This window comes from Phyllobates terribilis, unplaced genomic scaffold, assembly GCF_046119375.1.
Source record: "Phyllobates terribilis strain yellow unplaced genomic scaffold, ASM4611937v1 Scaffold_8__6_contigs__length_399053987, whole genome shotgun sequence".
Taxonomy (NCBI): Eukaryota; Metazoa; Chordata; class Amphibia; order Anura; family Dendrobatidae; genus Phyllobates; species Phyllobates terribilis.
This window is the reverse complement of record NW_027362768.1, coordinates 243,006,456-243,078,544: the sequence shown is the minus strand read 5'-3', so window position 1 is coordinate 243,078,544 and position 72,089 is coordinate 243,006,456. Positions and strand designations below refer to the sequence as shown.

Sequence of the window (72,089 nt, the reverse complement as noted above, 5' to 3'; positions counted from 1 at the left end):
AATTCAGAGTGACAATGGTAGTCACTTCAAGAACAGGAAACACCATTAATGAGAATGATTACCCCCAATTTACAGATCATGCCTTTAAAAGCTACTACCACAGGACAGACAGTTCTCTATTGGGAACTAGAGCCAGGGGCTCTGGGACCTTATAGAGCCACCCCACAGGCAGCAGGACTAGATTTACACTCTCATGAAGAAATTAGATTAGAAATAGGGGTTGTAAAGGCAATCAGAACTGCTATAGGATTACAAATGCCTCCTGAGCATTTTGGTCTTATAGCTCCAAGATCAGGTTTGGCCCTGAGAGGAATTCAAGTGATGGGAGGAGTGATAGATCAGGATTATCAATGTGAAATCAAGGTACTCCTGTTGAATAGTGGGAATAGTGACTTGTTGATGCAAAAAGGAGACAGGATAGCTCAATTATTAATTTTGTCTATCCAGAAAATGAAAATAATCAAGGGAACAGCTCCTACAATAATAACAGTTGGAGGAGACAGAGGTTTTGGCTCCACTCATTTTCTGAATGATGGTGCAAAAATCTGGATGAAGCAACCTGGAGATAAAGGTCCTCCAGAACCTGCAGAGGTGATCGCCCTAGGGGCAGACAATGTCTTAATAGTGATGAAGCCAGGACAAGAGAAGTGGGAACATGTTCCTGCAGACAGGATTTATCTCAGAGACTAATGTATATATTTCCATTTTAGATTCAAAATTGGAGATGGTGGATGATCGGTGTTACAGGCATGGTCCTTTTGGTCTCTGTCACTACCCAATCGTTATACATATGGGAAAGAGAAACGCCGGATAAGGAGAATGAGGCTTTATGGAAAATTAAGCAGAATTTATGGAGTTACTTGGCGCAACTGACAAACATGAGCCATTTTTGTATGGCAAATGGCATTTGTATGGCAAATGGCATTTAAAATGGGCAAGGCACGTGGCAAGGGACGGGGAACTGGACGTGATGGTGATCGTGCATGCAGAGGCCGAGGGCGTGGGCAAGCTGAAATTGTGCCACAACAAACACCCACATCTTCTCGCCCGACCTTCTTGTCCCAATTACTAGGGGACTGCAGCACACCACTATTGAACCCAGAGCAGTGTCAAAAGGTTGGTGGTGGGATAGCAAATAATGCTTCCAGTCACTTTGCCACCACCACAACCACCCTGTCTTCCACACGGTCAAGTCTCAGTAGCCGTGAGTCTGGACTGAATATTCCTCACCCTGATCCTCCTTCCTCCCACCATGCCGAGTGCCCGAAGACAACTGATCCCACACTTGGACACTCCGAAGAGCTGTTCACTTTTCCATTTATTTAGATTCGGGCCTATCGCCCGGTCCACTTGAAGCGGGGCAAGAGGAGATCGCATGTAGCGATGCCCAAATATTGGAGCAGCCAAGGTCACACTAAGGTGAGGGTGGGAAAGTGTCACAAGAGGTGGACGATGATGAGACACAATTTCCAGAAAGTCAGGAGGAGGACCATGGTGCGGAAGTGGAAGACGAGGTGGTAGATGATATAGTAACTGACCCAACCTGTCAGGAGGACATGCAGAGCGAGGACAGCAGCACACAGGGGGAAGGGAGGTAGAGCACCCCAACAGGCAGGAAGCAGTGTGGTGACCGCAGACAGAAGGCAGGCAACCGTTCCCTGTAACACCAACACAAAGGAAGTTGCCAGTACAACAGTTAGGTCTTCCCGAGTCTGTTTGTTTTTTAAAGACTCTGCTGATAACCCCAAAAAGGCCATTTGCACCACCTGCCAGGCCAGCATCAGCAGGGGTGGCAAAACTAGCAGCCTGACCACCACCAGCATGATCAGGCACATGGCAGCAAAGCACCTGACTTTGTGGGCCGAAACCCAGGGTCCAGGAACTATGTTTGCGGGTGGCACCATTGCTTCTTCCGCTGTTGTGCATGCAAGCCAATCCTCTGTCCATGGTGCAAGCGAAGATGCCTCCTGCCCTCCACCTGTCGTTCACACTCTCAAGTAGCTGCATCAGGAAGCACGTCCACGTCCTTGTCCCAGCGCAGCGTTCAGTTGTCCATATCCCAGTCCTTGGAACGCAAGCGCAAATACGCAGCCAACGCCCCACAGGCCACAATACTAAATTCCCACATTTCACAACTGCTTGTGCTCGAAATGTTGCCTTTTAGGCTCGTGGAGACGGAAGCAACTCAATGGCAGCGGCTGTCCCTCGGTATTCGGTCCCCAGTCAACACTATTTCTCCCGGTGTGCCGTCCCCACATTACACAAGCACATGTCCCAAAACATTAGCCGTGCCCTCAACAACGCAGTTACCAAGAGAGTCCACCTAACCATGGACACGTGGACAAGTGCTTGTGGGCAGGGACGGTACATCTCGCTGACAGCACACTGAGTTACCATATTGGAAGCTGGGACCCAATCGGACCTTGGGACAGAACACGTCCTCCCGACTCCAAGGATTGTGGGCCCTAGTCAATCAGGGTTGCCCCCACAGTCTACAGCTCCTGCACCTCATCCTCCTGAGCCTTCTCCTCCTCTTCAGCCTCCGTCTCCGAAATGACCACATCAGTCACAAACAGGAAGCACTGCCTCGGCCAAGCGGCAACAGGCTGTGCTGAAGCTAATATGCTTAGGTGACAAACCGCACAATGCTGAAGAGTTGTGGACAGCTCTGAAAGAGCAGGCAGATCTGTGGCTCACACCGCTGAACCTACAGCCAGGCATGGTTGTGATTGACAATGGCCAGAACCTGTTGGCGGCTCTGAGGCGAGGTGAGCTCACACACGTACCATGGCTGGCCCATGTGCTTAACCTCATGGTTCAGCGGTTTCTCAAATCCTACCCGGAGCTGCTGGATCTGCTTGTTAAAGTACGCTGCCTGTGTGCCCATTTTAGAAAGTCAGCTACAGCTTCCGCCGCCCTTGCCGTGTTTCAGCAGCGTTTGCAGCTTCCAGCTCACAGACTGGTGTGTGATGTCCCCACGCGTTGGAACTCTACACTACAGATGTTGGGAAGGATTTGTGAGCAAAAGAGGGCAGTTGTTGAGTACCAGCATCAACAAGGCCGTTGGTATTCAGTTCAGACTCCACACATATGACCTCAGGAGTGGACATGGATGTCAGACATATGTACCATCCTCCAAAAATTTGAGGACTCCACCAAGATGGTGAGCGGCGATGACGCCATAATTAGTGTCACCATCCCGCTTCTCTGTCTTCTGAAATACTCTCTGCTCACAATCAAAGAGGATGCATTGCAGGCGGAGCACGATGAGATGGAGCAAGGAACCATACAGGGTGATTACACACAGCCCAGCCTCACCTCATCCCAACGTGGATTGGGTGACAATGAGGAAGAGGTGGAAGGACAGGAGTTAGTTTCAGGCGCAATAGACGGTACTACCTGCACAGCTGTCATACCGTCTGTTCAGTGTGGATGGCCAAAGGACAGAGTGGAGGAGGAGAGCATGGTCAGTCATCCTCTTGGTGATGACACGGAAGTCTTGCCTGTTAGTAGTCTGGCACGCATGGCTGAGTTTATGTTACGCTGCCTTTCCCATGACCCTCGCATTCTCAAAATTTTGGGTGACAGTCATTACTGGTTGGTGACACTTCTAGACCCACGCTACAAGGAGAACTTTATATCTCTTATTCCTGAGGCGGACAGGTCTCCAAAAATGGGGCTGTACCAGAAGGCCCTTGTTGCGGAACTATTAAAAAATTCCCATCTGAAAACGCTGGCGGCAGAGGGAACACTTCGTTGGACAACCAAGGAGTACAAGCGAGAGAGACACAACTTCGATCCAGCAGAGGCAGGGGAACACTGTCAAAGTTCTGGGAGAGTTTTCTCAGCCCCTCCCATCGCACAGGCCCTGAGGCGCGGGGTACTCTCACAAGGAGTGCAAAGTTTGGGAAGATGCTGAGGGAGTACCTTGCCGACCGTACCAATATCCTCCGTGATTCCTCTGTGCCTTATAATTATTGGGTATCTGAGCTGGATACGTGGAATGAACTGGCTGTCTATGCCTTGGAGGTCCTGGCCTGCCCTGCCACCAGCGTTTTACCAGAGCGGGTTTTTAGTGCCGCTGATGGAATTATAACTGATAAGCGCATCCGCCTGTCAACTGAAAATGCTGACAGGCTGACTCTTATAAAAATGAACAAGGGCTGAATTGGGCCAGACTTCTCAACACCACCGAATGATAGCAGCGTAACAAACTCAAATCCAGTGTCTTTTCTTGTGAGGTGTATTCCCATGCACCTTTTCACACCCAGACATGGGTATACGTTTCCTGATTTTGGCTATTTGCTCTTGTCCTCCTCCTTCTCCTCATCCTCCACCACCATATCACCAGGGTGACCGTGGTCCGTGATGCAAGACCCACATAATTTTTTAAAAGGGTGTTTATGATGCCCGTAAAAAAAAAAATTATACAGTATGTTCATGTATACCCCCCAGGGGTAAATGTTTGTCAGCCAATACACTTAGTGCATGGGCACTACAAGTATAGGAGGCCCGCTCCTTTCCAATGGGAACATTTTTTTATGAGGCCCTCCTCCACGTCTCTTCCAAGGGGCATTGGAGTGCCTCAAAATTTTTGGCAACCCGTCACTGCGGGTCCTTCCAGTACACCGTGGGACGCCGAGGAGAGAGGACGCTGCCGGGAGGAGACTGGGGGCCGATGGAGAGGTGAATATAAGGTTTTTTATTTTTTACTTTTTAATTATTTTTTTTTACTTTAGATGCAGCATTTGTAGAAATTTCCTCTAAGTTGGTCACACAATATAAATCCATGTCAAGCCCTTTTCCAAGTGATGCTCAAAATCGTGTGAAAAAACGCTTAAAAAACCGAATGCATAAACGCATGTAAAATCCGCATGAGTTTTTTCTGCCAGGGAGATGCAGAAATGCTCAGGAACTTTCTGCTTCAAATCTGCATCGTAGGCACATACCCTAAGAAATCAGGAAGGGGGCAAACACTTTTTCACACCACTCCAGCCTGGCCTAAATGGGTTCTGGTCATCAAAATTTGCATCAAAGTGGGAAAATAGCCAATTCCCCCAGATTTGAATAAGTACCTTGTGTTCTAAGGGGTTAAATGACCTTGGGCCGCTGGTCTTACAGCATCAGCACTGTTATGGCTAATTTTTAATACCTAGATATTATTAATTAGATAAAACAATCTATTTCATGAGGCCTCTGCTTGAGTGTTTTAAGACATACATTGTGAAATTTCTGACTAAGATACTGGTTTCCTGTGAAGTCTCTGAGAAAGTTTTTACATTGGGCAAAGGGAAATGTGTTTGTTACTGATAAGCTATTTCAGTTGTCTGTTCTGTTGTATGTAACAATGAAGTTCCACTTTTTCTCTAGCTAATAAATTGGTGAGTCTATGTTGCCACACCAGAAGACTCTACTTGCTGACAATGAATGTCACATGTATTCTGTCTCTCTCCCTTCATCGATGAAGTATCTTAATTTGAATCTCGCTGGCAATGTGAAGACCCGTTGCTGTCTAAACCAAAGTTCTCCTTAAACCAAAGAGGGTCTCCATTACAGTACATGGTGCCTGAAACCTGGGATTGTCACAACCGGACTTCCTCTGGACCCGTCAACAAGGATCTCTCTGGGAATTACTGAATGAAATCCGCGGTAAGTAATCCCTTGTATTATTACTAATTCAGTACTACCTAGAAGGCTCCAGGACGGGCAATTGGTGGTCCTAACAAGATAATCATTTTTTTTGAACCCTTGCCAGTGATTGATTTTGTTGTCTTATATGTTTCAATGTGGTTTTTAGATGTATAATTGACGACTGAATGATGGTTGAATGATAATTGAATGAAGTGACGAGTAGCCAACCTTGCCCAGCGTGTCGGGATTAGGCACCTCTGCAGTTCTTCTGTATATTTCAGGAGTCAGAGGATTGTTTTATGTTGTTTCTTTTGTCTACGTCATAAATGTCTGGTATGATATTGTAAACTATGAGGATCATTGAATGTGGGACTGAATGATTTTTGATTGACCAATAAGGGACTACGGTCTCTGCTTGATAAGGGATCCCGTTAGGTGTGTTCCTTCACATGTGGTGGAGAGGAAAATCGGTCCGTAAGAGGATCAGGGAAGTGTGATTGCCTATAACAGAGGAATCCTTCACGATAAGGTAGTACTCTGAGGGTATTGAATTCCCATGTAAATTGATAAGGGCACCCTCAAGAAAGGGGTAACTGAATGCAGTTTTTAGCCCGAATACAGCAGGGGGATTAATATCAGCGATTGTGCAGTGTGCATTGAATGATTGACGCATTGTTAAGTCGTTTTTGATGAATCAGAATCGTTGTCCGCAGTGTCTGTGTTCTGTTTTGTGTAAGTTCAAGAGAGGGAAAATCATAGTAGCTGAAGTTCTTGCTTAGCCTGTATACCCAGACTGGTAAACATATAGTATAAAAAGTAACACTTATTGCAGATATAGTTGTCATGCAGTGCCTTTACAAGGTGTAGAAGGAAAACCTTTGAACTGGGAAATGTTATATGATCATGTAGAAATAATTGGAATAGTACTTGGAGCAGTAGGCTGGGTATTGTTATTTGTTTGGCTGTGTGTAAGAATCTCCCTAGCTCACAGGGCTGGAAAATCGGTGTTAGCACTTCCTTAAAGATCTGTCTTCTGAGGCTCAGGGGAGACTGGGACAGGATCAGATCCATCTTTCGAGGATCAGAGGAGACTGGGACGGGATCAAATTTAGAGTCTGAGAGGCTCTAGGTGTGCTGAAGAGAGTTCTGCGGTAACTCTGGCACAGTGGTTGCAATCATGGGGACTGGCAACAGTAAGGAATTGACTAACCTAAAGGGCGAGCCCCAGTTCCAGCATGTGAGATAGTGGAGAGACTGAAAGAAGCAGTAGAAGGATGTGAAATAATATTGAGGAAATTTGGTATGGGAAAGTGGGGAAATTTGGAAGAGAAAGAATGGGAGAATTATATCTGCAATTGGGAAGGATGGTTGAAAGATACAAACAAACTAGAGCAAGCTAGGATGTGGTTAGAAGTAGCAAAACGTCTCTCAATGAGTGAACAGAAATCAGAGGAAACCAGGCATGGAACTGTCTATGTAATCTATGATAGTCTGAAAAACTCTCAAACCCCAGTAGTCTCTGTACCTGATGTAAATTCTGCATCCCCTTCAGCACCACCGCATTATGCTGGGTCAATTGGATGAACTTGCAGACATTGTGGTCATCAGAATACCCCTGGGGTTAATTGTTGCAGTTCCTGTGGGTCTTCACACCCAGGGACAACACCCAGGGTGCCTCTGTTCCCTATGAGGACCACTAGTCATGTACAGTTTCAACCTCCTGGGATGGTTGATAATGTTCCGGTACACGATCCCCCTCAAGTATGGCCAATAGAAACATATCGGCCTTGGTCCCCCAGTGAACTTATTGCCCTCGCTACACAGCTCCCAGATCCCCGAAAACTCCCTTAACATTCAGAATGCGCCTCCAGGGTGTTCAGGAGGAATATTGGGCCACATGGGATGATCTAGTTTCTGTCATTCTGCAGAAAGGCAGTGACCCTTTACTTATGACAAGTTTTTTTTACTTTGTACTGCCACGAACAGGCTGGACATGCGTCTGGTGTCCTTACCCAAAAACATGGTGGTAGGCAGCGCCCTCTAGGGTATTACTCTGTAACCCTTGATCCAGTCATTATGGGTTCTACTACTCGTGTTAGAGCCGTGGCAGCTTCTTCATAACTTGTTAAAAAGACAGAGGACATAGTGTTAGGAAGCCCCCTCACACTTCAAGTTCCTCATGCTGTATCTGAAATACTTCAAAAGGCTCAGACCCGTCACCTCTCAGCATCAAGGTTGACAAAATATGAAGTCTCACTCCTTACACCTCCCCATATAACTATCAAACGCTGTAATGTTCTAAATCCAGCTACACTACTTCCAGTGGATTTAGAAAAGGGAGGAAAGTATCAGGATGTGGAAGAGGGAGAGACTATGAGCCAAGATTTGCCCCTGTTTTTCAAATTAGCAGATGAGGAAGCTCAATTTGATATGGCACATGAACATGATTGTCAGGCATTGATGGAAGCTGAAATAAAGGGCTTGGCAAATATTACTGATGTACCACTCACTAACCCCTCTGCTGAGTTTTTTGTAGATGGATCCAGAGCTTGGGACAGTGAACAAGGATGATTCATCACCGGGTACGCAGTAGTCCACAATGGTAAGGCAGTGATACAAGAACCACTCCCCTCCAGCTGCTCTGCGCAAGAGGCAGAGCTTAAAGCACTCGCTGCAGCGTGTAATCTGGGAAAAGGTAAAGAAATTAATGTATTTTCTGACTCGCAATATGCTTATGGTGTTGCACATGACTTTGGCGCCATTTGGCGAAGCCGTAATTTCTTGACCTCTGCTGGCAAACCTATAAGGAATGCACAAGCGGTAGAGCAGCTACTCACAGCACTCACCCTTCCCCGAAGCGCAGCCATAGTCAAAGTGTCAGCACACACTCGGGAACAAACTCCCTTTGCAGTAGGGAATGTTTTGGCCGACCAGGCGGCAAAGGAAGCAGCACGATTACCTCTGACAAAGATACTGGCTCTCGCAAGTGCGGGAACCCCAGGAGACTCAGAGTCAGGGAGTGCAGGAAGCCCCCCTTTCAAATAAGGAGACATCCCCTGCACCGGTCCCAGTGGCCGTGGACCTCGAACTACTGCAGGTCTTCCAGACCCAGGCTCCCCCCCACGAGCAGAATGCATGGGTCAAAGCGGGCGCCGTACAGTCAGTGTCAGGGGTATGGCAGGTAAATAAACGTATTTGCCTTCCACGCTGCCTGTTCCCCATGATGGCTGCCCTTGCAGATTCTCCGGTGCATAACTCAAAGGGTGTTATGTGTGCAGTGGTGCTACAAAACTGGTGTGCCCCAGGGTTCCCGAATACGGCTGCAAAGTATGTTCAAGAATGTCTAGTTTGTGCAAAACATAACCCTGGTAGGCCTATTCGAGTCTCACGGAAATGCACACCAAAACCAGATTACCCATTTCAGAGACTGCAGGTGGACTACATACAGCTACCTAAGGTGGGTAATTATGAATACGCCCTGGTATGCATTGACCTTTTCTCTGGGTGGCCAGAAGCTTGGGCAGTGACTAAAGCAAACACAAAAACTACTGCTAAAAAATTGATCAGTGAAGTGGTTTGTAGATATGGGGTGCCCGAAACTATAGAAAGTGACAGAGGAACCCACTTTACTAGGGAACTAAAGAAACAAATCATGGTCACTCTTGGGATAGAACAGGCTTTCCATGTTCCCTATCATCCACAAAGTAGTGGGAAGGTGGAACGTCTCAATGGTACCTTGAAGCTAAAAATTCAAAAGTGCATGGAAGAAACACACTTGTCCTGGGTAGATTGTTCGCCCATAGCATTGCATTCAGTGAGGACCGCCCCAAGGGGGAGGGAGAAGCTGTCCCCATATGAAATACTGTTTGGTAGTGTCCCTAAGACAGGGTTGTATTTCCCACAGCAGCTGCAGGCCTCCTATGGTTCTCTCACTGAATATGTTCTGGAGTTGCATAAACATTTGATTGTTACTCATAATCGTGTTCTTTCCTCTATCCCAGACCCCAATTGCCTCAGCGGCACTCACACTTTGGTACCAGGAGACTGGGTCGTGGTAAAGAGACATATGAGGAGACCACTGGAGCCCAGATACAGTGAACCATTCCAAGTGCTGTTAACCACTGCCAGTTCGGTCAAGCTTCAAGGCAAGGACACTTGGATCCACGCCAGCCATTGTAAAAAATTTTTGAACCCCAGCAGCAGCAAAGATGATGACCCTGTTTGTTTGGACTATGGTGATAGCAACCGTACCTTTTGCCCTAACTCTCCATGAAGTACTTAACCCTCCGTCACATACAATATCGGTTCTAACGAGTTCACATACAATGTGACTGTCAGGAGCAGGCTAGAAAAATACCTATAATATCTAATGTTTCCAATTTCAGTGCTCTAAAAGTGATCAGTGACCTTCATATTGATGTAATAAAAGAGACTACACATAATCAGGTGCAAAAAAAAACCCATTTACTTAACATAAAACTAATAACTCTGAAATACAAACATTTCAAAACTCCCGCCAAATAGTCCCCAGTTCGACGCTGTCAAAAAACTGTACAAAGAAAATTTATGGAAACAAACTTAATTTTAAGGTACCTTAAGTACTATTAAGCACATATTCAATCAGAATTAGATCCTGAAGTTTCCCCAGAAAAATTACACTTGCAGAGCAAAGAGCAAGAATTACACATCATTTTTACATGTGTCAGGCAGATTGCATTATGACATTTGTGACATTCATAATTAGAAAGCCTTCTGATTCCGCTTTCCGTGGTGCAGGTGGTGCATCTCCTTCTTTTGGGATGTGGTGCAGGTGGTGAATTTTCACTATCATCTTCTGGGCGGAATCTTTTGAGCTGAACTTGAAGGCGAGAGGGGATACCGATTGTTTTCATACTTCTCCTGCGTAGCTCTCCAAGCACTAGTTCATGGGCCAATTTTTTCAGATAGAATCGTCTACGGAGTGGTTCAAGCTTGTTTTCAAGGTAAATGACTTGTGAATTTATACCACCCAAATTCAACATAGCAAAAAATATGACCATTGGCCAGCGTTTGGTGTTTCTGCTGACATTGAAAGTTGAGCACATCTGATCAGCTGTATCAACACCCCCTTTGGTTGCATTATAAAATGTAATTATCTCCGGGTTTTTTTGTGCCTCAGTCCCAGGATCGATGGCATCATCATCATGAAGTGTTGATAGAAGAAGTACAATTTTTTTTGCTTGTGGTACATAGGAAACCAAAACCTTTCCATTATGGAATGCAAACATACTGCTGTACTGTTGTCTCCCTTTCACACTTACAAACTGTGTAGGCAATTCTTTTTTATTTTTTCTTACAGTTCCGACATATGAAAGCTTCTGCATTTTCAGATAATCAATCAGATCACAATTTGAAAACCAATTGTCAGCTGTTATATTGCGACCCGATCCAAATAAGGGCTCAGCCAATCTTTTTACAACATCACTGGGTTTGTTGCTGACACAGTAAGGACCTTCTGGTTGTTTTCCTGCATAAACTTCCAGGTTGTAAGTGTAGGTCTTACTGGCATCAACAAGGGCATACATTTTTATTCCATATTTGTTAGGCTTTGATGGAATATATTGACGAAAGGCACATTTACCACGAAAACCAGGGAGCATTTCGTCAATAGTGAGATTCTCCCCAGGGCAATAGCTTTTTTTACAGTTTTCAACAAATTTTTGGAATATATCACGAATTGGAGCAAGTCGGTCATGTGTTTTACGTTCGGTTCGGGTAGTTCTGTCGTCAAACCGAAGGCAACGAATTAGAAGCTTGAATCTGTTTATGGACATAACAAGGCCAAATTTTTCAACTCCATCCCCATCTTTACTCCAAAGTTCCTCCAAACTTTGTCTATTTGCCCTATAAGCTCCTGCAAGGTATAATAATCCAAAAAAAGCACGCAGTTCTATTTCATCTGTGGCCTTGATGGTTCTGTTGCAGATGAACTTGTCCTTTATAATGTCTATATATTGGTTGGTATATGTGACAATAGAGTCCAGAATGTCATCTGTGAATAAACTATTCCAGCATTCAACTGCAGTTTTTGCATTACTTGCAGTTCCTATAACTGCAGGAAGGTGAGTAATAAAGTTTTGAGGTTCCCTACGTTTTTTCTGGAGTGGCTTCTTGTTCCATTGGGTTTTTTTATCTTTTCCCATATAATAAGATTCTACATCTTCATCCTCATCACTGTCACCATCTTGCTCTGTTTCAGAATCCACTTCACATACTTCCACCTCATCATGAGAATCAATCTCACTTTCCTCTCCTAAATCCTCATTCAGTGTGGGGTCTGCATCATCTAACAGCATGTTTGTTACTTCCTCAACATCAAGGTTTTTTGATAAATTGTACATTTTCCTCTCCTTTTCAGCAGATAATCTGAAGCAAGAGAAGGAATATGTGTTAGGGAACTACTGTATATGTCTGAGCAGCACACTTTCTTTTTTAATCTGCCTTATTTCTATGAAATATCCTCACACTTTGTGCTATACATTCATAAAACAAGCTAAATAAACAATTGTGATGAATAAAAACATAAAATACCAACCTTATTGAGTGTGACGTGTTCACATACAATGAGCCTGAGAGATTAGCGTAGTTATATCTGTCCTCCTGAAGCTCTGCAATCCAACTGTGGTATGAGGTTTCACAGAGCTGCTAGAGACAGGAGACTACCTGGAGGGAGGGGATTACCTCACAATCTGGTGAGGAAGGAGAAATGAAAGTAAAAGAGATGTGCCTGTCAGGCCTATTGTATGTGACGGAGGGTTAAAGAGAACTGGGATAATAAACTGATAAAGCATCACCAAGTCTAAAGGCCCCGTCACACTAAGCGATATCGCTAGCGAGATCGCTGCTGTGTCACGGTTTTGGTGACTCACCAGCGATGTCGCTATGTGTGACACTTTGCAACGATCAGGCCCCTGCTGTGAGGTCGCTGATCGTTGCAAAGTGTCCTGGACCATTTTTTGGTCGTTGGCCTCCCGCTGGCCAGCACACATCGCTGTGTGTGACCAGCGGGACCAACGATCTGGCTGGTAACCATGGTAAACATCGGGTTACTAGGGGCACGCGCGCACTTAGTAACCCGCTGTTTACCATAGATACCACTCTGCTACGGTGAGCGGAGGCTCCAGCTCACGGTAGCAGAGTGGTATCCATGGTAAACAGCGGGTTACTAGGGGCACACGCGCACTTAGTAACCCGATGTTTACCATAGTTACCAGCCTGCTCCTGCTTGCAGCAGGCTGGTAACGGGGGCAGGACATCGTGGAACGATTCTTTCCACGATATCGTTGCTCCCCTGATCGCTGGTGAGCCTGCCTGTTTGACAGCTCACCAGCGATGTATTAGCGATGCAGCAACGATCCCTGACAGGTCGTATCGTTGTCGGGATCGCTGCTGCATCGCTTAGTGTGACGGGGCCTTTACTCCAAGACATGAACTCTAATGACCGTCCTAAGAACTGTTGGATATGCACCTATAGTCCAATATCCTCCAATACTATGCCTTATTTAGCTATTCCAGTGACTTTGAATGAAATGTTTTACTTAAGTAACCACACTTTTCCTATTAGATTAAGAACAACAAAGAAAAATAAGGCTGTAGGTCTAACTGTAGCTGCTTGGGTGACTGAGCCATGGTTGTAGTTTAACAGGAGTGGTCCACCTCTAAGTCAGACTGGAATGCCTTGGGCGACCGGTCGTGTCGACCTCTCCTGTTATCCGAACTTTACCTCTAGCAGCTGTATTCAGATAAAATCCAGAGGGTTTCCTTTCTCTACAGCTGACTATTCAGAGTGTAATAGATCTGCTACCACTACTACGCAGTGTATAGCGTAGTATATGCCACGGTTGATGCCACTTTCAATCCTAAGCTTGTGTAAATGTCACCTTGCAAAATCTAATATCAGGTTTTACCTCAAATGACACTCAGTATCAGGAAAGAATTATGGAAAAATTAAGCACCACCTTGTTATCTAAATGGATTGCTAGTCTGTTCAACAACATTGTTGTTGGAGCACCAGAGAGTTTATATATTGTATGTGGACATCAGGCTTACAAGTGGTTACCCAACAATTTCACATGAGTTTGCACACTGGCCTTTCTGACACCTTCTACTTTTATAGTACCACACACAAGAGTAGATATTAAAGCAATCCTGCTACACACACTGTACAGACGAGCTGCAGACGACAAAGCCCAGACCAAATGGTAAACCACATCTTGTAGAAATGGGGGTGGCTAATAATTTTTTTAGTGTTTTATTTATTTACTCATTCATAATGCAAATGTGGGATAAGTTGGTAGAGGCGACTGATTATCTAGATGACCAGATCTTCCAGATTCTTGACATTCTCAATACATCTAATATTATACAGAAACAACTAATTGCAGTTACTAACCAACACACCATAGTGCTAGATTACTTGACTGCTAGAGAGGGCGGGATGTGTCAGATAATAGGTCCTACCTGTTGCCACTGCATAGACCCTGCAGGAAATTTCCAGATAAAGACCAAGATAGAGATAGTTAGAGAAATGAGGGATGCGTGGCTCCAAGAACATCATATCAACAAAGATTCCTGGTGGAGCGACACTTTCTCATTTCTTAATCCTGTCAATTGGTTCAAGAGTATAGGTGGATGGCTAATGGGTATCCTACAAGGTATTCTACAAATAGGAATTTTGATATTACTCGGGTATATAGTTGCCAGGATTAGTATATTTGCTATTAAGAGACTATGCAAGAAAACACACAAGATTAAACATCACAGGCCTGCGAAATATAATGCCACTTCTCCTATAAACATATATGATGAGATTTACAAGCAAGATATTTGTCGGTGAACGGGATTCCTCCCCTCCAGGCTTTTATAGCATGGGGAAATAGCTGATGAATAAATTGTTTTGTAAAATAATAAAAAGGGAGGAATTGTTATGGTTAATTTTTAATACCTAGATATCATTATTAATTAGATAAAACAATCTATTTCATGAGGCCTCTGCTTGAGTGTTTTAAGACATACATTGTGAAATGTCTGACTAAGATACTGGTTTCCTGTGAAGTCTCCGAGAAAGTTTTTACGTTGGGCAAAGGGAAATGTGTTTGTTACTGATAAGCTATTTCAGTTGTCTGTTCTGTTGTATGTAACAATGAAGTTCCGCTTTTTCTCTAGCTAATAAATTGGTGAGTCTATGTTGCCACACCAGAAGACTCTATTTGCTGACAATGAATGTCACATGTATTCTGTCTCTCTCCCTTCATCGATGAAGTATCTTAATTTGAATCTCGCTGGCAATGTGAAGACCCTTTGCTGTCTAAACCAAAGTTCTCCTTAAACCAAAGAGGGTCTCCATAACAGCACAAAACACAATAATAATTATTTTTTTTTTAAGGCTGACAGAGAGGTTACAGATGAAAAAAAGCTGTCATCAAAGTGAGAAAATTGTAACTTTGTACTGATTTGTTTTAAGGGTTAAAGGGGTTGTCTTAGGGGACAAGTCTGCAGTCTCTCTATGTGACTCCAGACTTGTGAATCCTCACATCACATGTACTGCTCCCAGTGAGCATTCTCCGGAGCCAAGCACACTTGTACCTTGTGGGTATATGCCCACGATCTGTATGTGTGGGCAGCACGGTGGCTAAGTAGTTAGCACTGTTGCTTTGCAGTGCTGGAGTCCTGGGTTTAAATCCCACCAAGGACAACATCAGAAAGGAGTTTATATGTTCTCCCTGTATTTGTGAGGGTTTCCTCTGGGTTCTCTGGCTTCCTCCCACACTCCAAAGACATACGGATAGGGAATGTAGATTGTGAGCCCCAATGGGGACAGTGATAATGTCTGTAAATTGTCTGAATTGTAAAGCACTGCAGAATATGTTGGCGCTATGTAAATAAAAAATTACTATTATCTGTAATAGCAGAGTTTTGGACGCAGCTCACCTGCGCTGCGTCCAAAATGTTGCGTTGTACAGTAGTAGCAAGGTGGATGGATTTATAGACACCCCATGCCCCCTGTGCTACTATTTAACGCTGTGTAAACTCACCCGCGGCGCGGCTTTACGAGCTGCAGCATGTCAATTCCTGTTACAAAGACGCTGGTCTCCACAACAGAAATTTACACAATAAAATGGATGTGGTAAACTGCATGGTTCAATGAACACATGCGGATTTACCTGTGTGATCGGACACAGCAAAAAGCGCTGCGATAGTCTGATTTTTTCCTGAGCGTTTCTGCATCTCCCTGGAAGAAAAAACGCATGCGGATTGTACATATGTTTTTCCTGCCAGGTACATGCGGATGTGAAGCGTTCTTCACATGCATTTTCGCATGCGGGTTGACAAACACTTTACAAGCGATTTTATCATCACTTGGAAAGTGCTTGTCAACTTGGTCACACTATATAAATCCATGCAACCGGCATGGATTTATATACTGAGACCTCAAAGAATGGTAAAAAATAAATCTATACTTACCTTCTGATGGCCCCCGGAGTCTTGCTTCGCTCCGTCCTGGCTTGCCGGCAGCTTGCGGTACACTACACTGAAGGACCTGCCGTCACATGACTATGACGTCAGCGCAGGTCCTTCAGTCCATCGCGATCGGGCCGGCAAGCGAAGACAAGGAGAGCAGGGGTCATCAGAAGGTAAATATAATATTTTATTCTTTTTTTCACAGGTTGTATGGTACCGAGGTCTGGAAGAGAGTCTCCTGTCCTCCACACCCGGGTACCATCCGCACATTGAAAAGCATGGATTCCGCATATACAGATGCAGTGATGCGGATATTAAGCGATTCAATGCAAGTCAATGGCGGCGAAAATGCCGCGCTTCCGCAAAATAATTGGTAGTGCTGTGTATTTTTCCGCAATGATAATCCGCAGTGGAAATTTCCGCAGCATGTGCACAACACATGCGGATTATCATTGGGGAACATGGCAGACCTTCTACCATGCATTTTTTTAACGTTTCTGCAGCGGAATTGCCGCTGCGGAAACGCTTAAAAAACGCATTGTGGGCACACAGCCTGAGACCAGACAACCTCTTTAACCCTGAAAACAAACCAGTAACTTATTCAAATCAGCACAAAGTTGTAATTCTTGATCAGTAACCTTCCAGTCAGCCTTAAAAAACCCTGATTTTGATGTGGGTCTTCCTGTTTTGAGCTGATGCTGTAAGACCAGAGGCCCAAGGTCATTTAACCCCTTAAAAACACCAGTTACTTATTCAAATCTGGAAGAATTGGCTATTTGCCCGCTATGATGCCCAGAAGCCGTTTGGGTCAGGCTAGAGACCTGGAGTAGATGTGGGGCACCCTGATCAGTGTCTGCAGTGTGAGAACAGCGGCCCAAAGGAACTTAACCCTTTCAGTATCACCCTTCGGAGACACTTTGATGCCCATTTTGTGGTAATTTTATAATTTTTAGCTGCTATTAAGTGTATTGACATCAGGGCTCCTGGCTGCAGTGTATTTTATTATTGTGATCTTTCATTTTGTTGTTAAACCTGTAAAAAACAGGAAAAAAATGCCGACTATGAATCTAACTTGAGCATGGTAGCGTGGACAGGGTGCCAGGAGCTGCCAGCCTCGTCTCTGGAGGCTACGGCCTCCCCACGTCACAGCTCCCTCCACACTCCCGCCCAGCAGACATGTCAGTCACTAGACCTGGCCTTCCACAGCAACCAGCCGGCGGCGCAGTCCCGCCTGTGTCTCCGCATATACACAGGAGGCGAGGAGGGCAGGGGCTGCGGAGCGCCTACCCCGTATCTTCCGCCAGGCACCTCCGGACAGTCCTCTGGGGTCCTGAGCCCGGGCTGTGACGTGGCAGGACGCGTGTGAGGCGGAAGCTGCTGTAAATATAGAGGAGGCGGACGCTGTCGTGGCTTCAGAGGAGGCTGCTGTGACCACAGGAGAGGCTGCTGTGACCACAGGAGAGGCTGCACTAAATACGGAGGAGGCTGCTGTGACCACAGGAGAGGCTGCACTAAACACGGAGGAGGCTGCTGTGACCACAGGAGAGGCTGCACTAAATACGGAGGAGGCTGCTGTGACCACAGGAGAGGCTGCACTAAATACGGAGGAGGCTGCTGTGACCACAGGAGAGGCTGCACTAAACACGGAGGAGGCTGCTGTGACCACAGGAGAGGCTGCACTAAATACGGAGGAGGCTGCTGTGACCACAGGAGAGGCTGCACTAAATACGGAGGAGGCTGCTGTGACCACAGGAGAGGCTGCACTAAACACGGAGGAGGCTGCTGTGACCACAGGAGAGGCTGCACTAAACACGGAGGAGGCTGCTGTGACCACAGGAGAGGCTGAACTAAATACGGAGGAGGCTGCTGTGACCACAGGAGAGGCTGCACTAAATACGGAGGAGGCTGCCCTCTCCCATGTCTGGAGCTGCGCGGATGGCGGGCTGGGCCGGCTTCTCTGAGGACGAGCTGAGGAGGATGAGGTCCCGGCCAGGTACAGTGCTGCAGGGCTGTGACTGGCCGCAGTCCACGGGCGTTACTGGCTTCAACAAGTTCATTACCCACTGGAAACATTTCTTTTGGGGAAATTGCAATTAAGGGAACCTGTCGCCAGAAAAAAAGACTGTTATCCTGCAGATTAACCCCATATCTTTAGGTTAATAGCGTTTTTTTCTGGTGACAGGTTCCCTTTAAATTGTTTTTACCCCAAACGCTGTAAAAGGGAAAGCTGTGGAGGTACTGCGCCTCCCTGTCACTGCTCAGGCCACCACTGCAGCTAATCACTGAGTTTAGCAGCCTATGTAATTTATCTTGGCACAGCCGCTGAGCTCAGTGATTAGCCGCAGCGGTGAGCTGCCGATGTGATGTCACTGCTACAGCCAAAACAGAGACCCGAGCAGCATCCAGGGAGGCGGTGCTGGACCTGGGGAGGATGAGTATCTGCTCTGTTTGTTATGTTAGAGCGTTTGGGATCTACTTTACTAAAAGTGAAAAACCCCTTTAAATTTGGAAAAGAACTTGCCAGAACTAGTGTGTGACAGTTACCGTCAGGAGTGCGGCTCAGCAGTGCACCTGTATTAGCAAATGGGCCAGAGTGGGCGGCTGCCTGCATATTCGTGGTCACAGGCGCTCACTGGCCCAAGGTTCTGTACCACGGAGACATGTGTCCATCCCGTCATCAGGGGTGGCCTAGGCGACTTGCGTCCATCCCGTCATCAAGGGTGGCCTAGGCGACTTGCGTCCATCCCGTCATCAGGGGTGGCCTAGGCGACTTGCGTCCGTCCTTTCATCAGGGGTGGCCTAGGTGAGTTGCATCCGTCCCGTCATCAGGGGTGGCCTAGACACAGATTCGGTTCATAATTCTTGTATTTGTAGCGAAACCTGCAATGAAATTCTGCAACAAAGTACAGGAAGTGAAGATGGTTGATAAAAACCAACCCCTTACTTAAGATGCACCCACACAGGACTGATCCACAGCAGGACTTATGGCGCACAGCAAATCATGTAAGGCTGAGTGCCCACGATGCGTTTTTTAAGCTTTTCCGCAGCGGCAAAAAAACTGCAGAAACGCTTAAACGCATGGTAGAAGGCCTGCCATGTTCCCCAATGATGATCCACATGTGCTGTGCACATGCTGCAGAAATTTCCGCTGCGGATTATCATTGCGGAAAAAAACGCAGCACTACAAATTATTTTGCGGAAGCGCTGCGTTTTCGCCGCCATTGACTTGCATTGGAACGCATGGCATCCGCATCACTGTATATGTAGATGAGCATTCCATGCGTTCAATGTGCGGATGGTACCCGGGTCTAGAGAAGAGGAGACTCTCCTCTGGACCCGGGTACCATAGAACCTGTAAAAAAAATAATAAAATAAATGTTATATTTACCTTCTGATGGCCCCGGTGCGCTCGTCCTCTCATGCCAGCAGATCGCGATGGACTGAAGGACCTGCGCTGACGTCATAGTCATGTGACAGGTCACGCGATGCTCACGTCGGCAGGTCCTTCAGTGTACTGCGAGCTGCCAGCAGCCAGGACGGTGAAGCAAGACTTCAGGGGCCATCGGAAGGTAAGTATAGATTTATTTTTTATTTTTTACCATTCTTTAAGGTCACACTATATAAATCCATGCTGTTTGCATGGATTTATATAGTGTGACCTAGTTGTCACAAGCTCTTTCCAAGTGATGCTAAAATCGCTTGGAAAGCGCTTGTCAACCCGCATGCGGAAATGCATGTGAAGAACTCTTCACATCCGCATGTACCTGGCAGGAAAACGCATGTACAATCCGCATGTACAATCCACATGCGTTTTTTCTGCCAGGGAGATGCAGAAACGCTCAGGAAAAATCCAGAGCATTTCTGCATCGTGGGCACATAGCCTAAGAGTTGTAGCAGAAGTGCTGCTGATGGACCTCGCCCTGTACATTCACTGTAAGGGGCAATTCCCATTCTGCAGATTTTATTGGAGAAATATCTGCGATTGAACAAGTTTCATTCATCTCAATAACAGACAGAACTTTCTGCAACAAAAGCTGTAGCCAATACGGAACGTACCATAAAGTGTGACATCTGCTGTAAAAATCTGCAGGCTAAATTGACACCCAGGTAATTTTAAATCATGTGCTTAAGATGTCATAAAATATAATCCAAAATACTTTTGTACACAGCAGATTTTCTGCACACATCTGTGGTTGAAAGTTTACTGATTTTCAAGCCTACAGTGCCTTGAAAAAGTATTCATACCCTATGAACTTTTCCACATTTTTTCTCACGTTTCGCCCACAAATTGATAAGTATCTTATGTGATATATCAACACAAAGTAGCAAGGATTTGTGAAGTGTAAAGGAATTAATAACACCGTTTTCTAATTATTGAAAAAATATAAATGTGAAAATTGTGTTGTGCATTTGTATTCAGCCCACCTGAGTCAATAATTTGTAGGACCACCTTTCACTGGAATTACTGCTGCAAGTCTTTTGGGGTCTGTCTCTACAAAGAAGTTGGTCAGTTGATGAAAAGAAGATGGATGGAGCTAAATACAGGGCAATCCTGGAGGAAAACCTGTTAGATCAGGGATGTCAAACTCAAACACACAGAGGGACAAAATTAAAAACTTGGACAAAGTCTCAGGCAACCTTGATATTTATATAAAAAAAGTCTAAAATTAAGGACGTTTTTCCCTATCATGAAATATAACGATGAACCTTTTCATATGTAAACAAACTTAAAGGGGTTGTCCCACAGCATATTGAAATAATATAATATGTTATGTAAGAGATGTAAAAAGAATATGGGCCAATAACCTAATTGAAATAAGTAATAAAGGATAAAAAACCTTGAATAATGCATATAATAAAGTATAATGCCAACAAAAGTGCCCCAAACACAGCAAGACACCACACAGTGAATTCCTCCACATGCACAGTATGATGACCCTACTGTACCCACCAGGCAAAGTATGGTGACCCCATCACAGAATGAGTCCCCAACTGTGACCCCCACACAGCCCTCCACAAAGTATAATGGGCCCTGTATTGCTTTCCATACAGAATAGTGGGCCCCACATAGTGCTCCGTGCAGAATAATGGGCCCCACATAGTGCTCCGTGCAGTAGAATTGGCCCCACATGGTCCTCCGTGCAGTAGAATTGGCCCCACATGGTCCTCCGTGCAGTAGAATTGGCCCCACATGGTCCTCCGTGCAGTAGAATTGGCCCCACGTGGTCCTCCGTGCAGTAGAATTGGCCCCACGTGGTCCTCCGTGCAGTAGAATGGGCCCCACGTGGTCCTCCGTGCAGTAGAATGGGCCCCACGTGGTCCTCCGTGCAGTAGAATGGGCCCCACGTGGTCCTCCGTGCAGTAGAATGGGCCCCACGTGGTCCTCCGTGCAGTAGAATGGGCCCCACGTGGTCCTCCGTGCAGTAGAATGGGCCCCACGTGGTCCTCCGTGCAGTAGAATGGGCCCCACGTGGTCCTCCGTGCAGTAGAATGGTCCTCTGTGCAGTAGAATGGGCCCCACATGGTGCTCCGTGCAGTATAATGGGCCCTGCATAGGTGGCTCAATGGTTAACATTGCAGCGCTGGGGTCCTGGGTTCAAATCCCACCTAGGACAACATCTACAAGGAGTTTGTATGTTCTCCCTGTGTTTGCGTTGGTTTCCTCCCACACCAAAGATGGGGAAATTGCTGTTTACAGACACCTCCATCCAATTTCACTGAGCTAGAGCTAGTTTGTAAGGAAGAATATGGAAAGCTTTCAGCCTCTAGATGTACAAAGCTGGTAGAGATATACTCCAAAAGACTAGCAGTAAAAGGTGGTCCTACAAAGTCTTTATTTTGGGGCTGAATACAAATGTAGGTCACGATTTTCAGATTTCTATTTTAAAATGTTTAGAAAACAATGTATCATTTCCTCCTTTACACTCCACAAATACTACTTAGTGTAGGTATAACACATGAAATCCCATTAAAATATATTTAAAGTTCCACTCCAGCATGTTTTGTTTTTTTTTATTGCACCACTGGAGTGGTGCTTTAAATGTAATTTCACTGCCCCCTGTCTCATACTCACCTGCTGCCGCCTTCATCCTTTTCCAGCATCGCTCCTGTCAGGCTTCGGCGAAAAGTGACCTGCCGGCAGCTCCAGTGTTTCATGGAGAGCGCGTCAGAGGTCACTTTTCAATACATCTGAGAGCCTCGTTCTGGCTCTCATAGCGTTGCAGTGAGCTTTTGTGGCTCAGCTTCTGACTTCCGACCAGTCAGAAATAACTGGCACAAGATGGCGACACGGAACCAGAGCGGCGTCTGTAAAAGGTGGAGCCGTCGGAAGGTGAGTATAAGAACAGAGGCAGGGGGCTTACATTTAAAGCGCCACTCCAGCACTGAGAAAAAAAATGCTGTAGTAGTGCTTTAAGTTTATGGGTGTAACGTGAAAAAATGTGGAAAAGTTATATGGGGTATGAATACTTTTTCAAGGCACTGTATGTGAGCATGGTAATAAATCCACAGCGTGTTCTAGACATGCTGTGTATTTCCAGATCTGTAACAGACCCAATATCTGATGTCAGATGTACTGACTCTTTGCTCATGCCCGGGAAGTCAAGGAGCACAGTGCACGTCACACGCCTGGCACAGGGCCCTGTGACGTGCAGGGGAGGGGGGGGGGGTATGGTAATTAAGCAGAGAGGCGGGGATTTAGGGGAATAATAAGCAGATAAGCAGGAATTTCTTCGCCAAGCCTGTGGAAAAAAGAAGTGCTTTTCTCTGCAATCAGACCTCTAGTATGGGCCATACAGGTAGGTATACATTTACTTTTCTATACCCTGTATGCCCATAGTAGAGGTCTGATATCGCCCAGGGAGGTGACCGATTCCCTTTAAAGAAAGTGTCTTCTAAAAACTGGCAGTAGGTTTGGGAGTTGTGTGTTTTTTTTTTGTTTTTTTTTATGTTCTTCAACCTGAAAAGGTCCAACTGGCTCATCCTTAATAATACCAGCCCACAGCAGTACCCTATCTTCACTTTGCTGACATCTGAGTCGGAGTGGAGCTCTCTGCCCTTTACTGATCCAGCCTCTGGCCCATCCATCTGGCCCATCAAGAGTCACTCTCATCTCATCAGTCCATAAACCTTTGGATATATCTTGGCCCACTCTTGACTTTTCAGCTTGTGGCTTGTTCAGTGATGGTCGGATTTCAGCCTTCCTTACCTTGGCAATGTCTTTTGAGCACTGAACACCTTGTGTTTCTGGGCTCCAGGGAGGTTGAAAGTCTGGACCATGATAGCACTGGAGGATAATAGGTTCCTGGTCACTTCACATTTGATTATTTTCAAAACTTTGGCAGTCAATGTGTGACTTTTTAATGAACGTATTTTTTTTTATGACTCCCGTGACTATTTGCAACAATATGTGGGAACAAGGCCGGACAGATATATATTAGAATTTACTGACTACATACCTGATGTTAATTAGGAATGGAGCTTCATCTTTAATTCAGGTATACTCTTCCCGCACACAAATATAATTTTATGACAAGTACTTTTCATGGTATATATGCATACATTAGCACACTGATTAGGGAATACATGCATTCCACTACATATCTGAAAACATAAGGTACTTTGTGAACATTTTTTTTTTTTTTTTTTTTTTTATAAAAAAATTATATAAGCCATCCACCAGCAAGGTGACTTTGGTGGAGGTTCCCTATCTCTGGTGTCTCAGCTCTCTGTAGACCTAACCAGTCCTCAAAAGAACTGTGGAAGAGAGAGGATCTGGGTTGGACTCTAATTAAAACATGTCTGGGAAAGATGGGTGGATAAGGGTGCACGGCCCAGGAGGGAGACACACCCAGCAATGCAGAAAAATATAAAACAACGCCAGCACTCCTATAGTATGGAAAGGGTTGTCTACTACTCAGACATCCCCTTCTTAAAGAAGTTGGCCACAACTTTTTATTATGTCCCCAATGTATCCCCCGGGGCCCATAAGTGTCTTTGTAGTTACCTTCTGTTGCAGTTTCTGCCTGTGAGCGGCTCTGTCGGTGGCCTCTCACAGGCATCACATGACCCGCCACTGATGTCATGCCTCACTTGACGTGACATCAGTGACGCGGTGGATGCTGGGCTGTGGACGGGGTTACCCCACGCGTCACAACCAGCATCCACCGCGCGCTTTCCCGATGAATGGGGAGAAGGAGAGTGCGCGGTGGATGCCGGGTGTGACGCGCGGGGTAACTCCGCCCACAACCCAGCAGCCACCGGTGGAACGCCGAAGACAGAGACCCCCCTGCAGCATCCGAAATCATGACGTGACATCAGCGGATGTCAGAGCTGGCTGCAGCCGGGGGTCACGTGATGCCTGTGAGCGGCCAGGGATAGCGCCGCTCACAGGCAGTAACTGCAACAGAAGGTAATTACAAAGACACTTATGGGCCCCGGGGGGATACATTGTGGGGGCAATAATAAGTAGTGGACAACCCCTTTAAATACTATGTTCCCCAGTGTAGAATACAAATAACATACTCTCTCCTATTTTGGCACCACTTCCCTTAGACGTTCCAAGTTTTCGTCTGGAGGAATCATGAGCAAAGTAGCTTGTTAGCAGTCGCTGCAGCACTCACATGGCATGACAATGTCACGCAAGTCCTGGGAGCCCGGCGCAGAAGGTGAGTATCTTTTCTTTATTTTAAAGAATACAACATTTAAAGGGAACTGTCTGAATAGTGTGACCTAGTGGGAATAGTCATCTCCACCAACTCTTTGAAAAGTTGACTGGAATACACTTTGTCTCTGATGCGCACAACGCTTAATTAATTTGGCACATCTTACTCCAGCAGATTCTGTATCAAGGCGGGCATAGAAAATGCCAGCCTTGAATCATCGACCCCTCTAGGTATGAGTGTAACAGGGAGCTTTGAGTGAAAAGGATCCACATTCAGTAGTATAAAATTATAAAATCTTTATTAGAGCCATTAAAACAAAGGCTATTCTTGAGACATGTTGTTAGAATATAATTGGGGTGTGGAAGGTGCGGAAGAGAAAAACTGACTGTGTTTCCAACACCTGGTGTGTTTTTAAACTCATTGAGTGTAACAGACTTGTTTTTAGCAACTTTCACAAATTACAGTGGAAAGTGCTGATTGCGTCGACAAGACCTCTCATTCACGGCCTCCTTCCAGGAATGTGAAACATCAGTTAGGGGACCCCATTCTCTGATATGAGGAAGCCAGAGATTTATTGTAAGAGTGGCTTACTAATTTCTGTTTCTAAACCTTATGCCGCTCCTCTTTTCTCTGACGTGAAATCTACAAGCAGAAAAGTATGTGTCCAGGTAGTTGGGGAGCTCACAGAATGGCCAAAGCATGTGCACTGATCTTTTGCCTTCTGTTTCCTAACCAAAGTGGATTCATTAATAACTACATTTTTTAAAATTTTATCAGGATTGCCAGACCCTAAGGGTTCAGGAGCTTGCCCACCTGAAGCATTTTTAAGCCGCCAAGAGCCTCAAGGGAAAAAGGTCCCAGTTCAGAAGCTGGCTAAGCAAGATAAAGTTCCTGCTGCACAACAAAACCATTCCTCATCCATTCAAAAAAATACTACTACTCCAGTATACTCTCCCAGTTCAACACAAGTCAAGAAATCTCTAGAAGAAACATCTAAACAACCAGTTGTGGACAACAAAGAAGTCACAACAGATTCACCTACTATGAGGGCAAAGGAGGATGAAGAACTGTCAAAAAAAGAGGTGGAACTGTTAGTAAGTCTTTTTTTCTTTTCATGTACACAAATTAATACAAAATTGTATACAATGTTCATGTAATGGTTGGAAACACCTGTTCAAGTAATGGGTTTCTTTGTTTTTATTGGAATGTGCATATTGTAGATTGACTAAAAGCAGCAAACCACCAAAGAACACTTATAGAAACAAGTAGTAAAGAAACACATGTGGAACTAGAGTATGTGTAAAACCTTATATTCCTCAAAGTAGGGCCTTTTACTCTGACAACTTTGCATCCCCTTGGCATTTTCTCAAACAGCTTCATCTGGTAGTCACCTGGAATAGCTTCTGGTGAACAGGTCTGGCTCATCAAGAGTTTGTGGCATCACCGGTTTTCAGAATGTGTTTGCGATCCTTGGGTGTATTTTGCAGAGGCAATGTTGGCACACAGATCCATACAGTGCTGAGCCATATATATAGCAAGAAGCTGTCAGCTAAATAAAGAGGGAAAACAGTCCATCATTACTTAAAGATGTGAAAGTCAGTCAATAAAGGAAAATTCTAGAGCCTTGATGGAATCCTCAAGTGCATTTATGAAGACAATGATCCAAAACAGACCTCCAGGCTGTGTAAGTGCTACGTGACGAAGGAGATGGATGTAGTTCTGTCTCAGATGATCTGGCCTCCACAATCGCGCTACCTCAACACAACTGCGATGTTTGGGATAAGTTTAACCACAGAGTGAAGGCAAAGCAGCTCAGCACCTTTGGGAATTCCTTGAAGACTGTTGGAAGGCTATTCCAGGTGAATGAAGCTGCTTGATAAAATGAGAAGAGTGTGTAAAGTTATCATCAGTGGAAAATGGAGGTGCTTTGAATAATCTAAAGTTTTACATGTTTCTTTACTCTTTGTTTCTACATGTCCCATGGTTGTTTTACTGCTTTCAGTCTGAATCTACAAAGTCCACATTCCAGTAAGAGCAAAGAAATACATTGCATGAACAGGTGTGTGCAAACTTTTCACCTATATATATATACTTTTCACCAATATATAGCGTGCATAAATATATTTCTTTTGCAGAGCTTTGACTTGATAATGGGAATACTGCAGACAAGACAGCAGAGTAGAAAGTGTTAATTTTGTTTTCCATGCTTTTGGTGTACTGCTGTGTAGATGGAGTGCTGACGCTGTACAAGGATGGATGCAGAACGAAATCCACTGTCCATAATCATGGACTGTAAAGAGGGTTAAAGGGAGCCTGGCACCAGGTTTTCCCAAGAATTGCTTTAGCTTATAACATTATTGCCTCTTTAACAGCAGTCTAGCAACCTGTACATAAGTCCTCAACCCACTCTGCATATCCCAAAAATACCTTGTATAATCCTCCCATAAGGGGTGGTCGAGTCGAGATAGCATTGCTGGTCTTGCTCAGCGCCTCCTTTAGCCCCCCAATCGCTGTCTTCCTGCCCTACTTTATGTAGATGACTCATCTTGTGTCATCCACACAGCGCCCTCAATCAGAAGCCAGCATGACAATCAGTGTAGCAGGAGGAGGAAGGGGCTGGCCGACTTAGGATGCTGGGCCAGTATTTATTGCACAGTATACTAAATGAGGCCATGTAACACTGCCCTTTACACCCAGAATTGTAATAAAGGGTAGGTGATGGGTTCTGTACCACCAGAATCCCTGCTCTTATTGCTCCAATGCTGAAATGAATGGTTCAGAGCAATGTGGGCGGCACAGTCTCTAGATAGCCAATGAGGGTGTAGTGAGTGGGCAGAGACATGTGCCCACTACTGCTTGGGTGCAAAGTATGATGGGTTTTGTTAGTAAAAAAAATCACAGGAGAATTCCTAAACTAAAAGAAGAGACTGGTAACAAGGAGTGAAAATCCTTAAAGATTTAAAAAAGAAAAAAATAATAATTTTACAGGAGTCTTTTATATTGCTATACCGCACAGATTAGCTTATTAAAACCAAATAATGCAGCAGGTCTAATAACCGCCTTTAAACCTACTGTCTAATTGCCCTTTACTAAGTCTCCTCTGTCTAAGTTGCAGTTACCTGCTAGTCTCCCTTTTCTCATTGATTATAAGATCCAGGCTATTATACCAGCAGTCTGGCTGTATAGTGTCAGTCCTCCATGCACTCACTCATTCAGACAGGTGTATTTTTGGTCCCTCTGCTCTCCGTGTCCCAGACGGATTGCTCAGACCAATGCACTTGTATAGGTAGTTCAGATAAATGATGGTCGGCATGTAGAAAATCGGAGTCTCCCATTAACTTCATTTGTAATGTCTGTAAAGCGCTGTGGAATTAATGGTGCTATATAAGTGAGAAAATAAAATAAAAATATGCCATAAGGACACCATCTGTATGGCAATTTTTTTTAATGGATCCTTTGTAAATATTAACATAAGAAACTGTATTTGGCATTTTTATATATTTTTTTTTTTCAATATATAAAATTAGATGCCAGAAACTGATATACAGATGTGAAAATGGACATGCAGATGGCATACGGTTCTCCAATGAACGATTTTACTTACAGCTGTCTAAACTCTATTTTAAGCTAATATAAAAGAATTTACTTCTTTGGATAAAAAATCAGAGCTGTAAAGGGGGAGAGAGAACAGAAGACTGAACAATGATGAGATCGTAAGCATGTCTGCCTCCTGTATCCTGGCCTCCTGTATCCTGGCCTCCTGTATCCTGGCCTCCTGTATCCTGGCCTCCTGTATCCTGGCCTCCTGTATCTTGGCCTCCTGTATCTTGGCCTCCTGTATCATAGCTGTGGTCACAGATCACGGCCCTGCCCTAATGGAGCTTTAAGGCTGCTGGGGAGCAACTGTTGAGGTCAGGAATTTTTTCCATAGAATACAATTCACAGTTCAGCAGCATAGAGTGCTACAACTTCTGATAAGCAAGTGTTTCCATTGTTTTGCATGGTAGTGGATGATATATTTTGCTTTATAATTAATCCTAGAGGTAAACCTTTAGTGCTCTGTGCCGATAATATATATTACCTTGATACATTGAAAAATGACATTTACTGTAGCCTTTATACCAGCAGAAGAGAGAAAACTCGTTTGGAACAACTTCAACTAGAGCAGCGCTTAATGGAAGAAAAAAATAAACGCAAGAAAGCTCTACTTGCAAAAGCAATTGCTGAAAGGTGAAGCGCTTTCTTTGTTTCATATTATATTCCTTTATTTTTAGATTTTATTCATGGTAAAGTGAATACAAAAAAGCTATACATTAAAAAATACATTTACCACAAAGACCTGATTTTCTGGTGACAGATTGCCTTTAGCCCCTTATCACGTACATTTTTATCATAGATGGCGGCTATGTTGCATAGAAGACTTCTGCCTGTTACTATGATCTGATTACTGTAATTTAACCACTTACGTGCTGCTATCTCTTGACTGCAGCATTTAAGTGAAAGCGCCACTCCAGGAGAAGTTTGGAATTACCATAATTGTACTAAGCTGGAGAATTATGTTTCCAGGTAATTTTTGCAACACAGTGAATGCAGTAAAAACAAAACCCAAAGAAACACTGGTTTTCTTAGGGCCTTAGGGGGTAATGCAGCATCTCACAATCCAGAAGTCCTGAAATTCAGCCAATGATTCTGGGTCACAACGAACAAAATTGTGATTTATTTTTTTTATATATGTTTTTTAACCCCTTTACGACATAGAGCGTATTAGTACGTATCTGTGCCCTGGGACTTATGGACCAGATACGTATTTATACGCCCTGGCGATTTGGCCCGCACACAGGCTGTGCGGGCGCGATCGCCGCTGGGTGTCAGCTGATAGCTGATCCCCTGTACTGTGACAATGTGCAGGGAGCGGTCCCGCACCGCTCCCGGCACATTAACCCCCGCAATGCTGCGATCGAAGTCGATCGCAGCATTGCGGTGGCAAGGGGAAGTGATCGGGATACTCGCCTCCTCTTCCGGCCTCCAGCGCTGTCTGCCGTGGCTTCCAGGATGTTGCCATGACGACCCGATGTTGTCATGACAACATCCGGGTCACCAGACAGCAGGAAGATTTTTTGGACATGCGCAGTGCATCTCCAAACTATCTTCTCCCTGTCCAGCGCTGACAGCCTGCATGGCACAGGGATGGTGCTCCATTCCTGTGCCATGCAGGCGATCAGAGAAAAAAAAGTGAAAGTCCCATAGTGGGGCAAAGTAAAAAAGTTAAAAAACTGTCATAAAGTGAAGAAAAAGAAAAAAAAAAAAAAATTTTTAAAAATATAAAATAAAAAATAAAAAAAATAATCCACCAAAAATAAAAATATAATGTACCCATCAATAAATATTATTATAAAAAAAAAACAATAAAAGTACACATATTTGGTATCGCCGCGTCCGGAACGACCTGACCTATAAAACAGTCCCACTAGTTAACCCCTTCAGTGAACACGGTAAAAATTTTTTAAAAAAACCGAAGCAAAAAACAATGCTTTATCTCCATACCGCCAAACAAAAAATGGAATAACACGCGATCAAAAAGACAAATATAAATAAAAATGGTACCACTGAAAACGTCATCTCGTCCCGCAAAAATCAAGCTGCCATACAGCTCCATCAGCCGAAAAATAAAAAAGTTATAGCTCTCAGAATAAAGCGATGCTAAAAAATAATTTTTTCTATAAAATTGCTTTTATTATGTAAAAGTGCAAAAAACAAGCCATCACATGACTCTGTCGGCCAAAATCTGGAAAAATTATAGCTCTCAAAATATGGCGATGCAAAAACTAGATTTTACAAAAAATGCGTCTTTTTAGTGTGTGACAGCTATCAATCATAAAAACCCCATATGATTCTGGTATCGCTGTAATCGCACCGACCCGAAGAATAAAGTCGTCTAATCACTTATACCGCACGAGGAACGGCGTAAAAAATAAACTCTCGGGTTAGGTTTGTGCTAGGGTTAGGGTTAGGGCTGGGTTTGGGGTTAGGGTTGTGATGGGGTTGGGATTTTTTTCAAAAGTAAGAAAAAAGATAACGATATGGCGACTAGTGTTGAGCGCAAGTGCTCGCGACTTGAGTTTGCATTGGGTGCTCTGGTATGCATTGAGTATCGTGGGTATTTGCGTGACATGCTCGAGTCTCCGCCCCATATGCTTCGCGGCCAAAAAAACTTTGCGGGGATTGCCTGCCATGCACGAGCGATCCCCGCATGTTTTTTTTTGGGTGTCTAATAACCGTGAAACATGCGGGACAGGGACTCGAGCATGTCACTCGAGCACACGCAGTACATGGTGCATACCTGAGTACCCGATGCAAACTCAAGTAGCGAGCACTTGCGCTCAAGACTAATGAAAACTTATTCAATATGATGACCTAATGTTATCAAATTCTGTGTCGTACCTCTGGGTTCAAAATGTTCACTATACCCCTTAATAAAATCCTTGAGGGGTATAGTTTCCAAATTGGGGTCACTTGTGGGGGAGCTCCAATGTTTAGGCACACAGGGGCTCTCCAAACGCGACATGGTGTCAGCTAACAAATTGAATGGAAAATCGGCTCAAATTGGTAGCGGACACCATGTTGCGTTTGGAGAGCCCCTGTGTGCCTAAACATTGGAGCTCCCCCACAAGTGATGCAACATGGCGTCCGCTAATTATTCAAGCAAATTTTACAATCAAAAAGTCAAATGGCGCTCCTTTCCTTCCGAGCCCTGCCGTGTGCCCAAACAGTGGTTTTTCCCCACATATGGGGTATCTGCGTGCCCAGGAGAAATTGTACAACAAATTTTGGGGTCCATTTTTTCTTATTACCGCTGCGAAAATAAAAAAAATTGGGTCTAAAGTAACATTTTTGTGAAAAAAGTTAAATGTTCATTTTTTTCTTCCACATTCCAAAAATTCCTGTGAAGCACCTGAAGGGTTAATAAAGTTCTTGAATGTGGTTTTGAGCACCTTGAGGGGTGCAGTTTTTAGAATGGTGTCACTTTTGGGTATTTTCTGTCATAACGACCTCTCAAAGTGACTTCAAATGTGATGTGGTCCCTAAAAAAAAAATGGTTTTGTAAATTTTGGTTCCAAAATTGTGCTGATGTAAAGTAGACATGTGGGAAATGTTATTTATTAACTCTTTTGTGTGACATATCTCTCTGATTTAAGGGCATAAAAATTAAAATTTTGAAAATTGCAAAATTTTCGCCAAATTTCCATTTTTTTCACAAATAAACGCAAGTAATATCGAAGAAATTTTACCATAATCATGAAGTACAATATGTCACGAAAAAACATTCTCAGAATCAGGGGGATCCGTTGAAGCGTTCCAGAGTAATTACCTCATAAAGTGACAGTGGTCAGAATTGTAAAAATTGGCCTGGTCATTAACGTGCAAACCACCCGTGGGGCATAAGGGGTTAAGGGTCTCCGCCCGTGATAGATAGATAATTGTTGATATTGATATACTTGACACATAATCTTGAATGTACCACCTACTGTGTCCCACTAACGCCGCCTGAAGGATTTTTGGTGTAATTGTTTATATGTAACCAGAATTTAGCACCATAACATGATGCAAAACAATATTGAATATTTTGCAGCCATTGAACATTGTTTAGCTAGGCCCCTTTAATGCAGAGCTGTATGTCATGCTTGGTGCAGAACAAGATTGACAGTGCTGTATGTCCTTGATTAAATCTGGCGCTCGTTTCTTGACTTTTTTTCTATGACCATTTCCATTGCTTTTATGGTGTTTACAGATCGGTACATCTTGTATGCTTTATGGGTGTTTTATTTTGAAAATCAATATATATTATTTCATTGTTTTTTGTTTTTTTTTTTCCCATGAAGATCAAAAAGGACACAAGCGGAGGCTGTGAAACTCAATAAAATCCAGAAGCAGCTTCAAGCCCTGGATGAGATGGTGTCAACAGACATTGGTATTTTAAGGAACCGAATTGAGCAAGCATGTATTGAGTTTTCCCAAGCTAAGTAAGCTCTATAACAACTTGTAGCAGTGTAACACCTTATTGTTAAGTAAAATATACAGAATACATGTGTTTACAATGTTATAATAGTTTTAATTTTCAATGCTTACATGTTCCACAAATTATGATTAGGAAACTTAGAGTGCTTTTCTTTTGAACCGTAAAGTGCATCAGTAACCCATTTTTAAGGTGGAGGGTAAGTGGTTTTATTCCACGCAGTACAGTATGTGACAAAGTCACTGGCAGAATACTGGAGGGGAGATATGTTTCACTGAGGCTATTCGCTTCAGTGATGTGAAATATGGAAGTCTTCTCCAGGGCTGTGGAGTCTGTAAGCCAAACCTCCGACTCCTCAATTTCCATGACAACGACTCCGACTCCCTCATACATGGCTCATGTTTAAGTGATAATTTACTGTAGCACAGATTCAGCTCAGCTAAAAGTCTAGACCCTTAGATCAGGAATAGGACAGACATTTATAGGACATTTCATAACTTTCCCAAATTCTTATGAAAAAAATATTCCCCACAAACTACATTGTACTACTGTACCCAATTTATTATATATTTTAGGAGTCGGAGTCGGTCAATTTTATTCTGACTCCACCAAAATGGGCTCGGGCTCCGACTCCACAGCCCTGGTCTTCTCCTGCATGGAAGGGTTAATCAGCCATATTTAAAAGGGCATGTTTGATGTGAATAGCCATCGTGTGGGCGGGAGGCCATTCATCATATCTCCACCCCAGGGTGTGGTCTGGGCTGTAAATAGCCAGCCTTGTGACGCAGGTGTTGTTCAGTATCTGGAGAAACCTGCTCCAGAGAGGAGTTTGCATGTGTTATGCTGAACCGTGTGTGGCTAACCCTGAGTGGCCAGACCCCGGCCGATATACGGACTGTGCTGTATTTTTGTATTTTGTTTTGCTGTTATGCCGAGTGGACTGTGTTTATTTTACAAACTTTAGGTTGGTTTATGACGTTTTAATAAACCAACCCGAAACTTAGAGACAGTGTTTTGTGTCTACCTCCGTATACAGCCGAGCAAGCTGCTTTACCACAAGTAGTTTTGCACAGGTTCCATACCACCCTGGAGAAGGTGAGCAGCTGTGTGATGACAGCTTAGCACTCACTCTGACAGAAGTTTAACCCTTTGATTGCATCAGTTAAGACTGGGTTTACTTGGTGACTTTGAACACACCACAAACCGTGATGCTAAAGATCACTGTTTGCCTTGGCTACATTGCAGCATAGTGCAAGTGAATGGGATCACATTGCAATATGCAAGGTACCTCAACAAGTGCATTTGGAACCACTTGGATTTTTCTACCTTGCTTATCGCTGTTGTGGTAGCTTGCGGGTTGCAATGCGGGCCCTATCCTTTACACTTTAATTAGCTGTGATGTAGTAGTGGCATACAACGATCATTTACCTCTGACCTGTGCCATAGACTAAGGACAAAGTTGTGTGTAGCCCAAAGTTATAAGTTACTAGGGCTTGACCAAGGAGAGATTTCCCCTAACATCTTATGGAGCTCCGCTGGAACTCCATTTGGGCTATGTGCCCACGATGCAGAAATGCTCAGGATTTTTTTCCTGAGCGTTTCTGCATCTCACTGGCTGAAAAAACACATGTGGATTGTACATGCTTTTTTCCTACCAGGGACAAGCGGATGTGAAGCATTCTTCCCATGCATTTCAGCATGCGGGTTGACAAGCGATTTCCAAGCGATTTTAGCATCACTTGGAAAGTGCTTGACAACTTGGTCACACTATATAAATCCATGCAAAAGGCATGGATTTATATACTGTGACCCCAAAGAATGTCAAAAAATAAAAAAATAAATCTATACTTGCCTTCCGATGGACCCCGGAGTCTTGCTTCGCTCCGTCCTGGCTTGCTGGCAATTTGCGGTACACTGAAGGACCTGCCGTCACATGACTATGATGTCAGCGCAGGTCCTTCAGTCCATTGCGAGCTGCCGGCAAGCGAAGACCAGCACACTGCAGGCCATCGGAAGGTAAGTATAATATTTATTTTATTCTTTTTTTTACAGGTTCTATGGTACCGGGGTCCGGAGGAGAGTCTCCTCTCCAGACCCGGGTACCATCCGCACATTGAAACGCTTGGATTCCGCATGTACAGATGCAGTGATGCGTAATCCATGCTTTTCAAGCAAGTCAATGGCGGCGAAAACGCAGCGCTTCCGCAAAGTAATTGGTAGTGCTGCGTTTTTCCGCAATGATAATCCGCAGCGGAAATTTCCGCAGCATGTGCACAGCACATGTGGATTATTATTGGGGAACATGGCAGGCCTTCTACCAAGCGTTTTTTAAGCGTTTCTGCAGCGTTTTTGCCGCTGTGGAAACCCTTAAAAACGCATCGTGGGCACTCAGCCTTAGAGTTGATGATCTCACCAACATTTAAGCTGCATTTACAATGAGAGATAATTGTTAAACGCTTGTTTAATGATTATCTTGCTGTGTAAATGAAGGACTGCGTGGCACTCCTCTTTAGAATGGGTAGGATTCCATCTTGCTGTGTTAACCAGCTGCCAATCACCCGATGAATGCGCTTCATTGTTCTCCGCAGTGCATCGTCCTATGTAAACAGGACTCCATCACGTAGATGGTCACTTGTTGAGTGAGGCCTAACTGCTGGGGCCCACATTGATTGGCAGAATGGGAAACTTTTATCAGAATGGAGTGGCAGTACGTATGCTCGACCACCGCTCCATTCATCCACTATAGAGCGTCCTATCTGCCACTCTATTTTGTAATGAGATTAAAGTGCCCCATTCCGCCGATGGGTCCGGGTTCTGCCTATCAGCAAGTTATCACTATTCCTAATGCTAGGTGATAACTTATTTTCACAACCCCTTTTAAGTGTAAGCGGTGTACCTCTACATTTTGGCTAATAAAATCTTACAATTCTGTGCTAGGTTCCCTTTAATACCAATGCAGTAGTAGAAGTTATATATAAAATCATATTTAGACTACATTGATTTTTTTTTTTTTGTCTTTAATTTATGGATATTTCCACAATATTGAGTATCGTTGTGGATGTGAATAAAAAGACAGAATCTTGGAAGAAGCACTGCATGTAAACTATATTATATTGTACATGTAACCAACAGCCAATCGGGTTCCTAATACTGCATTGTATTGCATTTCTACACATGAGAAATTTGTCATTTGTATATACAGTTTACAAAAGGAGCAATTTATTCAACATGTGGCGAGTACATGGAAAGAAAGAGGAAAAAGAAGAAACATAATAAAACTATTTTAGTATTTATTTTAATTTAATTTTTTGTTGGCTCAGATCCTTCAAATTAAATAGCTGGATTCAGTGCCAGGCTGTAAGACAATAGTGACTTGTGGCAGGTCTGGTTGCACATACTTCTGCAGCAGTCTCATTCCTCTTCATGGGGCGTTCAGCAGTTCTTATGCATGCTGCCACAATTATTCCAGTTAATGGAACAGATGTTTACTTTCTGAAATTACAGCAGTGTCTCTCATGTATGAATATGCCTTTAGGATCTGGGATTGCAATTTTTTTTTTAAAGTGTTACTAGTATTGGTCCAAAAAAAGGGACCTGTTAGCTCCCATGTTGTCTGTTGTAAATGCTTATATTCTCCATAAAATGACACATCTGTAGCATCTTTTCCTCTCTGCGTTGTGACCTTCCTGTGTTTATTCTTTTTGGGGACTTGCGGTCCCAGGGCTCCTGGTGCCCAATCAGCGCTGGCGTCACTGTCCCCGCCTTCGCACGAACGGAACATGATGAGGAAGTCTGAGATCAGCTGCAGCCCTGACTTCCTCTTCATGTTCAATTTGTGGGAACGCGGAGACAGTGACGCCAGCGGCGATTGGGCGCCTGGCTTGCGTGTAGTAATAGTGGACGACCCCTTTTTAAAAATTCTGTTTTTATGTAACACATTTTGTTTTACTGTATCCAGAATAACCCCAGTTATAACAGTGTTCCTTTATTCAACCCTTAGGCTATGTTCATAAACGTTAAGTTTTTTTCTGCTTCCAATCTCCTGCAAATCTGCTGATAACTTTTCTGTGGCAGGAAAACATCTGCGTAAAAAAAGCAGGTTTTGCTGCGGATTTACTGCAGATTTTTGACCACCCATTACTTCCTATGGGTGAAAAAATGCAGCAAAAATACAGGTGCGCTATCTGCTGAAGAAACGCTGAAAGAAGTGACATGCTCTCTTTTCCAAATACCCAAGCAAGGCAGAAATTACGCAGCAAACAAAAGGCAACATGTGTGAACAGAGAATTCTGGTTTCTCATAGACTTTACTGGTACTGCTAGACGCAGCTGAAAATTTGCATAAAAATCTGCTGCAAACTACGCAGCAAAACACAACGTGTGAACATGGCCTTACAGGGAACAATGCAAAGGTGAAAAAAAACATGTCAGAAATATAGCTTTTTCATTGTATTGACACACAAAAAAAATCTAGTAAAAAGCTATCTGAAAGTCATATAAAAATATCACTGAAAATGTTATCTCATCCAGCCAAAATCAAGCCCTCATAGAGTCCTGTTGGCAAGAAAACACCAAGGTTACTTACCGGTTGCCGTTTTTTCCAGAACCCATGACAGCACACCTGAGAGAGGATCCGCCCTTCGAGGACAGGAAACCATCTGAAATAAAAGGGCGGCACCTCTCCCCCGCTTCAGTTGGTTAGAGCATTGAGAGGACCTCCATAAAAAAGTTATATATAAAATCCAACACCACATCAAATAACGCCCAACAAACGTGCACACTCATATGGTGAGAAAGAAGAAGGGCGGGAATATATGGGTGCTGTCATGTGTTCTGGAAAAACCGGCTACCGGTAAGTAACTTTGATGTTTTCCCTTCACCCATGACGGCACACCTGAGAGAATTTTGGAGAAAGAAACACCTTAGGGAGGGACCACCGCTTGCAGCAACCTTCTACCAAAGGTTAAGTCAGATAAGCAGGATAGATCCAAACGGTAGTGTTTGAAAAAGGTAGATGGTGATGACCATGTAGCGGCCTTACAGATCTGATCTATCTATACCTCTGCCTTCTCTGCCCAGGAGGTAGCCACGGCTCTGGTGGAGTGAGCCTTGATGCCGTCAGGGATCGGGGTGTTACTAGTCAATTCGGCTAAGGAAATACCCTCCCTAATCCATCTGGCTATAGTTGCTTATGTCACCCCATAACCCTTCCTACTCCCCTGGAAGGCTACGAGCAGGGATTGGCTACATCTCCACTGGCTAGTTACTTTTATGTATTGTAATAGAGCCCTTCTAACGTCAAGGTTATGAAACTTTTGTTCCCCTGGGGTTTTTGGGCTATTACAAAAGGAGGGCAGAACAATTTCCTGAGATCTATGAAACTTGAGCGCAACCTTAGGAAGGTAGGCTGGATCAGGCCTCAATACTATTCTATCCTCAAATATTTGTGTATATGGAGGATTTATGGATAGGGCCTGCAAATCACTCTACAGGCCGATGTTAAAGCTACTAAAATTGTTTTGAGAGTTATGTATTTTGCAGACAACTCCTGAACAAAGGGTTCAAAGGGTTCCATCGTTAGGGCTTCAAGTACTAAATTTAGGTTCCATGGAGGAACTTTGGGTATTGAGACTGGCCTAGATCTATCACAAGATTTAATGAACCTTGTAATCCATTTATTGGCTGCGAGGTTATGGTTATATTGCACACCCAAGGCAGAAACCTGGACCTTAAGTGTACTGGTAGCCAGACCTAACTCAAACCCCTTCTGTAAGAACTCCAGGATGGAATTAATTGGAGGTTTTTGGCCTAATGGCTTTCCTAGGAAATCTAAAAAGTAGACACTAAGCCTGATGAAAAACCTTTGCCCCTCAATATTGCCCTCTCAAATTCCACGCTTCTAGGTGGCAACCCTTTACTTGAAAGTGAAATATTGGTCCCTGAGCTAGAAGGTCCAGGGTGTCTGGTAGGATCCATGGGTCTGATCGTGACATCATCCGCAAAAGGGAGAACCATGGTCTCTTTGGCCAGAATGGGGCTATGAGAATCACTCTCGCTTGATCCTTCCTGATCTTCGTCACTACCAGAGGTATCATAGCTATTGGAGGGAAGGCAAAGGCCAACTTGAAGCTCCAAGGAATCTGGAGAGCATCTATTGCCAATGGGTTTCCCCTTGGGTCTAGTGAGCAGAACTTCTCCACTTTCCTGTTGTTTTTGTCGGCGAACAAATCTATCTCTGGTAGACCCCACAGCTGTACTATCTGATGGAATATTCTGGGATTCAGGGCCCATTCCCGTTGTCTCAACTTGTTGCGGCTTAGGAAGTCTGCTCTCGTGTTTTCTATGCCTCGTATATGTAGCGCCGTAGGAGAGAGATTTTGCTCCGCTATTTGAAAAATCCTGCCTACTGCTTCCAGAAGAGAATGAGATCTTGTTCCCCCCTGGTGGTTTCTGTAGGCCACAGTGGTTCTGTTGTCCAACATAACCCGAACATGACGACCCTGGAGTAAAGGGAGGAAGCCTTCTAAAGCGTTCCTCACTATCCATAGCTCTTTTAGATTTGACGGCACCTTTTTCTCTAGGAATGACCAAGAGCCTTGAATTATGTGATTTTCTAGGTGTGCTCCCCACCCTGAGTTGCTTGCATCGGTCGTGATGATGTTTTGTACTGGTGTGTCCCACTGGACCCCCAAAGATAAATTTGACATGTCTGTCCACCACAAGAGGGCGTTCCTGGTTCGCAAGGAGAGATGTACCTTTCCTTTTAACAATCTTTGTGCTGACAAGGTTTCCCACTGAAGGTTTCTTGTGTGAAATTGGGCCCACTTGACCGCCAGAATGCATGATGTTAGAGTGCCTAGCAGGGACATAGCCTTCCTTAAGGACATGTCTGGGGTGTGTATGGCTCCTGAGACCAATTTTGTGACTTTGTCTATTTTGCTGTCGGGTAGAAGACAAGTCTGACACTCGGAGTTTAGAGTAAACCCCAGAAAGGCATGGACCCTTGCGGGTTCTAGCCTTGATTTTTGGGTATTGACCATCCAGCCTAAGTTCTGCAAGACAGCCATGACTTGATTCAGTTGTGAAATACAGTGGCTCTCTGAATTCCCCACTATAAGGAAGTCGTCCAGATATGGTATTGTAACTGTATTTTGAATGCGAAGAAAGCTGAGGTGACAGTCTATCAGCTTGGTGAATACCCTTGGAGCAATCGACAACCCGAAGGGAAGAGCTTGGAACTGGAAGTGTCTGCAACTTCCTTGGATGTAAAGAGAAACCCTTAGATACTTTTGATGATCTGGGTGAATTGGGACGTGATAATACGCATCTTTGAGATCCATCACTGCCATAAACCAATTGTGAAAAAGAAGCTTTATTGTTGAATTTATTGATTCCATTTTGAATGTATGGTTGTCTACAAATCGGTTGAGGCCTTTTAGATTTATAATAGTTCTGAATGAACCGTCCTTTTTTTTTATTAGAAAGAGAGGGGAATAAAATCCCCTTCCTTTTTGACTGACCGGAACTTCGCATAGCACTTGTTTGTTCAACAGGCTCAAGATCTCTGATTCTAGTGCCAGTTGTTCGTCTGGGGATTTTCTTACTGGAGTTATCACAAATGAGCGGCGTGGCTACTGAAGGGGTTGAACTTTGTCCATCTCTCACTATGTTGAGGACCCAGGGACTGGAGGAAATGTTTTCCCAGGCGTGAACAAAATGAGAAAGTCTCCCTCCAACTTGTGGCCTGGCGTCATTGTGGAGGTTTTTTGGAGACTGCAGAGGGACCTCCGAACATATATCCGGACTATTTCTTGTTCTTGAAATCCCACTTTCTTTTTTTCTCCTGGGGGGCGACCTCTACTAAATTTCCCCCTCCGAAAATAGGTCTTCCTGGCGTCCGCCGAAAACCCAGGGAACCTTCCTTTTTTGTTGCTTGCTTTCTCAAGGACATCGTCCAATTTTTTGCCAAAGAGAAATTGGCCGTCACAGGGGATAGAACACAATCTAGACTTTGATTGTAAGTCCCCAGGGCATCCCTTGAACCACAGAGCTCATCTAGCCGCGTTTGATAGACCAGCCGACCTAGCTGCCAGTTTTACTGAGTCAGCAGAGGTATCTGCTAGGAACGCAGCTGCACCATGTAATAGGGGGAGGTTGGCTAGAATTTTTTCCCTTTAAGGTCTTTTTATCTTTCAGCTGATCTTCCAACTGCTGTAACTATATCATAAGGGAACGAGCGGTACATGTTCCTGCAATGGCCGGCTTTAGACCTCCTGCTGCGGAATCCCAAGTATGCTTTAAAAAGGTATCCGCCTTCTTGTCTAAGAGGTCTTTAAGTACCCCTGAGTCTTCAAGAGGGAATGACGATCTTTTTGATGATCTAGATACCGCAGCGTCAATTTTTGGCACCTTATCCCAGTTTTCAGAGTCCTTTAGGTCAAAGGGATACTTCCTCTTTGAGGATGATGGCAATGCTCCTACTTTCTCAGGCTTCCTCCATTCTCTATTTACAAGTGCCTGGACCTTAGCGTTCACCGGGAAGGTGCGTTTTTTCTTTTCTTCTAACCCTGCAAACATGATGTCTTCTAGGGACTTAACGGATTTATCTTCCTTTAACCGCATAGTGGTTCTGACAGCCTTTACCAATCTATCTGTCTTCTATAGGGAAGCATGGTCTCCCCCCTCTATCACTGTCTGAAGAGGATGAGGATGAGGCCCCACTACGGCACTGTCCATCTGATAACACAGAGGAGGCAGAAGAAGGACCAGATATGATTTTTCTTGTTTTCCTCAAAATTGTTTTAAAGGAACCCTCTACCTCCGATCTGATGACAGACCTGAGGCTAGCTGAAAAATCCGAGGTACCCTCACAAATAGTTTTCTGAATGCAGTCCGAGTAGAGCTCCTTCCGCCAGTCTATTGCTAGCGGGCATTTGCACATAGCACATTACCTGTTCTGCTTCTTGGCGGTAACTTTCCTGGCGTGCCCCACGCCATGACGTCAGAGGCACATGACCGTGGTTACTTCCAGTCACATGGGCGGCAGGTGGAGGGTGGCGCGGCGGTGTACGGAAGCCCAGGACCTCCGCAGCGCCTGCGCCCGCACATGCAACAGGTCCCCGGGGAACCTGCGGACGGCGCTACCAGCACCTGAAGGCCGGCGCCACAGACAAGAGCCTTCTCTTCCAGCACCGGGACAGGCCTGGGTAAGTTTCTTCAGCATGACAGCCGCCTGATTACTTCATGAGGATTCCCATCAAGGACAGGAAACCAACTGAAGCAGGGGAGAGGTGCCGCCCTTTTATTTCAGATGGTTTCCTGTCCTCGAAGGGCAGATCCTCTCTCAGGTGTGCGGTCATGGGTGAAGGGAAAATAAAGTATAGCTCTCAGAATATGGTGATGCAAAAACAAATTATCAAATGTTATTTTTTGTAAAAAAAAAAAAAAAAGTCTACATAAATAGTGGGATTGCTGTAATCATGCTCTGGAACCTGAGTAGCTGTGTAAATGTCGACCACAAGCTACTCCAGGACAATTTGTGCCACAGAAGCCCAATGGTGCTGCTTGTTTTCTGAGCCCTACCATGTGCCCAAAAAGTAGTGCATAGTTTTAATCTTTTTAGACATGGAGAAAAATGAATAACTTTGAGTTAAATCTACATGTTATCAATTGGGAAGTAATCTGTGAAACAACATCAGTGGGAAAAAATAGTCAGTACACTCATAGATGAAAGGTGTAGCTTCCGAAATGAGGTCACTTTTGCGGGTTTTCTGCTGTTTTGGCACCTCTGGGAAATGGCTTCCACAATCTGTTATACAATTTGACTGACAAATCCTTGACTGACAAATCTCGGGGTACATTTTCTCTAATTCCAGCTTGTAAAAATAAAAACTTTTGAGGCCAAGGCTGCATGCCCACGATGCGGATTTAATGCATTACCGAGGCGCCATTTCCGCCGCGAAAACGCATTAAAAACGCTTGTTGTCTGCCATGTTGCCCAATGATAATCATTGCGGAAAAATCCGCAGCACAACCATTAATCTTGCAGAATCGCAGCAAAATCGCCGCCATTGACTTGCATTGGACCACATGACTACACGTACACATGTGGATATTATGCGATTCAATGCGTGGATGGTACCTGGGTCTGGAGTAGTCTCCTCCAGACCCGGGTACCATAGTACCTGTAGTTAAAAAAGAAATTAAAAAAAAAAAATAAAACATATACTTACCTTCTGATGGCTCCCGGCGGCGCTGCTGGCTCTTCGGCTGCTTGCGGTGGTGTAAAAGGACCTTCCATGACTAAATGATGTCAATGAAGGTCCTTTTTAGAGTACTGCGAGCCACCGAAGACATTGGACGCACCGTAGTGGAGACCGGGGGCCGTCGGAAGATGAGTATAATGTTTTTTTTTATATATATTTCAACATTTTTATCCTTTTTTTTTTTTTTTTAATACTATTGATGCTTTTTTTTTTTACTATTTGCAGCATCGTAACTTGGTCACACAACATAAATCCATGCCGATGCTAAAATCGCTTGGAAAAGTGCTTGACAACCCGCATGCGAAATCGCATGTTAAAAACACTTCACAAACGCTTCTACCTGACAGAAAAAACGCATGTACAATCCGCATGCGTTTTTTATGCCAGGGAGATGCAGAAACGCTCCGCAGCATTTCTGCATTGTGGGCACTTAGCCTAAAGCAACATTATAGTTGAAAGAATGTAATTTTTTATTACAAGTTGCTTTAATTGAAATGCTAATTCCTGCAGATGTCGCCTGAACTACTCAGCCATCATCTGCCCTATAAGGCTGCATGCCCACTATGCGTTTTTCAAGCGTTTATGCCGCGGAATTTCCGCAACGAAAACACTTAAACGCTTGGTAATACGTGCCCCATGGTCCCCAATGATAATCCGCATGTGCTATGCACATACTGTGTTAACTTTCCGCTGCGGATTATCATTGCAGAAAAATCCGCAGCATGTCCATTATTTTTGCGGAAACACAGCGTAATTGCCGCCATTGACTTGCATTGAATCGCATAATAACCGCATGACTACATGTGCACGTGCGGATATTAAGCGATTCAATGTTCGGATGGTACCCGGGTCTGGAGAAGAGGAGACTTTCTCATCCAGACCCGGGTACCATAGTACCTGTTAAAAAAAAAAAATTTTAAAATAAAAAATAAACATCATACTCACCTTCTGATGGCCCGCGGTCTTCTCTCCGGTGCGTCCTGGCTCCCCGGTGGCTCGCGGTCGTGTAAATGGACCTTCCGTGACTTCATTTAGTCATGTGACAGGTCACGCGACCGCTGACGTCGGCGGTCGCGTGACCTGTCACATGACTAAATGACGTAATGAAAGGTCCTTTTACACCACCGCGAGCGGCCCAAGACACCGGACGCACCGGAGAAGGAGACGGGGGGCCATCGGAAGGTGAGTATAATGTTTTTTTGTTTTTTTTTCTTTTTTACAATTTTTATTCTTTTTATAACTATTAACTTGGTCACACTATGTAAATCCATGCCTGTTGCATGGATTTATATAGTGTGACCAAGTTGTCAAGCACCTTTCCAAGTGATGCTAAAATCGCTTGGAAAAGCGCTTGATAACCCGCATGCAAAAATGCATGCAAAAACGCTTGATAAACACTTCTACCTGGCGGGAAAAATGCATGTAAAATCCGCATGAGTTTTTTCTGCCAGAGAGATGCAGAAAAAAGCAGCATTTCTGCATCGTGGGCATTTAGCGTTACAGGGGCAGGTGGAGCAGAGACCGTGACTGTTAACGGCAGGGGAGCTTGTCATTCTATGCTCCCATCGGCACTCCTGTCACATAATTGCAGGGCGCCAATGGGTTGCCATGACAGTTGGGGGTCTGCTGAAGACCTCCGTGCTTGTCATGACTGATCATCTGTGAAAGCCAGCCTGTGACAAACGTTCATAAGAGACCGTAATTTTTGCTATACACAGCAGTTCTGTAATCGTATGATTGCAGGTGGTTCAAGTCCCCAAAGGAGACTAACAAGTACAGTGAAAAGTGGGGAAAAAAATGTTTTTAAAAATATGAAAAAAGTTCAAATCACCTCTCTTCCCTCATTAAAAATATAGAAATTAAAAATACCACATATTTGGTATTTATACATACATAAAAGTCTGATCTATCAATATACAAAATAAATTAATCCAATCGGTAAATGGCATACTGTGAAAAAATCGAAACGCCAGAATTACGTTTTTTCTGCAGCCACAACACTGCAATAAAATGCAATAACAGGCGATCAAAACATCGAACACAAAATGGTATAAATTAAAAACCTCAGTTCAGTGCCTCAAAAAATAAGCTTCACGCAACCCCATTGACCAAAATTGATAACTTTCCAGGTTTCAAAAATGGCGACGCATGCACATTATTAGTCTTTATTTCCCTCCATCAATTAAACTTTAAAAAAAAAAATGCATGTTTTGGTATCTTTGTAATCGTACTGACCTGGAGAATCATATTGTCAGGTCCGTTTTACCGTATAGTGAACATGGTAAATTGCACTTTTTTGCAATTTCGATGCACTAGGTAATTTTTTTCAGTGTATCATATGATAAAATGAATACTGTCATTCAAAGTTAAAATTTGTCTCACAAAAAAACAAGTGATCATACAGTTATTTCTCCTGGAAGAAAGGGAGGAAAAACGAAAACAGAAAATTGTAAATTGGCCGTTGCGGGAAGGCGTTAATAATGGTTGTAATACATAGAACCGTAGACGTGTAAACTAGATTTAGATGCAGTCCATATACTTGTATGTAATGAGCATTACAGGTCCAATCCGGGGGGTACTTTGGGTGTCAAAGTCATCTAGGCCTTGACTTGTACAGTATTATCTGCAGTGTAATTTATACGTCTAGAGATGTAGATTCAGCAGTAAAGGTTGTGTTCCAGACTGATATTAGGCAGACCTTCTGGTGTGCGCATAAGATCTTGTCCCAGTCATGTCTGATGAGGGGTTGTTATTATTACATACCAATAGCTTGCTTTCTCTTTGTCCTACAGGAAACGTTATGACAAAGCAGAATCAGAATATGTTGCAGCAAAATTGGACTTTTATAAGAAAACCCAGATCAAGGAACAACTAACTGAGCACCTATGTACCATCATACAACAGAACGAACTTCGAAAAGCTAAGAAGCTTGAGGAGCTTATGCAGCAGTTGGACGTAGAAGCTGATGAAGAGAGATTGGACTTGGAAATAGAAGTAGAGCAAATTTTACAACTACAAGAAGCTGAAGCAAAGATGCAGCTAGCGGCATCAGATAAGAGCCAGCGGGTTTTACACCCAGATTCCATTGAGTCGCCTTCAGAAAAAGAGTCCAGTGCAGAAAGTGACTCAGGGCAGTCTAAGATTAAACCTACTAGTGACTTGGATGACACCAGCAAATGTGATCAGACAGCAACTGGTCCAAGTTCACAGGGAGACCATATAATTTCTTGAGACCTAGTTCCAAAAAGTTCTATGTTGATATTGTACTTTATGTTCTAGGAAGTAATCCCAATACTGTTTGTTTCTTGAAGGGGTTGTGCACTACTTGGTCAACTTTCATTCCCCATTTTCCTGACTGAAATATGAAAATCTTTTACTCACCTTCCGCACTGGCACCTTTCCTGCGATGTCTGCTCCGGGTCTCTCGGTGCTTGTGTGATATTATGTAACATGAGCACTGCAGCCAATCAGCGGACGCTGAGCAGATGCAGCCTTCTCTATTTCATCCAAACGGACATCCTCTCTGATGGAGTTTTGACGAGCAGCAGTTGATCAGCAACCTCTGATTAGCTGCAAGGCTTAGGCTTCATAAGTCAGTGGTCACTGATCGGCTGCTGCTCATCAATATTCCATCAGAGTGGATGTCTGCTTTAGTAAAGGCTGCATTCTGTCAGCAGTCACTGAGAGTCACCGAGTTGGCTGCAGAGCGCATGTCACATAATAATGTCACTCAAGCGCTGGGTGACCTTGTACCCACATCGCTGGAGCGATGCTAAGTGGGGAGGAAACTATAAGCTTTTCTTATTTTAGTCTGGGGACTTGTTCACTACTCCGACAACCCTTTCTTAAATGCTCAATCCTTTAAGGCTGTATGGTATTAATGATTTTGTCTTTCACAAAGTTAATGTATTTGTAAATCTGTAAATCACCTCTTATTTTAGAAAGTAACGTAAATGAAGATTATGATTCCGAGTGAAAACAACCAAGAAGTTGTTTAGTAGACTATTGTTTGACAACACTACTTGGTTTTCCTGGATAATTATGGAGGTGTTGGTTTAATCATTCTGTATAAGCCATTTATTCGGAAAGCTTTTTATATTTCTAAGCATTTTGCATGTGTTTTCTGTACATTTATTAAATTGAAGCATTTTTTTAATCATTGAGTTTGCATAAGTCTGTGTTAGATTGTGTTGCGATGTGTAAGCAGAATTACAAGCAAAATCTTCCAGTTTCTTTATGGTAAGTATTTACACCTGGTGGGTTTGTAATTTCTTTAAGCTGCTGAACCACAAAAAATTCTAAACACAATAAATTGAAAATAAATCTTTACAAGGTAATGAGCTTGGTGATGAAAATGCCACTGCAAAGCAGGGTGTCTGGTGGACATTGATGCCGAGTGTCCTCTGTAAAGCTGCTGGGTCTGGGCAAGCCAAAATCAGCGGTAATTTCATTAATACTTGTTTTAATGAAGAATTAGGATATGCACACAGCTAAACAACAATAACGCTGTAACAGACAATGAGGAGGTGTTTCAATGCCCGACTGGTATCTTCATTTGGCCAATTACTTACAAAGACAAATGTGAAGTATAAATATCCTACTAAAAACCACCATAACAATATCTGTAAATAATTTAGAATAATTACACAGTGTATCAATATTGGATTAATGGGAGCAAACAGTACCTATGGTTGTGGATAGGGGAAGCAATGAGCGAAGACATTTTGTGTTCAAAGTTTGCATGTGTATAAGAAAGCATAGTTGTGTAAAACTATTGACAACTCCATAATAAATCTAATTACAATCTTACAATCTCAAAGGTCTGGAGACTTGTACACCTTCTCAATAATTAAATAACTTTTCGACCTTTGCTGCATGTGAAAGCTGTAAAAAGTTGCATGAAGAGTTGTGTTCTAGATCACATACCAACCTGCAATTGCTGTAACATTCCCTGTACAGTGAGCATGCTAAATTCAGTCCCCTGCACTTATACAGTCTGCCCTGCACACCCAAGCAGAGAAGATTTAAATGCCATTTACCTGCAGATTGCCACTATATCTGCTGGTAAATAACGTTTTTGGAGATGACTGGTTCCCTTTTTAATGCAGATGTCAAAATATGTACACATAGAAAAGTGCTAAAATACAAACTTGGCTTTAAATTAACACCTGTTTGACCAATTCCCGTCAGTCAGCTGCCTTTTCATGTCCCAATGAAATATACGGTACTAGTTTTCATTAGAGCATGAAATGGCAATTCATCTTCGCTACAGGATCATGATTTCAGGACTCTTTCTAGCTAACATGGCTCATTTACCTCTGACACAGCAGGAGGAAGTACACACTGGCAGTCCTCTGCACCTGCTCAATTAACCCATTACATGCCACGGTCAATATTGACCGTGACATCTATGGACTTGGTTAGAAGGAGATTGCTCCCCACAAGGCGATCCCAAAGAGCCAATGGTTGCAACAGCAACCAAAGGCCTACTATTAAAGGGGTTGTTCACTACTCAGAACCTGATTCAATAAGCATATTTGCACCAGTAAAATAACAACACTCAGGGTTCGCTCACATCTGCGTATAGAAAAACGCTCCTATGCTCATCTCCAAAAGTTGGGCGGGTGTCATGCATATTTCATTCCATATGTAATGCGTGTGCGGTTTTTTTTTTCCTCTCCTAACAACCGTATGACTTGCGTATGCCGTCCGCTATGCCAGACCTGGGCAAAGTGCGGCCCGCGGGCCACATCTGGCCTTCTAGCTGTTAGTCTGACCCGCGGATCGAGACAGCCGAAGGGCTGAGAACAGTGGGCCGCACCATGCCCGCCCGCTTGCTGAAACCGCTCCCTCCGCTCTCCATCCACGCTAACTGCATTGGTGGAGGCCACCAATCAACGTGTGAAACAGCTGACACGATGACATCTTTTCATTGCATCAGCTGTGTACTACGGGGAGTCAGTACACAGGAGCCAGAGGCATAGCGCCAGGGGAACGGAAGCGAGGTGAGTATGTGGTGTGGTTTTTTTTTTTCGTTTTTTTAGCATGTGTATGAGATGTTTGACTGGACATGGGGAGGCAGTGAGGCTCTCTTGCTGGACATGGGGAGGCAGTGAGGCTCTCTTGCTGGACATGGGGAGGCCGTGGGGCTCTCTTGCTGGACTTGGGAGGGTTGTGGTGCTTTCGCTGTATAAAGGGAGGCTATGTGGGGGCTCTTACGGTGTATAGAAGGGGCTGTATTTGGGTTCAAACGGTATATAGGGGATATTAGCATACTTAATTCTGCTCAATATTAAGTGATACAATTAATATAATAATTAGAATTAATATTAAGGAGAACTAATTTCAGCCTATTGGTTCGGCCCTCCACAACAGTCACAGTCTCTCATGTGGCTGGATCTCAGGAAAATTAATTGCCCACCCCTGCGCTATGCCAGCTGAGCCAGTCAAAAATATGTATGTTACCTAATCAAGACTTAAAATATTCTTATGTATCGGATTTATTTTATAAACTTAAGGCTATGTGCCCACGATGCGGATTTAATGCTTTTCCGCGGCTGCATTTCCACCCCGAAAAACGCATTAAAAACACTTGTTAAGTTGTCTGCCATGTTTCCCAATGATAATCCGCATGTGCTGTGCACATGCTACAGAAATTTCCGTTGTGGATTATCATTGCGGAAAAATCTGCAGCACAACCATTTCTTGTGTGTAATCGCGGCGAAATCGCCACCATTTACTTGCATTGAACCACATAACATCTGCATGTATACATGCGGATGTTATGCGGTTCAATGTGCGGATGGTACCCGGGTCTGGAGAAGAGGAGACTCTCATCCGACCAGGGTATCATTAGTAAAAAAAGAATTAAAACGTAAAAAAAAAAAAAAAAACATTATACTTACCTCTCCGGTGGCGTCATCTGTCCTCAGCGTCCCACGGTGTTCTCAAACGACCTTTGGTGATTTCATTTAGTCATGTGATGAAGCAGTCGCGTGACCTGTCAGCTGACTAAATGACATCAACGCAGGTCCTTTGAGAACACCGCGGGACGCTGAGTACAGAGCACGCCACTGGAGAGGAGACCGGGGGCCACCGAAGAGGTAAGTATAATGTTTTTTTTTATTTTTTAAATTGTAATTATTTTTTTTTTACTATTCATGCTGTATTTAAAGCAGCATAAGTTGGTCACACTATGAATCCATGCTAGTTGCATGGATTTATATTATGTGACCAGCTTGTCAAGCACTTTTCCAAGTGATGCTTAAAATCGATTGGAAAAGCGCTTGAAAAAACGCATGCGGAAATACATGCAAAAACACTTAGACGCTTCTCCCTGGCAGAAAAAACGCATGTAAAATCGGCATGTGTTTTTTCTGCCAGGGAGAGGCAGAAACGCTCAGGAAAAATCTGCATCGTGGGCACATAGCCTAAAGGGGTTTTCCCATGAACAAAAGTTCATTTTAATCAATAAATAATAACTTCCACAATTGGATGTTTAAATAAAATGTTCCTGTGCTGAGATAATCTTATACATGTGCCCCAGCTGTGTACTATGTAAAGACCGTGTCTGACCATATGCTGGAACATGGTCTGATCGTATCACAGCTCCTGGGAAGGGGAGGAAACAAAAGCATATACATTGGTAACTATTTTCTCCATACCTCTTTCAGGTTTTTATCTACTAGCCTTTCCTACGCATCTTTAGGCTGTGTGCCCACGATGTGTATTTCATGCGTTTTTGGTGCGGAAATTTCCGCAGCGTAAACGCATGGTAAGCCTTCTGCCATGGTCCCCTATGCAATTCCGTACTTTCAATGCCCATGCTGCGGATTTTTCCGCAGCTTTCATGCTGCGCTCAAAAATCCGCAGCATGTCCATTAATTTTGCGGAAGCGCAGCGTTTTCGCCGCCATTGACTTGCATTAGAACACGCCAATTCCGCAAGACTGCATCTGTACTTGCGTAATTGGCGCGTTCTAATGTGCGGATGGTACCCGAGTGTGGAGAAGAGAAGACTCTCATCCACACCCGGGTACCATAGAAACTGTAAAAAAAAAGAATAAAATAAAAAATAAATATTATATTCACCTTCTGGCGGCCCGCGCTGCGCTGCTTCTCCTTTGCCGGCACATCGCGTTGGACTGTAGGACCTGCGGTGACGTCAGTCATGTGACTGTAGGTCCTTCAGTACAGGGCATCGCGATATCCCGGCAGCCAGGAACGAGCGCAGCAGCACACCCCGGGCCATCGGAAGGTAAGTATCAAGGTTTATTTTTTTTTATTTTTAACCATTCTAAAGGTCACACTATATAAATCCATGCTGTTTGCATGGATTTATATAGTGTGACCTAGTTGTCAAGCACTTTCCAAGTGATGCTAAAATCGCTTTGAAAGCGCTTGTCAACCCGCAAGCTGAAATGCATGTGAATCCGCATGTATTACGCAGGAAAAACGCATGTACAATCCGCATGTGTTTTTTCTGCCAGGGAGATGCAGAAATGCTGCAGAAATTTTCTGCTTCATTTCTGCATCGTGGGCACATAGCCTTACATCTTGAATTTATGCTTGAGAAATCCACCATATCTGGCATCATCCAGAACAGCTGCCAACTCATTTGGGAATGCCTCCAGGAAGCGGTGATGCCCAAGCCAACCACAGAAGACTGTATTCTCCTTTTCCCAGTGAATTTATGAAAGATGCCAGGTTCCCAACTGCATTGGGGTCGTTGACTAAAAACTTGTGTCAAAAAGCCACCAAATTCAGGGTCCCAGTTCTATAATTACAAGCAATATTTATCTGTAGTTCTGTTAGCAGAGGCTGACAGCAACTACAGGTTTGTAATTGTACAGTCATGGCCAAAAGTATTGAGAATGAGACAAATAGTAATTTTTCCAAAGTTTACTGCTTCATTTTTTGCAATGGCAATTTGCATATACTCCTGAATGTCAAAGAGTGATCAGCTTAACAGCAATTACTGTACTTGCAAAGTCAATATTTGCCCAGAAAATGAACTTTAACCCCCAAAACACATTTCAACATCATTGCAGTCCTGCCTTAAAAGGAGCAGCTAACATCGTTTTAGTGATTGATCCATTAACACAGGTGTGGGTGTTGATGAGGACAGGGCTGGCGATCAATCAGTCATGATTAAGTAAGAATGACATCACTGGACACTTTAAAAGGAGGCTGGTTCTTGGTATCATTGTTTCTCTTCAGTTAACCATGGTTATCTCTAAAGAAACACGTGCAGCCATCATTGCACTGCACAAAAATGGCCTAACAGGGAAGAGTATTGCAGCTACAAAGATTGCACCTCAGTCAACAATCTATCGCATCATCAAGAACTTCAAGGAGAGAGCTTCCATTGTTGTCAAAAAGGCTCCAGGGCGCCCAAGAAAGACCAGCAAGCGCCAGGACCGTATCTTAAAACTGTTTCAGCTGCGGGATCGGACTACCAGCAGTGCCGAGCTTGCTCAGGAATGGCAGCAGGCTGGTGTGAGTGCTTCTGCACGCACTGTGAGGCGGAGACTCTTTGAGCAAGGGCTGGATTCAAGGAGGGCAGCAAAGAAGCCACTTCTCTCCAGAAAAAACATCAGGGACCGACTGATATTCTGTAAAAGGTACAGGGAGTGGACTGCTGAGGACTGGGGCAAAGTCATTTTCTCTGACGAATCCCCTTTTCGATTGTTTGGGACATCTGGAAAACAGCTTATTCGGAGAAGAAGAGGTGAGCGCTACCACCAGTCTTGTCTCATGCCAACTGTAAAGCATCCTGAAACCATTCATGTGTGGGGTTGCTTCTCAGCCAAGGGAATCGGCTCACTCACAGTCTTGCCTAAAAACACAGCCATGAATAAAGAATGGTACCAGAATGTCCTCCAAGAGCAACTTCTCCCAACCATCCAAGAGCAGTTTGGCGCCCAACAATGCCTTTTCCAGCATGATGGAGCACCTTGCCATAAAGCAAAGGTGATAACTAAATGGCTCATGGAACAAAACATAGAGATTTTGGGTCCATGGCCTGGAAACTCCCCAGATCTTAATCCCATTGAGAACTTGTGGTCAATCATCAAGAGACGGGTGGACAAACAAAAACCAACAAATTCTGGCAAAATGCAAGCATTGATTATGCAAGAATGGACTGCTATCAGTCAGGATTTGGTCCAAAAGTTGATTGAGAGCATGCCAGGGAGAATTACAGAGGTCTTGAAGAAGAAGGGGCAACACTGCAAATATTGACTTGCTGCATTAACTCATTCTAACTGTCAATATAACCTATTGGTCCTCATAATATGATTGCAATTATATTTCTGTATGTGATATAAACATCAGACAAACACTAATAAAAACCAGAGGCCAGCAGATCATGTGAAAATATAATTTTGGTGTCATTCTCAATACTTTTGGCCATGACTGTAGACATAGGGCCTATAGAAGAACTGAAGATTCCAGAAAATGTTTTGAGCAACAACATAGGAGTCCTTCCCCAATGGATCCTGCCTGGATTGGCTCGTGAACTGGTTCCTTATGTTCTGGTTGCGGATGAAGCGTTTCAGCTGACCCGACATGTCATGAGGCCTTTTCCACAGAGAGATTTGACTGACCAATGCAGGGTCTTTAATTACCGGCTCGCCTTTTGGATGAGTGCGCCTTTGGCATTTTGTGATGCTAAATGGAGGGTATTGATGAGTGCCCTTCAATTAAGCGAACAAATTGTCAATGGCGTCATTCAAGCATGTGTTATCCTCTATAATTTCACATGCATCCATGACTCTCCACGTTCTGAGGATGTTGAGAGTGGAAACGTACCAGAATCACTTCCTCGATCTAACCTTTCTGGAAGAAGGTGTCAACCTTCAGTCATCAGAGTTCGTGAGAGGTGTGCCACCTATTTTATGTTGCCAGAGGGATTTGCATAAAAATGTAATTGTATAATATTTTCTAACATTGTATTTGTGTTTACCAAATATTTTTACCATTATGAGTTGTACATTTTCCTTTTTTTTTCAAGTTCAACAAATAAAGTGTGCTATCAAACACAATAGAGACTTATTTTTCAAAACCAAGTTTTTATTTGACAGTATAGAGATGAAAAAGTAAATAAAAAAAAAAAACTTTGTAAAGAAAATGAGTTTTGTTAATTTCACAAACAACATAAATGTAAAAATAATAGGAGGTGTGTGATCTGACCAGGGTGGTGGGACTGTTGGAAGGATGATGGTGTGTTGAGGTGTCACATCCATAGATGCTGAGACTCGAGGGGTGTAAGAGAGATGGTATGGGGAGGGCTGTACAGGGGCATTGGTTTCTCCTCTGGACATTTGGCCCACATGGTGGGTCAGGGGGGCAGTCTTGGTGGTACTGGTGTGTGCTTGTGCCACCGCTATAATGCTGGTAATGTAGCCATGAGTGCCAGCTTTCCTCTGGTGTCCGAAAAGGCATTTGCTCCAAATGTCGCACAGCATGACCCTATTGCTATGGGGCTGGATGAGAAGGTGGTAGTGCTGTCTGGGAGGCAACAGAAATGACAGATGGCGGAATTCTGCGTTGCCTCTGCTCAAAGAAGTCAGACTTAATGGGGGTCATTGGAGGCATTCAGGAGCATGGCCGATTTTGGTTCACATTTTCAGTTCTGTCGCAACCTCTCGAAGATGTTGTGCAATGTTTTGGCAAAACGTCCCATCGTTTACGGTGCGTGCTATTCGAGTACTCAACTATCTTCCTTGCGACATATAATTATGGTGGAGTGTTCCACCCTACTTCGGAGGAGTATGGGTGCCGCATGGGGAGGGGGTGTGTCCAAGTCTACAGTAGAACTACTGCTGTGCGTTTGCTCTTCTTGGGCTGCCCCTGACTGTGGTTCTGCAGATGCTTCGGCCTCCTTCTGTTCTTCGCCCACTTTGGACTCGGAAGGTGTGTCCTGTATTTTGGTAGTGGTCCTGTAAAAAATTATGTGGGATCAAATTTGCTATTCTTAATTTGGACAATAATAAAACAAAAACATCTTGTGACTAAATGAACACTTACAACTGTAGCTCCATGATCTGCGCCAGAAAATTGAGCCGCTCCATTTAAAGATATGGCCACTTCTTTGGGGCAGCATCCCCACTCTTCACCCCGCTGCTGGTGCTGCCTCCTAAATTGGTCACGACAGCTGCGCCATTTTCTGTTAAAATCACTCACTGTATTTGGAAGAAAGGGGATACTCTTTTTGGAGAACTGAATTGCCATGTGAGTGTAACCAAACATTGGAACAGATTTGAGAAAAACACAGAGACTTAATATCTCCTCTAATTAATGACCGTTTTTTTGAGAGAGCGATTGAAAGATCTAAAGTAACTTCTGTTGTCAAGTTAACAAGCATTGAGCCACTACCATATAATCAAGGAAGACTCCTTTTAAAAGTATTAAGATATTTCCTCAAATTACAATCACTGCAGCCATACGTGGTTTGTGATGTACATACTGCACATTTTTGACAATTTAAAGAGAAAAATCTATTACAGCAAAAAACAAGCAAGGGGTCCGATATTAAAGGGGTTGTCCACTACTATTGAAAATAGGCCAATGTATTTTTATGATGAAAATAAGTCTCTTTGTAAATACCTTGCGCTGGTGTTATGCCTGTGAGCGGCGCTATCACTAGCCGCTCACAGGCATCATGTGAGGTGTGACATCAGTGACGTGGTCCCCGCGGTGACTACTGGGTTGTGGGCGGAGTTACACCGCGTGTCACACCCTGCATCCACCGTGCGCTTTCCCAGTGAATGGGGAGGGGGAAAGTGCGCGGTGGATGCCGGGTGTGACGCGGAGGGTAACCCCATCCACAGCCTGGCATCCACCGTGGAACGCAGCACTAAGTCACCCCCGGCTGCAGCCAGAACTTGACGTGACATCAGCAGATGTCAGAGCCGGCTACAGCCAGGGGTCACGTGATGCCTGTGAGTGGCTAGCGATAGCGCCACTCACAGGCAATAACAGCGCAAGGTATTTACAAAGAAACTTATTCTTAACAATACATTGGCCTATTTTCAATAGTAGTGGACAACCCCTTTTAAGGGCATCAATGTTTGGCTTATTGGGCTGGTTTGGATCTAGATCATATGTTTGGCTTGTATGTAGCATGTTGACTTATGATCGGTTTGGTAGTGCTTCACATAATTTACAAGTACATATCCGCATCAGAATACAGGTATGTGCACAAAAAGATTGGAAATATTAAAGCATTTACTTAGTCCAACTTGCACTTCACATGTGCTTTATCAAAATGCGGAAACAGTTGCCGACATATGTATGTCCACGAGGCGTCTCGTTTCTGTCTGTCCACATAGCCTGGGTCCCTGATGTCCCATAGTTGGGGCCGCTCCTACACCAGGAGCATCTTGACATTGAGAGCGCCAGATATATTGCTTGTCTCCGTGGCGGAGTGTATAGATGTCTGTGATCTCTGGGTCAGTTGGGGGGAGGGTGCAAATACTTACCTGTGTGCTAAACTTCATGCCATGGGATGCTTGAATATCCTGGTTTTTTTTTGGCGTATAACTTGGACTGCTTACAGATTGCCTGTGTCTCCCATTTTTTTTCTCTCACCCATTGAGCCTCAGCGGTTTTATGGAACCACACACAGCCTGCTGCGATTCCCCTCAGCCCCCCTCAGGACAAAAACAGCTGAGGACAAAATTGCAGATCTGCACTCTCTCATTAAATAACATTTGGTGCTAGTGAAATGCGATTATTTTATTATTTATTTGTATAGCGCCATTGATTCCATGGTGCTGTACATAAGAAAGTGTTGCATACCAAATACAGATATCACTCAGTAAACAAACTAACAATGATAGGCTGGTACAGAGGGAAGAGGACCCTGCCCTTGCGGGCTTACATTCTACAGTAATGGGGAAGGCGACAGTAGGTTGGGGGCGGTTGCAGTAGCTCCGGTGTTGTTGAGGTGGCAGCAAGCAAGGTCATGGCAGGCTGTAAGCTTGTTTGAAGAGATGGGTTTTAAGGTTCCGTCTGAAGGATCCAAATGTGGAGGCTAATCGGACTTGTTGAGGCACAGAATCTTGGAGGCAATTGGGTGAGGAACGAATAAGTGTGGAGGAGAGAAGGAGGTCTTGGGAGGACCAGAGATTACGTAAGGGAATATATCGGGAGATTAGTTCAGAGATGTATGGAGGAGAAAGGTTATGGATGGCCTTGTAGGTCAGTGTTAGTAGTTTGAACTGGATACACTGGGTAATTAGGCACCAGTGAAGGGATTTGCAAAGGGGGGTAGCAGAGGAGTAGCAAGGCAAGAGATGAACCAGTCGCACAGCAGAGTTGAGGATAAACTGGAGGGGTGCGAGAGTTTTAGCAGGTAGGCCACAGAGGAGGATGTTTCAGTAGTCGAGGCGGGAGATGATGAGGGCATGCACAAGCAGTTTAGTAGATTGAGGGATGAGGAAAGGATGGATTCTGGAAATATTTTTGAGCTGGAGGCGACAGGAGGTGGCGAGAGCTTGGATGTGGGGTTTGAAGGACAGGGCAGAGTCAAGAGTTACTCCAAGGCATTGGACTGCTGGTACAGGGGAAAGTGTGATGTCATTTATTGTGATAGAAAGATCAGGTGGGGAAGATATGCAAGATGGGGGAAAGAGGAGTTCAGTTTTGTCCACATTAAGCTTGAGGAAGTGAGAGGAGAAGGAGGAGGATATGGCTGATAGACATGCTGGGATTCTGGACAGCAGAGAGGTGACATCTGGGCCAGATAGGTAGATCAGGGTGTCATCAGTGTACAGATGGTACTGGAAGCCATGGTATTTTGGAGCTGTCCCAAGCCAAGGGAATAGATTGAGAAGAGTAGGGGTCCTAGGGCAGAGCCTTGAGGGGCTCCAACAGAGAGGTGGCGTGATGAGGAGTTAGTGTGGGAGTGGGAGACACTAAGTGTGTGGTTAGAAAGGTATGAGGAGATCTACACTAGGGCAAGGTCTTTGACATCAAAGGAAGAGAGGATCTGTAGTAGGAGGCAATGGCCAACTGTGTCGAAGGCAGAGGACAGGTCAAGAAGGAGGAATACAGAGAATTGTGTGTTAGTTTTGGCTGTAAATAAGTCATTAGTAATTTTGGTAAGGGCAGGTTCAGTGAAATGGTGGGGGTGGAAGCTAGATTGTCTGTTGTCGAAGAGCGAGTAAGATGAGAAGTGAAAGGAAATTTCAGCGTGAACGTGTTGCTCAAGGAGTTTGGAGACAAATGGGAGCAGCAATATGGGGCGGTAGCTGGACAAGGCGGTTGGGTCGTGGGATGGCTTTTTGAGGATGGGTGTGATTGTAGCATGTTTGAAGGTACCAGAAGTTAGTGATAGGTTGAAGATATGGGTTAGGAATGGGAGTGTGGGGGTGAGGTTGGGAAGGAGGTGGGATGGGATGAGGTCGAGTGCACAAGTGGTGAGGTGTGATTTGGAGAGGAGGCGAGTGAGATCTCCTTCCGTGATGTTGGAAAGGGAGGTTATGGGGGAAGGGCTATGGTCTGGGAAACCCAGGGGGTTGTGGTGGTCGGACAGTAAAGACTAGCCGTGTTTGGTCATTCTTGTTTTTGAAGTGTGTGACAAACTCCTCAGCAGAGATGACGGAGGTCGGAGGGGGCAGAGGAGGGCGGAAGAGAGAGTTAAAAGTATTGAATAACTGTTTGGGGTGTAGGATAAAGAAAATATGAGGGTTGTGAAGTAGGCCTGTTTAACACAGATGACAGCTGATTTGAATGCGAGTGTTGCTTGTTTGAATGCAGTGAAGTCATCTTGCGAATGTGTTTTCTTCCAACGCCGCTCCGCAACCCTGGACGCTTGACGAAGCTGTTTAGTGAGGTTGTTGTGTCAGGGTTGCCTATTGACTCATCGTACTCTGCCATACACAACAGGGGCGACCGAGTCAATAGCTGATGCGAGAGTGGCATTGTAGAAAGCAGTGGCGCTGTGTGTGCCGTGGAGTGAAGATATGGATGTCAGTGGTAGAATAGAGTCAGAGAGTGTGTGAGTTTCTAGATGTGCAAGGTTTTTGCGGGGGTGTGCTAGTTGCTGGACATGAGTGACAGGTGAGGAAGACAGGGATGAGCAAGTGAGTAAATGATGGTCAAATAGGGGTAGGGGGAGGTTGTGAGGTTAGATAGGGAGTCAGGTGAAGATGAAGTCCAGTGTGTGTCTGTGTGGGTGGCTGAGGAGGACCACTGAGTAAGTCCAAAGGATGAAGTAAGCGACAGGAGTTTGGATGCTGTTGACTGGCGAGTGTCAGTGGGGATGTTGAAATCGCCCATAATGATGGTGGGAATGTCAGCAGAGAGGAAGTAAAGAAGCCAGGTGTCTTTTATTTATTTTTTTTATCACATTGCACTTGGCGTATTTATACTCAGATATGAGTGATCCCTTTTACTCCCGTCCGATGCTGGTGTCATTCCATTGTTATGTCACACGATCCCTGTGCCCAATCAGCGCTGGCTTCATTCTCCGCACCTTTGGACGAATCAGACATCATGAGTAAATCAGAGCTGTGGCTGGCCACTCACTTCCTCTTGATGTTTAATTCCTCCTAAGTAAAAAGTTAAATATTATTTCTAAAGACATATAAAAAAACAAAACTGAAAAAAGAAAAAAATCGCATTTTTTTCCCGGCAATTAACTCCTTCATGACATTGGCGATTTTCCGTTTTATTTTTTTGTTTGTTTTTACCTCCCAGTCTTTCAAAAGCCATAACTTTTATTTTTCCATCAGTATAGCCATATGAATGTTTGTTTTTTTTCAGGGATGAGTTGTACTTTTGAATGACACCATTCATTCTACCACATAGTGTACTGGAAAACGGGGAAAAAAATTCCAACTGCATAGAAATTTAAAACTGTCCTAGCAATATGATTCCCCAGGTCAGTATTGAGTACGATTACGCAGATACCAAAGATGTATGGTTTTGTTTTTTTTTCTTTAAGTGGTGAAAAAAATAATGGAAATTTTGTTAAAAAAAAAAAATTGCTTTTGTTTTCTTGTAATATGGGGATGTGTGAGGGCTTACTGTATTTTTCGGACTATAAGACACACCGGACCATAAGACGCACCTAGGTTTTAGAGGAGGAAAATAGAAAAAAAATGTAAGCAAAAAATGTGTTCACGATGCACTTTTAAGGAGGAGGGGGTCTTCTGCTGACACTGGTATAGGGGTAATGCCCCTCAATTATGACAATATCCCCCATCCTGGTATATATGCCCCCCTTCCTATTATACGTAGCCCCCATCCCCATCCTGGTATGCCTGGAACCCCTCCATCCTGGTATGATTGGCACCCCTCATCCTTATCCTGGTATGCATGGCACCCCTCATCCTTATCCTGGTATGCATGGCACCTCTCATCCCTATCCTGGCATGCATGGCACCTCTCATCCCTATCCTGGTATGTATGGCACCCATAATCCTTATCCTGGTATGTATGATCCCCTCATCCTTATCCTGGTATGCATGGCACCCCTCATCCTTATCCTGGTATGCATGGCACCCTTCATCCTTACCCTGGTGTGCATGGCCCCCTCATCCGTATACTGGTATGTATGATCCCCCTCATCCTTATCCTGGTATGTATGGCCCCCTCATCTTTATCTTATGTATGCCCCCTCATCCTTATCCTGGTATGCATGGTCCCCCTAATCCCCATCATGCTGCACATAAATAAATAAACTCTCCTCACCTTTCTTCTCTCCTCCAGCGCTGCGTCCTGTCTGCCCACACTGATCTCTCCATGTGAGCCGCACATGGCGAGATCAGCTGCCGGAAGTCACTGCTCCCCACACCAGGACTGTGTGTGCGGGGAGCAGTGACTTCATGCTCCTTAATAGTGGCACACAGCGTTGCCGCAGCGCGACTCCTGCTGCTGCCGGGCGATCGCGTGTGCCCGCTATTAAAGGGCATGAATATTCACCCCTCCCCACGCTATTAAAGGGCATGAATATTCACCCCTCCTCACCCCTGCCCACCCGCTCTGCTGTCTTATCAAATGCAAAAAATTCAGCAAGGAGAGGACATTTATGTGTACAGGTGCATCTCTCTAAATTAGAATATCATCAACATTAATTTATTTCACTTCTTCAATATAAAAAGTGAAACTCATTATATAGAGGCATTACAAACAGAGTGATCTATTTCAAGTGTTTATTTCTGTTAATGTTGATGATTATGACTTACAGCCAATGAAAACACAAACGTCATTATCTCAGTAAATTAGAATACTTTATAACTGGTTGAAAAATGTTTTTAAAATCCGAAATGTTGGCCTACTGAAATGTATGTTCAGTTAATGCACTCAATACTTGGTCGGGGCTCCTTTTGCATCAATTACTGCATCAATGCAGCGTGGCATGGAGGCGATCAGTCTGTGGCACTGCTGAGGTGCTATGGAAGCCCAGGTTGCTTTGATAGCAGCCTTCAGCTCGTCTGCATTGTTGGGTCTGGTGTCTCTCATCTTCCTCTTGACAATATACCTTAGATTCTCTATGAGGTTAAGGTCAGGCGAGTTTGCTGGCCATTCAAGCACAGTGATACTGTTGTATATAAACCAGGTATTGGTACTTTTGGCAGTGTGGACAGGTGCCAAGTCCTGCTGGAGAATGAAATTTCCATCCCCAAAAAGCTTGTCGGCAGAGGGAAGCATGAAGTGCTCTAAAATTTCCTGGTAGACGGCTGCCCTGACTTTGGTCTTGATAAAACACAGTGGACCTATACCAGTAGATGACATGGCTCCCCAAACCATCACTGATTGTGGAAACTTCACACTAGACCTCAAGCAGCTTGGATTGTGTGCCTCTCCACTCTTCCTCCAGACTCTGGGACCTTGATTTCCAAATGAAAATTGGAACTCTGGGACCTTGTGGAGTGTGTCAGTGACTGCCTTCTGGACATCTGTCAAGTCAGCAGTCTTCCCCATTATTGTGGAGCCTACTGAAACAGACTAAGGGACCTTTTTACACGCATAGGAAGCCTTTGCAGGTGTTTTTTGTTAATTATTTCAATTTACTGAGATAATGACTTTTGTGTTTTTTCATTGGCTGTAAACATAATCATCAACATTAACAGAAATAAACACTTGAAATGGATCACTCTGTTTGTAATGACTCTATATAATGAGTTTCATTTTTTGTGTTGAAGAACTGAAATAAATTCACTTTTTGATATTCTAATTTAGTGAGATGCACCTGTTTATATAAAAATAACTTTTAATGATACCAATTAAAAAAAAAAACTATGAATAAAAGCCAATTGACGTCCACAACAAATATAATAAAGTGCATGTGCTCAAATTCAACCAGTGCTCTAGAATAAGAAATGGTTTGGTCTCACCACTTGAAGTTTATTCCATCTTTATAATCCCCTAAAGAATCCTCCACACGGAGGAGGAAACGCAAAGGGATTTATTACATTCATACATTACATTTAATTGGCTTTTATTAATAGGCTTTTTTTAATTGGTATAATTAAAAGTTATATTTTATATAGACACACATGGCCTCTCCTTGCTAAATTTTGTACTATTGACAATGAGAGAATTTTTGAGGTTGGTTTAATTTACCCGTACCCTTTTGCTGATTTTCTTATCAAATGCAGCTAGAAGATCTTTGTGGCTGAGACATTGGCAGGGTGAGGCTCTGTGCCCACGATGCAGAAATGCTCCGGATTTTTCCTGAGCGTTTCTGCATCTCCCTGGCAGAAAAAACACATGCGGATTGTACATGCGGATTGTACATGCGGATTGTGCATGCGTTTTTCCTGCCAGGGACATGCGGAAGTGAAGTGTTCTTCACATGCATTTCCGCATGCGGGTTGTCAAGCGCTTTCCAAGCGATTTTAGCATCACTTGGAAAGTGCTTGTCAACTTGGTCACACTATATAAATCCATGCAACCGGCATGGATTTATATAGTGTGACCGAAAGAAGGGTAAAAAATAAATATATACTTACTGTACCTTCTGATGGCCCCCGGTGTCTTTATCCGATGCTTCCTGGCTTGCCGGCAGCTCGCGGTACACTAAAGGACCTGCCGACGTCAGCAGTCGCGTGACCCATCACATGACTAAATGAGATCATGGCAGGTCCTTTTCAGACCATCGCGAGCTGCCGGCAAGCCAAGACGCATCGTTAAGGACACCGGGGGCCATCAGAAGGTAAGTATAATCTTTATTTTTTATTTTATTCTTTTATTTACAGGTTCTATGGTACCGGGGTCCGGAAGAGAGTCTCCTCATCTCCAGACCCGGGTACCATCTGCACATTGAAATGCATGGATTCCGCATCTACAGATTCAGTGATGCGGATTCCATGCGTTCCAATGCAAGTCAATGGCGGCGAATACGCCGAGCTTCCGCAAAATAATTGGTAGTGCTGCGGATTTTTCCGCAATGATAATCCGCAGTGGAAATTTCCGTAGCATGTGCAGAGCACATGCGGATTATCATTGGGTAACATGGCAGGCCTTCTACCAAGCATTTTTTAAGCGTTTCTGCAGCGGAATTGCCGCTGCGGAGACACTTAAAACACGCATAATGGGCACACAGCCTGATACACTTCCAAGTCCAGATTGTGCCGCATACCCTTCAAAGGGAAATTACTTTTTCGACCAGTCCTGGACCAAATCCTGAACAAAGCTGCTGATAAAAATGGTTTTCCAGTGGGAGAGAGAATGCAAAAAAATTTCATCCCTATAGGAAGCAAAACGAGAAAGGTAAAGGGAATTTTATATAAAAAAATGTCCTATTATAGTAGCATATTATAAGCACTTCTAAATATACAATTTAAACAAAACTTACCAGGATGATGGGTGTACCCTGAGAAGTACTAGAAGTGACACACAGATGAGGATAAAATATATATATTTTTTATTATCACAGTGTTAAAACCAAATTTAAACAGGAAAGATGCTAATAAGAAAAATTGGAGCTGTCATCAATAATTGGAAATAAACAGAATAATTTTGTTAGATGCACTATATCTTGTAGCGAGCTATAGGTGCCCACAGGTATACCAATATGATTTTAAAACTATAGTAATCTCCAGATTGTGCAAATTAGACCAGATAAAGACAAAAAATGATTATAATAAGGTGAAAAGACAAATAGTTCTAGTACATACAAAGTATAATATCACAAACACTACCTATATAAATGTATAGAAGAAAGGTAACATGCAAATCAGTATTAAGATAAAGGTGACGTACTGTTCCTTTAAATTATAAACTAGTGAGATTTGAAAGTGCATAGTGCAAGGAATCAAGAATGATTCACAATTAATCATATCTTTATTATGGGTAAATTTGTGCAGCTATATATACTGCTCATATAAAAAAGGGACATGAATCATAACCACAAATACTGCCAAGTAAAGCAATGTATAGTGAGCACTTGCTCATCATAATAGTAGCATGGAGTAAACCTTGTGGATGAAGCAGACCCTATGAGAGCAGATTATGCACATGTAGGGGATGAGACAAAATGAGAAAACAAATCCTAAAAATCACATTGTCTGATTTGGAAAGAATTTTTTTTTCAAGTTTTGGTGGAAAATAAGTATTTGGTCAATTACAAACAAGCAAGATTTCTGGCTCTCACAGACCTGTAACTTTTTCTTTAAGAGGCTCCTCTGTCCTCCACTCATTACCTATAATATTGACACCTGTTTGAACTTATCAGTATAAAAGACACCTGTCCGCAACCTCAAACAGTTACACTCCAAACTCCACTATGGTGAAGACCAAAGAGCTGTCGAAGGACCCCAGAAACAAAATTGTAGCGCTGCACCAGGCTGGGAAGACTGAATCTGCAATAGGCAGGCAGCTAGGTGTGAAGAAATCAACTGTGGGAGCAATAATTAGAAAATGGAAGACGTAGAAGACCGCTGATAGTCTCCCTCAATCTGGGGCTCCACACAAGGTCTCACCCCGTGGGGTCAAAAGGATCTCAAGAACGGTGAGCAAAAATCCTAGAACCACACGGGGGGACCTAGTGAATGACCTGCGGAGAGCTGGGACTAACGTTACACAGCCTACCATCAGTAACACACTATGCCACCAGGGACTCAGATCCTGCAGTGCCAGACGTGTCCCCCTGCTTAAGCCATTACATGTCTGGAGCCATCTGAAGTTTGCTAGAGAGCATTTGGATGATCCAGAAGAGTATTGGGAGAATGTCATATGGTCAGATGAAACCAAAGTAGAACTGTTTGGTAGAAACACAACTCTGCGTGTTTGGAGGAGAAAGAATGCTAAGTTGCATCCAAAGAACAACATACCTACTGTGAAGCATGGGGGTGGCAACATCATGCTTTGGGGCTGTTTCTCTGCCAAGGGACCAGGATGACTGATCTGTGTACATGAAAGAATAAATGGGGCCATGTATCGTGAGATTTTGAGTGCAAACCTCCTTCCATCAGCAAGGGCATTGAAGATGAAATGTGGCTGGGTCTTTCAGCATGACAATGATCCCAAGCACACCGCCAGGGCAATGAAGGAGTGGCTTTGTAAGAGGCATTTCAAGGTCCTGGAGTGGCCTAGCCAGTCTCCAGATCTAAATCCTATAGAAAACCTTTGGAGGGAGTTGAAAGTCCGTGTTGCCCCAAAACATCACTGCTCTAGAGGAGATCTGCATGGATGAATGGGCCAACATACCAGCAACAGTATGTGCCAACCTTGTGAAGACTTACAGAAAATGTTTGACCTCTGTCATTGCCAATAAAGGATATATAACAAAGTATAGAGATGAACTTTTGTAATTGACCAAATACTTATTTTCCACCAAAATTTAAAAAAAAATTATTTCCAAATCAGATAATGAAAATAAGTGGAGAGACAGGGGCGCAATAGCGCTATTATCCTACAATAACCAAGTAGGTAAAAGAAAATGTGCTCACCTTTATAAGTTGTGTAATACACAACTCATGTAAGAATTAGTAGCGAAGGGCTGCAGCCAGCACAGAATCCCTAGGGATCTTGTAAGGTTGTCTGTAGTAGGATGAAGTTGGTGCCGGGAATAAAACCGCGCTCCTCCGTGGTGAAGAAATTTGACGAGAGATTGTATAATTAAACAATCTTGTAGTTTATTGCTAAAGCTACGATTACTACGCGTTTCGTGGACGTCCCGTCCACGTCCTCAGGTACATAGCTGATGTAGACCGATTCATCAAACGGTCTTATATACATAAAACCACACGTGGTAAAAAAGCCCGCTGTTATTCTTGGCGCCAAAAACAACAAATGGTTTACAGAAAAACCAATGAAATTATTGATAAATAGATTAAATGAAAATATTGATCAACTAGTTATACTCTTATGGATTTGTAATGTAAACCATAACAAATGATATAACCTCTGGAATGGAATCATTCAAATACAAAATCTAATTACATTTATATTTGAGCACATTGGATAAACTATTGTAGTTGATCATGGACCGCAGTGTATGCGATCCCAAAGTCCTGGCTCTTTTGTATCATGTGTGAAAGATCAGTGCGTCCAGACTGCTCTGCCAGACCTCACACCTGACCTCAGCTGACAGGCAGAAAACCAAGAGCTGAAAGAATGTCAGAAGGTGCAAGCCTGCTTCTAGTGTATTAGGTATGAGGTGTTTGTCATTAAAGAAAGGGGGGGAGAGGAGGGAGGATGGGCATGAAGAGATAACTGTGGACCGCAAGTGTGTAAACTCCTGAAGGCTTGGTTCATTACCATGTATTGAAGATAAGAGCTTCCAGATCGCTGCGCTGGATCTCACACCTGTCGGCGGACTGACAGAAGACAGGGAACTGAGGGAATGGAAGGAGATGCAATCTAGTTACCATGTGAGTACTAGTCTGCTAATGGTTTATTGTGTATGTTATCTGTGTCAGTGTAAATGTGACAGGCACTAAAATACCACGGTATAATCCTAATGCGCCAACAGCATGGGTACGTCCCTGCATCAGGAAAAAGGGGGCTACTAGCGCTAAACTCGTATTAATGAAAGAGGCTCTGATGGGGATAGTATGATGCTGAATATTATGAATGTCTCTTGTCTAAAAAGAGGCTGTGGTCCTACAAAGAACTAAAGCCATGAAACTGATCATGTTAATAATGGATATGTATTATTGGGTGATTTGAACTTAAAATTGTAGGGAGGTAATAAATGTATGTGACAAAAAAAACGTTGTGGTGAGCAGGTTGATACTAGAGTGCTGGGGACTAAAAGAATGAATGTGAGGTACAGAATGGTAAAATGTGAAAGTGATGGGTACTTAACATAATGAGGAAGCAAAAGATGCAGGAAATGATTATAAATTGGAATGAAAGTGAAAATGCAATATGCAGTGGTGTATCATGAGAGACAATGTGGGAAAAACAACAACTATGTTTGCTGTAAACAACAAAGGTGTTGTGTAAGCAATAAATGTATGTGTGAGATACAAAATAATGAATAATAAGGGGTGACATGGTGGTAGATGGAATTGTAAGGGTTATGAAATTGGTGAAGACATAAAACAATGTGGGTGGCAGAAAAACAATGAATTGTTATTGTTATATAGGATAGATCAACTTGTTAAATTATAACCAAGACAAGTATAAAAAAGGGGAAAAAATCCCATCAGGACAAATATGAAAAAAAGTTCATCAATAGACATGTCGAGTGTCAACCAATCCGAGTATATCATTCCCAAATCGTCGAACACGATGATAGAGAATTTTCACCGTTTCATGAATTCATCAGGTAAGTATGGCTTGAGGGATAGGTTCCAGGGGATCAGCAGGTAAGTATGAACTGAAATATTAAATACAAGAACAAATATCCCATGTGATGAGATAACCAGACGGTTATGGCATCTTCCATCCAAAAATGAAGGTTCCTAGTAGATGGGGAATCCTTCAAAGGAAAATGATGTCCAAAGCTTCTCAAAAAGACGTAGAATGGAGACAAATAATTTCTTCCATGGTAGCACTGAATGAATCAGGTAATCGTCACGGCATCCCATCCTCACACATCAAAGATAATGGATATGGACTGAATCTTAAGACAGCAATTAATACAAACTCACTGTAAATAAAATTAAAATCAAGAAGACCGTTAAAAACAACAAACCTAAAACTACCTTGGGTTACAAATTTGTAGAAAACTACTCTACTAAAAAAAAAAGACCCCAATGGAAATAATGTTACAGGAAGGCCCCAAACCCAAAGCTTTCATTGAGCCCTTGTGGTGCTAATGCCCCCAATCTATATATCCGTTGGCTTTCTCGTTTAGCGTGGCTCTTACCAAGATCTCCGCCTCTGAACCCCATATTGACGTCGATTCCTCTAATTTTGAGTAAGTAGGGATTGCTATTGTGGAACCGCTTGAAATCTTTTGGTAATGCTTTTACAGTTGAATCATCTATTATCTTTTTGGCCTTTTCGATGGCAAGACAGTGTTCACAAGTTCTAACTTTTAATTCATGACTAGTGAGACCAATATAATTTTTTTTAAAAGGGGACTCAACGTGATAGATCACCCCCTTGGTAGAACAAGTGATATGGTGTCTAATTTCGTAGATTTTAGATCCATCATAATTTTTTACGTTTTTTGTTTTGACAAGGTTGGCGCAGGCTTTACAAAGCCCGCACGGAAAGAATCCCCAGATTTCATTGGATTATTTAGAATTTGTTATTGGGTCAAACTGACTGTGTACAAGAATGTCACCTAAATTTCGTGAGCGTCTCGCTGTACATGCTGGAGATGGTGCTAGAATTTGTTTGAGTTCTGGGTCTGTAAACAAGATGTTCCAATGTTTTTTATGATGTCTTAAAAGCTGTCCCATTGACCATGAAAATTAGTGATTAGTAGTGTTGAGCGAACATGCTCGACACTGCTCGGTACTCGCCCGAGCATCACGCTACTCGGGATGTTCGGCGAGCACCGAGCATTTCCGGGTTACTCGGGCGAGAGCTCGGGTCTCCGCCCTGCATGTTTGGCGCTCTTTACAGAGCCAATGAACATGCAGGGATTGCCAGTCAGTCACTGTAATGCTGCAGCCATGTTGGTTGTGGGCATTACAGTGATTGGCTGGCCGAACAGCGTCACCTCGAGTATTTAAAACCGGGCGCCGCCATCTTGGACACAGTCGCTCCGGATTAGACAGTGTAGGGACAGCGCTGCTGATTTAGGGAGAGATATAAACTGCGAAATAGTTAGTGTAGGGTCTGTAAAGGCTGCCAGAACAAACAAACAGTCCTTTTCAGGACTAATATCCATCCCAGATACCAGGCAGGCAGGCTGTATAGGAGACACAGTGGTTATACCAGCAAACGCTGCATTACAGTCCTGTGTGCTCCTGTTGCTCAAATTGCTGGACTTAGCACCAGGTGTCGGGGGCCAGGAAAAATCCTTTTTTTTCCATCTAAATCCTCCTTTTTTTTTCCTCCTTCACACTGTACAAATACCCGTCTTATTAACCTTTTGGTGTGTCCCCCCTCCCCCCCCCCCAAAAAAAAGCGTGTCTCTGATTTTTCAGACACAAATATAACTGTTGAAAATAGTCTGGTGTAGGCTAGAGAAACAGAAGTGTTGTTTTGCACTTCCACGGTTCAAACCTCTGTATTATCCATTTTGGGCCATTTGTATCTAAAAAAAAAAACAGTTTGAGTGTGTCGCTCACTGTTCAGCCGCAAATATCTCTATTTAAAAAAGTGTGGTATACCCCAGTAAACAATAACTGTGGTTTTGCCATCCCACGGTAAAAAATCTCTATTATTCAGCTTTTGGTAGTTTTTTCCATAAAGAAAAACAGTAGTGTCTCCTGACTGTTGTGACACAAAAATATATCTGTTGAAAATAGTCTTGTGTAGGCCCGACATCCCAGTGTGGTTTCGCAGTTTCACGGTTCAAACCTCTGTATTATCCATTTTGGGCCATTTGTATCTAAAAAAAAAAAACAGTTTGAGTGTGTCGCTCACTGTTCAGCCGCAAATATCTCTATTTAAAAAAGTGTGGTATACCCCAGTAAACAATAACTGTGGTTTTGCCATCCCACGGTAAAAAATCTCTATTATTCAGCTTTTGGTAGTTTTTTCCGTAAAGAAAAACAGTAGTGTCTCCTGACTGTTGTGACACAAAAATATATCTGTTGAAAATAGTCTTGTGTAGGCCCGACATCCCAGTGTGGTTTCGCAGTTCCACGGGTCAAATCGCTGTACTATCCAGTTTTGGGCCTTTGGTATCTAAAAAAAAAGCAGTTTGAGTGTGTCGCTCACTGTTCAGCCGCAAATATCTCTATTTAAAAAAGTGTGGTATACCCCAGTAAACAATAACTGTGGTTTTCCTCTTCCACGGTTCTAATCTACTCTTTATTACCCTTTTTCCATTGATAGTGCAAGTGTAAGCTATTTTACTTCATTTACAATGGGCAAGGCGCGTGGCAAGGGACGTGGAAGTGGACGTTCTGGTGATGGTTTGTGCAGAGGACGGGGCCGTGGCCAAGGTGAAAATGTGCCACAACCAACAGCCACATCTTCTCGCTCCCACTTCTTGACCGAATTACTAGGGAAGCACAGAACAACACCAGTATTGAGAACTGATCAGTGTGAACAGGTTATTAATTGGATAGCAGATAATACTTCCAGTTACCTGGGCACCACCACCTCCGGTCTGTCTTCCACACAGTCAACTCTTAGTAGCCGAGAGTCTCGACCGCATACTCCTCCTCACCCTGATGCTCCTTCCTCCCACCATGCCAAGTGTCGTCAGACAGCAAGTGATCCCACACTTGGACACTCTGAAGAGCTGTTCACTGGTCCATTTCCATATTTGGGCCCATCGCCTGATACGCTTGAAGTGGTGGAAGAGGAGATCCCATGTTGCGATGCCCAAATATTTGAACAGCCACGGCCACAGGAAGTTGACGTTGGCAATCTGTCACAAGAGGTGGACGATGATGAGACACAATTGCCAGGAAGTGAGGAGGAGGATCGTGGTGCGCAAGTGGAAGAGGAGGAGGTGGTGGATGATCTAGTAACTGACCCAACGTGGAAGGAGGACATGCAGAGTGAGGCCAGCAGCACACAGGGGGAGGGAGGCAGAGTACCCCAACAGGCAGGAAGAAGCAGTGTGGTGGCTGCAGACAGAAGGCAGGCAACCATTCCCCGTAACACCAACACGAGGGACGTTGCCAGTACAAGCGGTAGGTCTTCCAGAGTCTGGAATTTTTTTAAAGACTCTGCTGATAACCCCAAAAAGGCCACATGTTCCACCTACCATGCCAGCATCAGCAGGGGTGACAAAACTACCAGCCTGACCACCACCAGCATGATCAGGCACATGGCAGCAAAGCACCCGACTTTGTGGGGCGAAACCCAGGGTCCACGACCAGTGTCAACGGGTGTCACCACTGCTTCTTCCACTGTTGTGCGTGCAATAGAACCCCCTGTTGTGTGTGCAAGGCAATCCCCTGTCCATACTGCATGTAAAGATGCCCCCTCCTCTCAGTCTTCACTTGTTATGGCAGTTTCTCAAGAAACAGCATCAATGTCCACATCCACGTCCCACCGCAGCGTTCAATTGTCCATATCCCAGACCTTTGAACGAAAGCGGAAATTCGCAGCTAACGCCCCACAGGCCACAGTCCTAAATTCGCACATTTCACGACTGCTTGCATTGGAAATGCTGCCTTTTAGGCTGGTGGAGACGGAATCCTTCCGCAATCTTATGGCGGTGGCCGTCCCTCGGTACTCGGTCCCCAGCCGACACTATTTTGCCCGGTGTGCCATCCCCGCACTACACAAGCACGTGTCCCAAAGCATCTGCCGTGCCCTCAACAATGCAGTTACTGGGAGAGTCCACCTGACAACGGACACGTGGACAAGTGCTTGTGGCCAGGGACGGTACATCTCTCTGACGGCACACTGGGTAAACATAGTGGAAGCTGGGACCCAGTCGGACCTTGGGACGGAACACATCCTCCCCACACCGAGGATTGCAGGCCCTATGTCAGTCAGAGTTGCCCCCACAGTGTACAGCTCCTGCG

The 72,089-nt window shown here is 43.9% G+C and overlaps 1 protein-coding gene across 5 annotated transcripts; it reads left to right on the top strand.

Moving 5' to 3' along the window:
* Positions 1–17,274: 17,274 nt before the first annotated feature.
* Positions 17,275–47,788, top strand: GORAB (golgin, RAB6 interacting). 5 transcript variants are annotated; one of them, XM_073644087.1, is made up of 6 exons: positions 17,275–17,573; positions 17,637–18,124; positions 25,572–25,884; positions 28,920–29,024; positions 32,675–32,815; positions 45,865–47,238. In XM_073644087.1, the coding sequence occupies exons 2-6, from the start codon at positions 18,049–18,051 to the stop codon at positions 46,301–46,303; spliced, it is 1,074 nt and encodes a 357-aa protein (XP_073500188.1). In that variant the 5' UTR covers positions 17,275–17,573; positions 17,637–18,048; the 3' UTR covers positions 46,304–47,238. The 5 variants fall into 5 exon arrangements, with proteins under 5 accessions (XP_073500188.1, XP_073500187.1, XP_073500189.1 ...); XM_073644089.1 differs by lacking the exons at positions 17,275–17,573; positions 17,637–18,124 and adding exons at positions 22,912–23,037; positions 24,685–24,797 and having other exon boundaries at positions 45,865–47,788; XM_073644086.1 differs by having other exon boundaries at positions 17,275–18,124.
* The last annotated feature ends 24,301 nt before the right edge of the window (positions 47,789–72,089 follow it).

Excerpts from the sequence above, each read along its gene's own strand:
- GORAB (XM_073644087.1), top strand. The coding sequence starts at position 18,049 with ATGTCTGGAGCTGCGCGGATGGCGGGCTGGGCCGGCTTCTCTGAGGAC. Across the intron at positions 25,885-28,919 it reads TCAAAAAAAGAGGTGGAACT|CAGAAGAGAGAAAACTCGTT; the intron begins GTTAGTAAGTCT and ends CCTTTATACCAG. Across the intron at positions 29,025-32,674 it reads GCAAAAGCAATTGCTGAAAG|ATCAAAAAGGACACAAGCGG; the intron begins GTGAAGCGCTTT and ends TTTCCCATGAAG.